General features: G+C 51.6%; 2 long non-coding RNA genes across 6 annotated transcripts; both read right to left on the bottom strand.

Annotated features, from left to right (window-relative positions):
* Positions 1 to 10,149: 10,149 nt before the first annotated feature.
* LOC116590594 lies at positions 10,150 to 34,619 on the bottom strand. Of its 3 annotated transcripts, XR_004285665.1 has the most exons (4): positions 34,519 to 34,619; positions 14,503 to 14,710; positions 13,179 to 13,338; positions 10,150 to 11,649 (listed from the first exon to the last, which is right to left on the bottom strand). It is a non-coding gene; the product is annotated as an uncharacterized LOC116590594 (long non-coding RNA). The 3 variants fall into 3 exon arrangements; XR_004285664.1 differs by having other exon boundaries at positions 13,179 to 14,710; XR_004285666.1 differs by lacking the exon at positions 34,519 to 34,619 and adding an exon at positions 16,001 to 16,701 and having other exon boundaries at positions 13,179 to 14,710.
* Positions 34,620 to 34,860: 241 nt separating this feature from the next.
* On the bottom strand, positions 34,861 to 38,131 carry LOC116590595. 3 transcript variants are annotated; one of them, XR_004285667.1, is made up of 3 exons: positions 37,280 to 38,131; positions 35,914 to 36,102; positions 34,861 to 34,954 (listed from the first exon to the last, which is right to left on the bottom strand). It is a non-coding gene; the product is annotated as an uncharacterized LOC116590595 (long non-coding RNA). The 3 variants fall into 3 exon arrangements; XR_004285668.1 differs by having other exon boundaries at positions 35,914 to 36,184; positions 37,783 to 38,131; XR_004285669.1 differs by having other exon boundaries at positions 37,783 to 38,131.
* Between the last annotated feature and the right edge of the window lie 16,056 nt (positions 38,132 to 54,187).

Raw genomic sequence — 54,187 nt, 5'->3', positions numbered from 1 at the left:
AGATAAACTCTGATTACAGACACGCTGTGAAGAGGGAGAGGCAACCCTTCCAGAGAAGGCTCGGAGGTCAGAGCAACACTGTTAGCCAGGAGAGTCACCGAGTCACCGCCACAGCTGAAGCGCTCCCCTGCGCCCAGCCTGCCTAGGGAGTCCCCACAAAATCCCTCTGAGCCTGGTGCTGGCATCTTCCCTGCCTCAGAGATGGGACAGCAGAAGCTGTGTGTGTGGAGGACCGTGGTAGAGGCCCACATGGTTTGACCCCAGAACCCTGCTCGCCCTCTCGCGCAAGCCTCCCGGGTCAGCGCGCAGAAATGGCTCTGGGGGCTGGACAAAGGACAGCACTGGACGGTGTCCCCATGCCCACGAGCCAGCTCGGTCTGGTACAGTCGAGTGCGACACCCCCTCTCAGACTTTTATCCTCTCATAATGCGTACGGCGGGTAACGTTCACGCGTCCACTACGCGCAAGGGGGTCTGGGCCAAATCACGGCTGTCAAGAGCTGTGAGGCGTCCAAGATTTCCCCTCCTCCCAAGCTAACAAGCTACCTCCCCAGACTCTGAAGATTTCCTGGGTCAGAGACAAAAGACTTCATTCCTCACAGAAACAGCAAGAGCCAGAATAGGAGCATTTTCTGGCCTCGTTCCCCAAACCCCAGACCCCACAAGCAACATGGAAAGGGCCAGATGGCGCTGCACACACGACGGGTTGCATTGCCGGAGAGAAACCCCAAGCTTAGGGAAAGGGAATCTCAGATCCGGAACAGCGAGATGGCCCGCCCCGCACTCCGGAGGGGGACGCTCTCCTGCAGCGCTGTTTGCTAGACAACATTCTTAAAAAGATAGCCCAGAATAAAGGCAGGCAAGGGCCTCTGCTCACAAAACAGGCAGAAATACCAAAGGCCGGCAGAGAATTTTCCCCCAACCACCTCCACCCCTTGTTTTTAGTCTCAGTTTCTGGCAAATTCTCCCTTGAGCGCAGCACTCCACCAGCCACACTGATTAACGAGACCGAGAATAGAACCAGTTCCGTCCTGTTTGTGTCAAGCAGCCTTGAGCTAAGGCAACTACCAACAGGACTCCAGGCAGAAAGAGGAGACTGGCCTGCAGGATTGACCTCAGCCATGCCCTCCCTAGAGTCCTAGACCCAGCCACCTGAACAGAGGTCGTAATAATCAGGTTCTACCTGAGAAAGCCAGGGGGATTCTGCCTTATGGCTCTGTACTGACCCTTCCACTTGGCCCAAGGCGATGATCCAAGTAGACAGAATGTATTAGGAACTGCACACACTCCACTGCACCTGCCAGGAGAAAGCATAGGGCAATTCTATGATTTAAAACAACCCGGTCAGTGAGCTGAGATTGACAGGAGTGCCCCCCAGAGCCCAGAGCCAGGGGAGGTCAACTCAAGCCGGGGACAAATCTCGTGCCTCCTTTCCTAAGTGGAGGCTAACTTGGTAGGGATAACTAGACATAGGTACATGCAAGTAACAAGTCAGTTTCTATCAGGGAAGCCCCTCCAAGTAGCTTCAGTCATCTGGGGGTTCAGGGATGTACCCTTGGTGTCTACTTAGACACTTGAAGGTCTCCTAGAATAATGATCCTAAGGTTTGGTCACTGTGTTTTCGGAATGGACACACATTAGTATCTGGCTTCTCTACATGAGAAATACAGTCCCCGGGGGGTGCATACAGAGCCCCCAGAAAGAGAGTAATCTTTACAACTGTAAAGAAAGTGGGGTCCTCATCAGTCAGGGGACACCAGCTGACAGTATTCCCAATGGCACCTCAATGGGGGTTCAGCCATGGGGTCCCCCATTCAGCTGCAATCAGTCTAGTCTAGTCCTTGATTTAGGAGATACTGCCTGAGGGCAGACGGTCACAGCTTGTTCTGTCGGCCCATTCCCCTAGCTGGGTGATGTTCACAGGCCCCTGGAAGGACTGAGCAACAGCGGGGAGAATGGGGCGGGGCAGAGAGCAGAGGGGCCGACAGTGTGGGAGATGCCGGAGCTGGGGCCATCCCTGCCTTCCCTATAGACTTCGCAGGGAGACGAAGGGGAAGGGGGACCAAATTATGGTCAGAACTCCCTGATGGGGAACGGCAGATCCAACAGACCATTAAATTTAAGGCGCATCAAGAATTTGGGAGAATTGCCCCGGCGCATTTTCTTTTGCGATGTTCCAGGAGTTGGTTCAGAAAGATGAATCCCATGAATGCCTCTTGCTCCCTAGTAGCTCACCTCTGAGGACAGATCTAAGGTACTTCCTCCCCAGCGGCTGGGTTGTTGCCCTTCTGCTGCCATTCCAGGGGGTAGAACGTCACCCTTTTCCCAAAAATCTCCTACTCATACTCCGTCCAGAAGGTTCGTGAGTAAGAGTGGCGAGAGCATTTTCATAATACATATAGAGACCCGTTACATCCCCCACTCTGGACCATGTAGGCCACGGTAGCAGGACTCGGTGAGCCACGTTCTCATCCAGGTGGTTGTTACCCTAAGACTCCGAGAGCATGACAACCCAACAAGGGAATCCAGGTGACCGAGCCAAAGTTAAGTTTGAACCCATAGATCTCCCTTGGGCCTCCCTGGGGTTGCTGTTGGGAAAGAAAACCACATCCTGCCCAGGAATGTTCCAGAAGGAATCCCGAAGCTTCCGAAATAGATCCGAATAACCTCCCAGCCTCATCCTTGCTCAGGAAGCAGCCAAGGAGAGAGGCTTCCTTTCTGGGTCAGCGGTATTCCATGACCAAACTGCCTGACTAAAGTAGGCGGACCGGGGCCGGCCCAGTCAGCAAAGAGAGGAGCAGGGGGGTGGGGTGGGGGGAAGACGAAAGGAGAGACCCAGCTCAGGCATAGCCACACTCAACGGCATCTCCCGTATTCCCATTGAAAACACTGACATTCAGGTTACTTTCCAGTTTCCCCGCAACAGAGGGAGGAACTCACTTTATGGGCTCAAAGGTCCATCCCAATCATTCCAACAGCACAGAGGGAACATTCGTCCTCAAGCAGAAAGCCTCTCCCTTTATCAAGGCAGAAACCACTGGCTGTTGGGAAAGGACGGTTTTCCCATCTTCAACGCATCCCTAGGTCCAGCCCCTCCCCAGTCCTCACAGGCGGCTGGCATCCCACCAGCTCATTAGAAACAGCTCTACCCGGTGCCCCCAAAGGCACAGGACAGCTTCCCGGGTGGCTGCTTAAATGGGATGCAAAGGTACATTCTAGACTTTCCAGAGCTGGGTATACACAACGTATCCTTCAAGGGAGGCTCCATGATATTAATTTTTACAGCTGAGTTGATAAGGATGAAGCAACAGTGGGGGACAATGAGGCTGCCTTCCCCGGGCAATCCCCTCACGGCTGATGTTGCAAAACCAGAGCTGTGTAATAAGGCAGCTCGGTGTGGGCATGAAGGTTTGCTGCCCGGCGGGCCCTTCCGAAGCGAAGGGGCCATAGCCCACCTGCCTCGTGTCCCCCCCAGATGCCTCGCGTGGTGCAGGCTCTCTGGCGATTAGAACAAGGGGCCTCGGTGAGTCATGAAAACCCGCGTGGGCGCCTGGCTTTGAAGACGCCAGTGGGACAGGACTGCGAGCAGGTTGAAGCAGGCGGGGGCAGTATGCCTCATCTCTATTAGCTCCCAGCCAACAATTAGCCTGACCTTTTCCTCGGAAATCATACCAACTGCAACTCTTCCTCTGCTGCTTTGCCTAATTTGTTTCGCTGCTGGGGGGGAGGGGACAAGTCCTGGAGAAGAATTAAAGCAGTTGGTTTCTTACGCCCATCAAAGGCAGGACTGGATGCTGCATGGTGATTTTCAAGGCAATTCAGAATTAACTTCCAATTACCCAGAGCGGACTCCCTCCCTGCCTCTCGCTCGCTCTCAGGCACACTCGCTTGCTCGCTCTCTGCCTTCAGCCTGACTTTGTTCACAAAGCGGAACTGTTCCCAGCCTCCCTGTGCTGGGCTTTCAAGCCAGCCCATGTTTTTCCACTTGGCCTGTTTTGGCCTCCAAAGGAGCCGATGAGGAGGCACAGAAACCAAGCGCTTGTCCAAGGTGCCAATGTGCTCCCCGGCCAAAAGACAGGGTCTGGCGCGTGATGGCTGGAGATTATAAGGCATCGGCCAGGTAGGGTGGCCTCCGGGGCCTGCCAGGACTCAGCATGTCATCCCTGAGTGTGCCCACCCCTCCCCAGGGAAGAAAGTGGTGAGGAAGGGAGGAAGGGCTGGCAGACCGTGCTAGAGTTGGCAGGGACGGGCATCCTTTAGGGGAAGCTTGCATGGACCGTCCCCCGCCACTTCTGCTAGAGCTGCTTCTACAAGATGTTCTCTCTCACCGCCCCTGCCCTGCGGAGCTCAGCTGCTCCCCTTCCCTGAGCATTCAGACCCACTTCCCCCGCCCCTGCCCCTCGATCCCAGGCGCGTGCAGCGAACTGTCTACTTGTTGGGAGCTCTGGGGGTATGAGAACCCCACCTATAGCCAGACAGCGAGCCGTCTCTGAGGGAGACAGGCCCCCTCTTCCCCTGTCCTGTCTCCTCTCCTAAAAGTCAGCTTCATGACCAAAGGGACCATACAGCCCTCGGGTGGCCCCCAGCACGTAGCCCAAGCCCTCGGTATCTTAGTCACAGAACCACATAAGTACTTGTAAATTGGATGACGGTTTCCTTCAAACGTGGTAAGCACTTGTTTTTCCCCTTTAATGACTGAAGGAAATACACATGTTAAGAACATTTCCAGCCTCATCTCTGTTCCTACTTGCCCCAAGGCTGTAGACAGGGTCACCGAATTTCCCCTCCACGTCAGACCAAACGGCTGGACAGTTTCCCATGCAATTAAAAATTCAGCCGTGAAGGGGCTTCTCTTTTCCCCCTGCTAACTGCCTCGCTTGGAGAAGCTGGGCCAAGCTATGAGCTTCTGAGTTCCTCCTGCCTGGTGGTGAGTTTGGCTTTGCCATAACCAGGCCAGCAAGGTCCCAGACAACTTTGGGATCCTGAAGAAGGCCCCATAAGAACTGTCTTCAAAAGGACACACCCCACTACATGGTGAGGTTGTACAAAGGGAGCTTTGATCAGTTGCAAAGAGCCCCCAGGCTGCAAGAGATGGGGGTGGGGGGGTGTTGCTGGTCCTTTCAACCAGGCCAGACTGATGTCTCCACTAAGAATTTAACTAGGCCGGTCAGGGAAGGCCCAAGGAGGTGACCTTGGAGTTGAGGCTTGAGTATAAAACCAAGCCTTGGCAGGTTCGGGGAAGGTCATTCCAGGCAGAGGGAACAGCTACCCTAAAGGCTCTGGGGCAAGATGAAGCTTGGTATGTGCAAGGAATCCAGCGGAAGCCACTGTGGCTAGAAGATGGTGGGCTAGGGAAAAACAGGGGTTGAGAAGGGGGCAGAGAGTCTGTGTGGGTCCCGCATCTCATGATAGGAAGTTCAGGTTTTAAGTTCGACAAGAAGCAGTTAAAGAGCTTTACACAGGAGGGTGATATTTGGAGGTCATTCTGGCTGTGGTAGGAAGAATGGGTATCAGGGAACCTGGTGGGGGGTGGGGAGATGCCTGTGAGGAAGCTCTTTCAGTTGACGGGGGAAGGCTTGATGGCTCGGCTCAGAGAAATAAGGATGAGGAAAGTGGGCAGATTCTGGAGAAATGTTCAAAATATAGCCATTACATTCTAGGACATCCTGGGGTGTGGGGAGGAGGAAAAGGAAAGGACCAAGGGTGACTCCCACGTTGAGCAGTGGGGCTGGACAGCAGGGCTCCTTACCTGGATAGGAACTACCCAGGGAGGTCTCTAGACAAGGCTTCTAGCTCACTGTAGGGAACCAGCAGGCGGTAGCCACTGCCACCTCCTCACTATTGTGGTGGCTACTGGGGTGCTCTACCCAGATCCCCTCTTCAGAGCCAACAGACCAGTCCTCACAGCTCATCCCTCATCAGAACCCGTCTTGGACCACAAGTGATCGGCCCTCTCACGGGGACGGGAGGCCAATCACCAGCTGAGGCGTGGACACAAAGCCCAGCCTTCTTACCTCAGCTGGAGACCACGGTGAAGGGCCATCCCACTCCAGAGCTCCCCGTAGGATGGGCTGGAGCCTTGTTCATAGCTCTCTCATGGGTGTGCTTCCCCCTCTCCCCACTCCCGGCCGGGCTGGCCTCCTCACCTCTTGATTTGTGCACACTTGATGCCCAGCTTCTCACGCAGCCCTCTCAGAGCCAGAAAAATCTCGTCTAAGTCAACTAGTATTATCATCATTATTATTATTATCACAAGATCATGTCACGGGTCCCATCCAATCTGAAACCTTTCTTATGAGGAATTCTGAAATTGCCTCTCAGACTTCCCTGATGCCTACTAGCCGAAGATTCCCAGCCCACACATCTCAGTTCACCACCAACACCCCATCCCTGGGAAAGAACTTCCTGTCCTAGATTTGCAAAGACAATACTCCTATTTCCTCTGCCTTTGTCTGCGGAAGCAGATGCTGGTTCCTAGGCTGAGAAGGGGCAGGTACCCTGGGAGCTCTGTGCATGATACACAGGGGATCAACAGGAGCCCCTTGATAACCCAGGCTCACCCCCAGCCCCCGCAAAGGGTGGAGAATATGAGGACAAGAGCACAAGGGCCCTCTTCCCTGTTCCACAGTCATGCATATACTGTGTTTGCAAAAAACGTGTTTTCATCTGCACACGTGCGTGCATGTGTGATGCTCTCCTGCAACAGAACACACCCTGTGCTGTGGCCAGACAGACACTAGACCCCAGACACAATGGTGTAGGTCATAACCTGTGCAAGTAAGTGCACCCCATCGAGAAGGCGGTAAGGGGCTACAATCCAGCCCGCAATTTTCTGCCCAGCCGGACACCCTGGTGTGGTTCCCTTCTTCCTGGAGACATCGCTTTCTAATTCTGCTCCCCAAACCCTGCGCCCTGACACAGGGCCAGTTCTGCCCAGAGCAGGTGTTTTTCTCTAATTTGCATTGAGACCACGGTAAACGGAAGCAAGGCGCCCCGGTTATTATACACTTGCCTCTCAGCTCCAAGTGCATCCTTCTCCTCCCTACTTGGGGGATGCTGGGCAGGAACTCTGCAAATCGCACCGGCCCTTCGCTGTCCACTTCCTGATGGACCCACTGCACTGTCACCATCACGGGGGCAGGGGACTTGGTCTATCCCATGGACTTCCTCTTCCAGGTAGTACGGCCCCCCAAGCCACAGGTCATTCTGGTTTTCCTCTTTTCTGTCATAACCTGAGAACGAGCCACAGCATGTGGCCCTCAGAGGCAGCAGCCCCCATCAGGCAGCACCCCCTCCTCTGGGTGTGAGCCTCCCAGCTCTGCAGCTTCTTCTCCCAGCTCTGGGTTCTCACCACCCCCATCTCCTCCTTTGTTCCCCCCATCTCAGGGCACCAGCTGCCTTTTTGCAGTTACAATCTTTTATGTGTCCTCGGTGAGCACTCTGCCTTTCCAGTACCTCAAGCCTTGTTGCATGGGTGTTTTACCGGAGCTTCCATGGGCTCTGTTTCCTGGCTGACCACCGTGGAGGGCATAGGGAACAGTAACCCTCCATCCCTTTGAGCCGCACATAATCAGATGCCCCGTTTCATTTTAGGTACTCGTTTATTCATTTGACAAATGTTGGTTTCTACTGCAATCCCTGTGTAGTCTATACATTATGAAGGATTTCGTTTTATAGACACAGACACGTATGTAAATGCTGTTGATGCCTCTGGGATATGTACAGACATAACCAGGAGAACCCATGGTAGGAGGACGGCGGCAACTCATTCACTCTGGGAATCAGAGGGACGCGGTGGGGAGGAGTACTTTCCACGTCACCTTCTGAGTTTTTTGAAAACAAGCCACTTCTTACTGTTCTACTTGAAAAGCTGATTACCACTCATGTGTTCAGTGCCGTCTGAGTGCCAGGCGGAGGGGAGGCCCTGCAGACAACCAGATGTCTTTACCTTCCACGACTCTCTCCCTGCCCAGCCCAGGCTGACACCGCAAACCAGCACCGCTGCGTATCTGGGCTTTCCCTTCTCATCTCAGAGTCAGGGAACATTCTCGGAAGATCAGAAGTTGATGGCGGAACCCCCAACAGCGGTAGCGGTCCCCAGACCGAGTCACTTCACTAAGCGAAGAGGGTGGTGAGGACACAGGCAGGGGGGAGGGAGGCTTTGCAATGTCTTGTGCACAGGGTGGAAAACCAAAAGCAAAGAAAATTCAAGGAGGAAGGGACCTCAGAGCTGGTAGAGGACACTTAAGCCGCAGCCCTGTGTGCAACCGGAAACCCTCATCATTCCTACCCCCTCACATAGGAACCATGCCGTATGAGCAGAACTGACCTCAGCCCCAGCTCTCGGGGCAGGCCTGACTGTTCCAAACCAACTGAGACTATCCTAAACCCCCTTCCACGGGGACTGGTTCTGGTAACTTAGACTTAAGCCCATCAGTTGGAAAACCTCTGCTTAACGACCATGAGAAGTGACACTCTTTCCAGGGGCCATGCTCAAAATATTTAATAACCTCCAGGTCAGGCCCTGAGCCACTGGAACTAGTGTAGGCTCAATCAGAGCAAAACTGGATCGAAACCATCCATTTGGTAGCTGTGCTTAACACCTTTACATAACCCCGCCTCCCTCTCCCTGGTTGTGAGATCTGTGGCTGCAGTTGCTGCTGGCAGCCCTTTTGTGATCACGAGGCTGGCCACCCTGAAGATTAAAAAGGCTACCCAGAGGAGGGTTGAATCAAGAGCCCTGGTCAAACTATGCCAAGGACCACAGTCCTTTATTGTTTCTGTCCTACTTGTGTGAAGTTTCTCCACCTCCAGACTGATGGCTGGGTGAGCTGGTGGTTAGCTTTTGTATCCTCTTATCTATTCCCTTGCTTCATCCATGGCTGAACTGAGATCCAGAGCTGGGAAAGGTCTTCTTCAAACTCTTGCAGCACCAGGACCGCAATCTTTTGTCTGGCAGCCTGGTATGCTTCTCTAATAAACCATAAAACCTCTTCTACCACGCTGTCAGCAGCAACCAGGACTCAGTATGTGTTTGTTGAATGAACTAATTACACTGAACATGAATGGACCAGAGGGAAGTGCTGGCAGGGGCACGGGATAAGCAAGGGTTTGGAGTGAGAGAGGGATGACATGGAGGGGGACGACGAGGAGGAACACCCACGAGTTTATTCTAGTTTAGTCACATGAACACATTTGCCATAAAAAGCCTTCATTAAACTCGAGGTTTTCTGTGGATAAATCTCTGCTTGCCACTATATCCAGAAACAGTAAATATCCAAAACACAGAAAGCCTTTTTGAAGTTTATTACAAAAATAACTAAGAGGGCTCTGCAAAGATCTTGGCATACCTGGTCCAATCAGGAACTTGTGGTTGGGTGGAGGGGTGGTCTCAGCGCTGTGCCCTTGTTCTCAAAACAGAGGATTTAAAACCTGAGTTTTCTTGGGGCGCCTGGGTGGCTCAGTGGGTTAAAGCCTCTGCCTTCGGCTCAGGTCATGATCCCGGGGTCCTGGGATGGAGCCCCGCATCGGGCTCTCTGCTCAGCAGGGAGCCTGCTTCCTCCTCTCTCTCTGCCTGCCTCTCTGCCTGCTTGTGATCTCTGTCTGTCAAATAAATAAATAAAATCTTAAAAAAAAAAAAAACACCTGAGTTTTCTTTGTACATAAAATAGAAATAATATAGGCCCACTATAATAGATCTCAGGGCCAGACAGCTCAACATTCAGCAATGTGGGGTTCCAGGAAAAATATACCGTGCATACAAATTGAGTATGTAACACCGGTGTGTTCCAAGGAACACCCTGTAATCCAACACACTAATATTTCTATAGGAAAACAGATAAATATTTACAGTAAATAATGAAATAATACAGTAGGTAATTAAGACCCTAAATTAACCTCACATCACTGTAGCCTGGCACTTACCAGGTGAGTTATAAAAATCTTTGGCTATCAGGACAGTTTGGAGTTTGGGAACTCGACTGAGATAAAGATCCCACCAGGGGGACCTGGGTGGCTCAGTCAGCTAAGCGTCTGCCTTCGGCTCAGGGTTCTGGGATCGAGCCCCACATCGGGCTCCTTATTCAGTAGTGAGCCTGCTTCTCCCTCTGCCTGCTGCTCTCCCTGCTTGTGTGTGCTCTCTCTCTCTCTCTCTTTCATTCTCTCTCTCTCTGTGTCAAATAAATAAACAAAAATAAAATATATTTTTAAAAACCCACCAACACCCATTCCCAGTCAGTAATAACAGGGAAGATCAGTACATGCTCCGAGGCCACAGGCTGTTTCCAACGGGCATCCTGTCTCCATGGCAGAAGCATTTCCCGGAGTTCCCAGGGTTGCGCAGACACACAGTGTGGGATCTCCTCTGAGCCCGGGCAAAGGGAACAGTACGTCCATGGGAATAGGTTCTAAAGCTGAATCTCTGGGCTACACCATACTGCACCCTCGCCTGCAAGGCAGGACTCAGCACCCAGTCCCTTGAGCCCCACAGCAAGCTTTAGAGGCAGAAAAGGAGCTTGGAAAATGATGCCAGGACCCACTCCATCCCACACCCCTCGCTAGCTCCACAGCCATTATGAACCTAAAGGAGAAGAACCCGCTTTCATTTCCTTCCAAAACACACTGGTTCTGCCCTTGGCAACACCCTCCAGCTCTCCTGTAGCTAACAGCATGGCCGGTGCTGAGAGCAGAGAGATTACCCGCTCTGGTCCCAGGTACTGGGACTGTCCATCTGACAGGTGTGAAAAGCACCTTTTTGCTCTTCTGCTTTAGTCTACATTTCCTTGTTTTCTGTTCAGTTTGAGCACCTTTTGGACACAGGTGTGTTGCTCAGTCCTTGCCACCTGCTCCCCATTCAGTGGCCTGGGCCCCTTGGTTTTTCTGTGGACATGCAACTCTCCTGGTGTATCTGACCAGCTGGAGTAGCACAGAAGTCTCCCCTCCACTGTTTCGCACCCCATGCTTCTGTTCATCCAACCTGACAACTGGGCACTGGGCACAAAAGCTTGCAGAGTAATGCCCCAAGCTGCTATTCCCCCAGGGTGCCTGATGAGGCTACATGGAAGTAGCTAATGAGACCCATTTTAAGTTTGGGACCAGAGGTCCTCCATTACCTAGCAGGCCAGGTCAAGGATGGCACAGCGGAGGGAGTGGAGTTCCCTGGGGAACCACAGCCTCACAAGCACAGTGCACAGTGCAGGGCAGACTGGAGAGCTCTTGAAGGAGGTCCTTCCACACTGTTCTTCAGGCCACCGCATGTGTGCAGGCTGAGAAGTCTCTGAACTCAGCGCTGAGGTCACCCAGGCCCCCAGGTTAGACCTGTGAGTGGGCCCAGGACAAGCATGAGGCATGGGAGGCACCTGGAGGTGGGCGGGCTCTCCCTCAGGGGGCCAGCCTGTGCTTTGCACAACCTGGGAGAGAACACCCCCAACGCAGAGTTTGAAGCCTGGGCCTTTGTTCGCCAGCCTGGGGCGCAGAGCAGAAGGGACGGTCCCCTCGTCTGTGAGAAGCTGAGAAAGAAGTGCTGACTGGAGACATTCTCCCTCCTTTGTGGCTTTCTAAACCCGCATCTTGGCCCAGTCATTCTCAGCAAGCCCTGTGGTGTCTTTATAAAGCTCTGTGTCAGCCAGCAGGAAACAGAAACCAGCATACTCTTTGAAACAGAAAGGAATAGAGTACAAGATTAAAAACAAAGCAATACCCAGAAAAGGCTGAAGGCCCCCCCCCCCCACCGGCCTCCAGAAATGTCTACGGACAGCACTGAGCTGACTACAAAGACGGCCGCTGTGTCTGGACCGGCCAGGAAGGTGGAGAACCAGGGACCCTGTGTGTTCAGTCCGGAGATCAGAAGCCAGGGTCGCAAAGCCATTGTCGCTGATTGTCTCCACTCCAACAAGGCAGCCACTTAGACACAGAGACACGGCAACCAGTGGCCTGTCTCCCAACCTTGCTAACCCACAGACATGGGCTAAACGTGATAGGAAGCTGGCCTCACTTCGACTTTCAAAGCTCAGCTCAATGGTATCTGACTGGCAGCACCAAGCTCAATATTAGAACTCTAGCTGCAAGGGAGTCTGGGAAATTTGGGGTTTTTTTTTCCTTTCATCCTTCCAAACTTTGGGGCTGAGGAAGGTACCCTTAAAAGAAGAGGCCAGTGCCTATTCCCCAGGGAATTCCGGTGCTAGCTGTTAGGGTAGTAAATGTGTTGCTTTGTTACTTGTGTGTATAAATTTATGTATGTAAACAAATACTTTACATAGAGCCAAAAGCCATGTATCTCGGTGTCTTCATCTATAGACAAATCATACCTAACCAGTTCTTTTGGGAACAATGGTTTAAATGGTATGCAAATACTCACAAATCTCCATAAAACTTCAAAATAGCTTAGCTTCTCCTCTCCAGTTCCCCTGCTTCCCTTTCCCTTTACCTCCAGCCCAGGTGGCCGCACCCCCATTAGGTATGAATCACCAGCGAGTTGTAAATCAAAGGAGAAACCAACAGGACAGCTGTGCCTGCCTCCGTGTGCAGCCCCAGGAACACAGAGGCTGTGTCTCATAAGGGCCACAAGGTCCAGCCTCTCCCTGGCCTGGGACTTGTGTTCTTTCTCGATAAGTCAGTTGGGATGGGGCTGGAAGATGTTTCAGTGGTCCACGGAAGGAAGGTGTAGAGCTCCACATCCTTCATCTACGCTGCCCCAGACTCCTGCCTTCACACGTACGTCTCTGCCAGGAGCTCTCATTCGCAGCACTATTGACATTTGGGCGCGAGAACTGGGCTGTCCCGGGTATCATGGGATATTCAGCAATGTCCTGGGCCTCTACCCACTTGATGTGGTAGCACTCATCATCCCCCATCCAGGACAACCAAAAATGTTTCCAGATATTGCCAAAAGTCCCCTGGGAAGCGAAACTGGTCCCCAGCTGAGAACCAGTGCCCCGGCTGACACCTACTGTGTGTACAGAAATGTATATACACATACAAACAATTAAATATTTCTATGTCCTTATTTTAAGTTGGCATCTGGTATAAACTTTTCATTCAATCAGCATATGCACAAAACAGAAATGTAACATATTTTCTTCCTTTTCTCCTAAAAATTAATGTCATCTGTGATAATAGTGACATTTGTGGTGATTAAATAAATAGAAGCATCTTACATCTTTCTGTAAAGTTGGCACTTACCTTACCCAGCAATGACAAGTGGCCCTGGAGACCATTCATTTATTTCCCGTGGTCCTTCCCACCATGAGTCCTGGCTCCTTGAGCTCTGGGAAGCCAGATGGACAAATCCAGCGTCCAACATGTATGTTTGTCTCTTTCCAGCCATTATATCCCAGAGATCCTTGTGCAAACCGTTCAAAAGAAGAAGAAGACGATGACGATGATGACGAAAACGATGACAAGTGGAAGCCCAGGGAATCCCCACTACACAAGGTTACCTTTTCTAAATCGACCCCAATTCAGTATATTAGCCAGGAAAGGCAAGACCATGGGGCAGTAACAAATACCCATTTTATAGAGGTGGAAAGTTAAGACTTACAAAACTGAGGTGATTTTTCTACTCTGTGCAACCATTAAGCAGCAGAACTGGGATTAGAATTTGGGTGCCCTGACTCCAAAACCGGTTCTTCCTGACCCCGAGAGAACTCTGGAAGCTTCAGGGAGCCAAGGATACCCATGACACCACAGCAGGATGATCATGCTTTCCACACCTCTGGACGTTTCTTTAAGGGTGCTTCTGCCTCCAGAAAGATTAGGATTATTACATCAGGAATGCGAGGTGTGAAGAGAAACAGTCAACTCTTTCCACTTCAAAACAGGTTTTTGGTACTCAGAGCAGAGACAAGTTCTTGGAAGCTAAGATTTGTGATTTGCAGGAACTGCTTTTAAGTTCTAAATGCCTAATTTTTAGAACCGGAAACAAAACTCTGAAGGAAATGGGGCATAGGATGCAGAATGGAAAAAGGACAAATGGAAGCCAGACCGCCAGATACCTATTGATACGCAAGGTGGGTGGGGATGGGTGGGAGGCAGAGAAAAGAGTGGGACAGAGCTTCACCAAGGTGCGAGGCTGGGAGACGGAGCCACATTCCCGAATCTTCTTGATGTTCAAATCTCAGTGGGAAAGGAAATAACAGAGCCAGAGCTTCTGACAAGTTCGAGGAATAAAAAAGGAGGAGCCTTTGGGTGAAAGCAAACTTTGGAGAAGTAAAACTATCCAGTGGAGGATCTCAAAGGCGTGGACCCAGATTGGTACAGAAAACAGACGTGGAGACGTGGAGACGTGGAGACGTGTAGACGCCTGCAGAGAACAGCAGGGCTACTGGGGAGGCAGAGACTCCCACGGGATGGACAGCAATAGGAGAAGATGTCCTGTGGGATCAGATGAGGACACAGTTGTGTCCCAGCCCATGTTAACAAGGAGGGAAAAACTGCCCAAAGACCAGACTAGATGGCAAATCTTAGTAGACACCAGGGGAAACAGATAGTGACAAGTGTGCCTTACCAGGGCAAGGATGCAACAATGGATGACAGCTGGAACCTAGAACCGCATGTCCAGCAAATATCCAGAGACTCCTTCTGATTGGCCCAGCTGGTGTCACATGGCCAAGCCCACTGAACCAATCACTGTGGCCAGAGGAGGGCATGTTCCAATTGGTCGAGGCTTGCTTTGTACATCCACTCCCAGAGCTCTGACTGAGCCTCAACCAGACCTATGGACCAAAGTGAGGGAGGGTAGAAGCCTAAATAAAATTGGGGCTGTTATTAGATGGAGAAATAGGGCCTAGAGAGACGAATGAGTTCTATGAAAGAAGGTATTTGGGGAAAAAAAGCCTCAGGGGGATGCAGACACTATGGTTGCTTAGCAAGTCTGCATTCTCGGTGTCCTCCTTGGGCTCACACTATCCCTAAGGGGAGCAGGGGCTTTACTCCAATTTCTACTGGAGCACTGAGACATGCAGTGGAGAAATAGATCTATCTGTCAGACTGGCCCAGATGAGATTGTTGCATTCCTCCACAGGCTGGCTTTCCCTGGAAGACAAGCCAGATGAGGACAGACTTATCCTGGGAGATTTGCAGACTCTGACACCAACCCGCCAGGACCTCACACAGGAAGGCTTTGGTTGGGAGACCAGGACGGGAGGCCTGTTTCAGTCAGGGCTGAAGCTGTCCTGTCTGATCTTGGGGAAGCCAGCTCTGGGACCCCAAGAGGAAAGAAAAAGGGCAGGGGAGCAGAGCCCATCTCTCAAGATGGCCTGGGCTCATGCTCATTGGTCACCCAGCCAATGTCCTAATCACCGAGGCTCACGGAGATGAGCAAGGTTGCCCACGGACACATTACTCTTACTAGAACCATGATTTGAACCCATAGTTATGGTTCTCTTTCCACAGCTGTTATTATCTGGGACATTGTCCAGCCACAGAGTATCAACCCTACTCAATTTTATGGAATGTTGTAGGGATGTCCCCTCACCCCAAACAGATGGGGAAAAGGAAGCTATGGCAGGCTTCCCAGTGTCACACAGCAGAGTAGTAGAGCCTGCTGGTCCCAGGAGAACCCAGGTCTTCTCCTGCTTGGCCCAGTGTTCTGTCCTCTGGCCCTGACTTGTCCACCATCCCGGGACCTGCATCCTACATGGGCCAACCATCTAGGGTACTGTTCTGGAAGTAGACATGAAGCCACAAGTCAGGTGTTGACATCTCCATATCCCCATCACAGTGCCAGATCCCAGGGCTGCCACACACGTATCTGAATGTACTTCTTGGAAGAATGAACCCAGTCTCCATCCTCACAACCCCAAGTGTGGTCTATGGACCAACAGCATTAGCATCACCTGGCCTCTTTTAGAAATGCAATATCTCAGGTCCTTCCCAGAAACCACATATTTATTTGGATAAGATCCCAGAGGATTCTTATGCATATTTCTGTTGGAGAAGTGCTGGTCGGCACACCTTCTTCTGAGCACTGGGACCTTTGCCAGCCTCCAAGGTTTCTGACTCACCAATGGTTCCTGCACTTTGTTGCTGCCATAAATGTGCTCCCGGTGGCCCCCATGGGTTTACACTTGATGGTTGCCAAATACACCAGGCCGTTGGGGACATAAAGATGCTACTGACTTTCCAGTTTCCAAGGAAGTGAGTTCACAAAGTCCTTTGTGGTCCTTTGTGGTCATCAAAGGCCAGGAAAGGAGGGACACAGAGGCGTCCTGGATGTTCCTGCTGCTGATCCTCCCTCATCTTCTGACATGGAATGCCTGCTTGCCTTTCCCTGCAAATACTGAGTTTGTAAACAAACCCACGTGTGGATGTATCAGGGAAGTCCAGGCAGGAACCCTGCATTTGCCAGGACCTGCATCTGGGTTTTTACAAAAGGCTACCCTCCTTGGAAGAGACCTGCTTTCCCACTTTCACGGTGGTTTTTCTTCTCAACTGCAATTTCGTTGTGTTTTGGCTTTTTTTGTTTTTTTTTTTAATAGATATCAGTCCCCAGTTTTTGGTAAGTAGTAAAATCCTCATTTCTCTTCTCTCTCCTCCTTCTCCACTGAGTCTCTAATAACTGATACACACATATTTTGCAGAATAGCAGGTATCAGTCATATAAAATCTTGGAGAAAAAATATGAAAGAAAATAGAAAAGTTTTAATAGTCTCCCCGTTTAGCACAAAACTCTCAATGGTAGGAATACTTTTTTTTTTTTTTTAAGTAGCAGGTCTTTTTTCTTTAAGCTTTATTCATTAATTTATTTGACACACAGAGAGAGAGAGCAAGAGAGCACAAGCAGGGGGAGCAGGAGAAGCCGGCTACCCACTGAGCAAGAGCCCAATGCAGGACTCGATCCCAGAACCCTGAGATCATGACTGGGGCTGAAGGCAGACGCTTAGCTGACTGAGCCACTCGGGCGCCCTGGTAGGAATGAATACTTACGTGTTCATTCCTCAACAAGGGACTGTTCCCTCCGCACCGTGAGTCTGTGGAAGTATACAGATGTCTGTTGACACTACTTGGAGGGTAGGCCGATGAGGTGGGAGGGAGGAGGCAGGCCCATGAGACCATATGTGCTATCATCAAAAAATTAAAATTAAAAAGAAAGCAAAGTACGGAGCCCCTCGTCATGTCTTTATTTTTTGTTGATGGGATTTAACATAAAATACCGCTGACCCAGCTGAAATCTTCAGAATCTGAAGTCGACATCAGATCCCCATGCACCATATTTTTGACTTGCAAATACCTTCCAAGAATAGCAGGAGTGTCCTTATTAAGCCCGGCTTGTGATGCTTCCGTACCTCGCGCCGTCTGCTCCAGCACTGTATAATTCATGGACTTGCCTTATGAAGTTCGGGAGGGATCGAAACCATGACCAGCCCGTGAACTCAAGCTGACACTTCCATTATTTTAAAAGGAATACGGCGCAAGCTGACATCTGACCCACGGCTCAGCCCCACCTGGCAGGGACGCCAAGCGGGCTTTACTTGAGCCAGGTCCCGAGACCAGCTGTCCACAGAGACTCTGGGGCCGTGGGATTCAGCGAAGGGACACATACCCCCCCGCCCCCACTGATGCCAGGTCATGACTTGCCATCCTTGCGATCACGGCCAGCACAGAAAACCAGCCTGTGGGCCCGTGGTACGTGGAGGTGAATTTTGTTAATTTTAGCAAGAAAGGGCAAGCCCCGTCGTGATCATCATCACCATAGTTACCATACGTGAGCTCCTGCAGCCTGCTGGGCCCTGGACCCATCATCTCCTCGAAGCCACACAGCAAACTCAGATTTATTATCCCCTTTTACAGAGGATTAAATGTTTCAGGTCTAGAAGCTGGCCTCAAGCCACATCGACAATGACCAGAAAAGTCAGGATTCACACACTGGTCTGTTGGGCTCCAAAACCGATGTTCTTAGTCTCTGCTCCCCAAAAGAGGGTGCATAACTCCCAGGGCCTGACACAGCAATAGGCCCATGAGAAGAAAAGAACAAGATCATTTTTTACATTTTGAAATCTCACTTAAAACATCTGTCCTTGGGCATTTTCATCCTATGCATAACATAGTATTACGTTTGAACCTGCATAATGAGTAAACAAATACGTGTGCATCTTTGGGTAGCTGATAGTGAGGCCAGAGCTGAAATGCTTAGAACGGCTGCTCTTGGCTCCCCCCTGCCCAGGGGCTCCAAGAACAGACTCTAGGCGATCAGGCTGGCCCTCTTTCCTGAGGACTCTTTCTGAGATCTGGCAAGCTTCGCTTCTCCGGCCTGCCCACTCCACCTAGCAAGCCAAGAGAGACCACTTGGTTTTGGTTTCTAAAGATTTCTTTATTTAAGAGAGAGAGAGCACGCAGAGGGAAGGGAGAAACAGACTCCTCGCTGAGCAGGGAGCCTGACGTGGGGCTCGATCCCAGGACCCTGAGATCATGACCTTAGCCGAAGGCAGAGGCTCAACCCACTGAGCTAATCAGGCACCCCCCACCCCCAAAGGCCACTTCTAATTTACAGTGTGACCTCCAGCCAGCCAGGGCACCAGCCAGGGCACCACCCTGGGCCTCAGCTCCTCATCCGTTGGCCTTTACCATAGAGATGTACGCTTACTATTGATTATTGCCCCCTAGGAGTTATGGTCTTGCGTCGGGAGCCTGAGCTCCATTCCCAGGTGGAAATGTGACCCCTTTGTGCACTACTGATCCAACTTCAGGGCAGGGGGACACGCTCCTGCTGCTGTCCCTCCAGTCAGGGGTATCATCTGGCCTGGGATGCCCCCTGCCTCCAGGGCTCAAGAAGCTTCATTTGTGGACCTGGTCCTGCTGCGGCTTATGCAGGGGATCTAACAAGCTGAGTGTCGTGAACACCCCTGGACAGTCAGAAAAACTTTCTAAAACTTTCCTCTGCTTCTGCCATCATTCATCCAGCCGGGCCAGATGACGGAGCCTCCCATTCCTGTAGAGGAGACTTACTGAACCCCTCCAGGGCTAGGCACTGGGGTTCCAGCCCAAAAGAAAACCCACAGTCTCTGCAGGGAGGTTTCCAAAGTAAGCGGGGGAGACAGAAAGGAGTGAGAAACAGTGGAATGAGGATCATCCCCTTTGGAGATCATAAAAGAGGAACACCCAGCCCTGGAAAACAGACGCCCGCCCCCAGGTAAAAAGGAATGTCCTTATTCAAGATCAGACTCCGAGCCTCAGCCGGGGGTATACAGATACAGATATGGAAGCTACAGTTCCAGAAAGACTCTCTGACCCCCTCTACACCTCTCTCCAGGTAAGATGTGACTGCAAAGAAGAAAAGCCACAGCTACCAACACTCCTGCCTTGGATATGCCCCAACTCCTCTCTGAGAGGTCAGCTTGGTTTGAGCACCCAAAGGAGCCCCTGCCACCTAAGACCAAGGGTGGGGGAACTAGCTGGAAGCCCAGACCATGCAGACGGGCCCTGCCCTTCACACCTCCTGATGGCTGACTTGACTGTCTTCATCTCCTTCCCCCCACCCCCTCTTCCACCCTGCCTGGGGACTTGGCTGCCACCATCCTGGGGATGGAGATATGACCAGCCTCTGTCTGCAGCAAGTCTGCAGGGTGGTGCTCTGGTCCCCTTGGCAATGCCCACTGTGCCCCCTATCCCCTGCTGTGAAGCCAGGAGACCATCTCCAGGGCTCCTCCTCAGCTCCGGGCAGGCCAGGGGAGATCAGCACCTTCACTGAGTTCCCTGCCTCCCTCTGGGCATCTAGAGACCTCAGGGAGCCCAGTCTGGCTCTCAGGGTAAACAGCTGAGAAGCAGGACATGATCACAGCTGCCACTCACAGCTAGCGACACAAACACAAACAGGTTCTTGGGTGCCCAGAGCTAGAACATGGGGAGCAGAGGAAGCAGGATTCCTCCAGGACCAGAAGGCCAGGTCAGAGCAGGGAGTGGGGGGCACGCGGTGCACCCCAGGAGCTGATGAGAGCAGAAGCTGCTCTATATTGGGTACCCTCTCTGTGCCATGCCGCATGCTTGACACTCACAGCTCATCACTCCCCCAGACATCACATGGTAAGCCTGGGACTCAGGGTTATGACCCCCGCCATGTTAGAGATGAAGATGCTAGAGCTCTGAGAAGAAAACTGAGAACCCGAGGTCACGGTGCTAAGAAGTGACAGATGAGCCATTTGAAGCCTGCCTGCCTGCTCCAGGACCTGTGTCCCCTCTACCTTCTCAAGGCCTTGCGTCTCGCTGACTCCCCCTGGGGCCAGACCACGTGTCTGCCACGGGATGCACACAGAAGGACGGAGTCTTGAGTCGGTGGGCTAGAGCTGAGAGGCAGAGACATGCACCGAGAAATCAGTTCTAGAATAACAAACCATAGGGTTGACTAGGTGAGAAAAGCACATCGAACTTGGGAGTTAGCCCACTCAGGGTTTGGGCCTGAGCCTTCTGAACCTGAACCTGGGCACCCTCATCTGTAAAATGAGTGGTCCCGAGGGACCCCATGAGCACCAGCGCAGTACTTGGCCATGAGTGGGCATCTCATGAATGTTTCCTTCCTTCTTTTCTTTTTCTGTCCCTCAAGATAAGTTCATTAAGACTTTGGAGAAGGAAGCACTCCCGGCAGGCCTCCTGGAGGAGCTGACCCCTGCGTCATCCCCGACCCACTGGACCTGTGGCATCTGATCTCAGTAGAGATGAAGGTGTTAAATTATTTGCCCAGTATGTCACTGTTTTGAGCTTCAGCTCCTCATCTGTGGAGCAGGGATAATTACGGTTACTTTATAAATAATCATGCACATGGAGGTACCAGCAAAGTGTCCTGGGAGAGAGCTAGGAGCCCAGAGAACGGCATTCCAGGCCAAGATCTGCCCCACCATGACACAACCCTGGGCAGACTTCATTGTCTCTTCTAAGAAACAAGGAATGTTAAGTCACTGAGTGAGTTGTATGGCATCTCTGGGTCTCCTGCTTCCTCAGGAGTTCAATGGCCTGCTTGTAGCTCTTTGAGGTTTCTTCTTATGTCTAGAATCCCCCGAGGCTCCAGTTCTAAGTCAAGGCCCACCCTGTCCCAATGGCCTCCCCACCCAACATAGGCCATCCAAGACCCTGCAGCCCTGGAGAACAGCATTCTGGGTCCCAGGGTGGGAAAGGAAATGTTTCTGGGCCATCTCCTATTCCCCCAGGGCCTTCGAGAAAAAAAAAAAGTGGGGGGACAAAGAGCAAAGAAGAAGTGTGCCTTGAAAACAAAATCACAGGATGTAAACTCACCCAGCTAGCTGAGGGCAGGGCAGCCCTATCACCTACAGAGGAAATTCAGGGCACTTCCTGCCTGTGCTCGGAGCAGGGCTGGCCAGGATGTTGGTGGAGACAAGCCCCAGGCAAGACAGAGTGCTCTGACCACGTGTCAGGTCTCACATAGGGGAGCAAATGTCTACTTCTGATCAATGGTGAAGAGCCAGTGGCAGGTGACAAACCAGATGAGGACCCACAGATGGGCCCCGGGCTCCCTACTCTTACATTTCCCGCTTCCAGGGTACATTTTCCTCAACAAGCCACCCTCACTCCACCCTCACTCCGTGGCCAGGTCAACCCCACCCTTCCTAGACCAGGATCTAGAACTCACACATCCTTCAGTGGGGCTCTGGGGTGGGTGGTCTGCCAAGGTTCAGGGCTCGGGGTGCTCAGCTCCGAGTCCCTGCTGTAGGCTGGGGCATTCCACCGAGTAGGGGGTGTAGAAAATGGCAGCACAACTTGCCAGTCTCTAGAATGGAGCTCTGTTTTATGGGATGATTCCTCCAGGGTCCCTCCCCATCATCCCTCTCAGGGTGACCTTCCTCGGGAGGAGGGTTGGGCAGGAGCCAGCGATAAGGCTACATACCCTAGCCTGACCCCAGCTCTCTCCCTCTCTCCCTTTCTTCCTTTCCACTGTCCCCTCCATACACAGGAACTGAGCACCTACTGCACGCCAGCCCCGTCTGGGGGACTACATATGTAGTGGTAAATGAGACTCAGCTATCTTGTGCTCTAATCCCACACTCTGACCCATTCTCCTCCTGAAGCTGGGGACCTAAGGAGGGCAAGAGCGGAAAGGGCTCCTCCACCTGTGAGCTGAATCACCACCCCCATTTCACAGATGTGGTCACTGAGGGCCAGGAAGGAACCCGGCTTGAGGTTGCTGGTCTTGAAAGCAAGCTAATGCCTTCTAGGACCGAGAGGGCCCCCTGGGGGTACATCGACTCCATGCAGTGGATGTCCCTGGGGCACCTGCTGGGCACGCAGCCCTGCATCAGCCTGCGGGGACACGTGGGGGAGTCAGGACTGACCCAGGGGTAGGAGGGTGCAAACACACAGAGCTGCCTTCCTCCTCAGGCTGCTGCAGGGGCTGGGGAGGCTGACATAGAAGCCCAGGCTCCAATGCCAGCAGGGCTGTTCCAGCCAGACTTGAGGAATGCCCAGCCACTTCACGTTTTAGAGATCATGAGGGTACTAGCTGCTCACTGTCCCCAACCCACATGTTGGCATGGAGCCAGGAGCTGATAGGACCGGAGGGGGGTGGGAGGAGTGCTCCCTGCCCCTAAATTCTTGCTCCTGAGTTGACAAGAGTGAAAAATGGGGAGGATGGGACCCAAGACACCTGTCTGAGCCACTGGCCTTTCATTCTCTAGCCCTGCCTGGCTGTCCCACGTCCAGCATCCTTCCTCCCCCCAGCACCCTCATGTCTGCCCCATCCTGCACTCCAGTCATTCAGGGACCAAATGAACAGAACCCTAGCTGTGGAATTCCAGGACAGCAGGGCAGAAGAGCGGGGTGGGGACAGAGCAAGACTTGCAGGGTCATTCCTCACATGGTAGGAGTGATGGGGAGTGTCCTAGGGCTGAGGCCCAGAGAGGTGTCACCCCTCGCCCAAAGTTGCACAGCAAGAAGGGGCAGCGCTTGGCCTGGAGCCCGGGTCTGTACCATCATCTCAGACTTCGTCGACTCCTCCGAGTGGGTGGCCCCCTGCTGGTTCCACTCCCTGCCTGGCTGTCCAGGCCTGCTGTTCCTGCAGCTTGGAGAGAGAGCCTGCTGGGGTGGGGGTGGGGGGAATTGGTACAGAGGAGAAAACAGAAAGTGCCAGCTGATTCATATTTCTAAATGTCATGTTATTCCAGGAGCGTTCTCGCTTTGCCACCACCTTCATCCACCAACACCCCCACCCCCCCGCTGTCTTGAAGGAGGAGCGGTCACGGGAGGCGGGGTACTGTGAGACCAGGATCTGGGGGCTGCATCTCCACCCTGTCCCCTGGATGAGTGGAGGGGTGGGCACTGTGCTGGGAGCCTGGGAGCTTGAGTTCAAGCTCCGGCAGTGGAATCGCGTCCCTGGGGCCCTAAGCCTGGCCCCACCTCCTTTGTACATTTCCCTGTACAAATCGGGGAGGGGGGCTGTGCTTCCCAAGGCAGCGGCATATCAGATTTGCCTCAAAAGAAAACAAAACAAAACGGTCTCGGCCTGCACCCCTAGAGATTCTGATGCAGTAAGTCAGAGGCAAGGCTGGGAGTCCATATTCGATCTGTGTTCCCTAACCCCTGCCCAGCCCAGTGGCTCTGTACATCCTGTCCCAGGAATGTGCTTCCATCCAGATTCTCATTCGTCTTCGGTATTTATTTACCTCCTCCGGAAGGCCCTCCCTGATTTACTCACGCCATCTGCCACCTCCAGGGCTCATCACTCCTGGCCCTGCCTTCGCACCCACGCTCATCTTAGTACTCCCAAAAGGCATTTAGTCATTTGTGCTTGTTGTCTGCGTGTGTGCCCTACGTGGGTTTGGGGAGGTAAACCTTCCATGCCGCATCGAAAAAGGAGCTCAGCCCTTGAGCCAGCAAGTCCCAAGCTTGTGGCCTCGGTGAACTCTCCCGAGGTGAAGTGTGCAACACTTAGCACAGGGCTTGGTGGAAGGGGGCAGTCAGAGGCCACGACAGGACAGCTGGGTTCATGCCGGAAGGTTCCTGGGGGGCCCCTGACTTCCAGGGCGGCCGTGGGAGATTCGGACACCTGCCACCTGCTGTGTGCCTATAGGCAGAGGACTCAGGCAAGTGTGGGTCCTCCACAAAGAAGAGGTGCTGCTCGGAGTTCTCCAGAACCTTTCAAATGATGCCAGGTGCTGTCCTGCAGGAAATGGAATTCCCAGGAAAAGAATTCCCCACAAACGGTTCCATGGGAGGGGCAGGAAGGGAGGGGGCTGCTGACAGAGGCACATAGGGTCAGGGGGACCCGAAGGGGGATCCCGAGGCTCTGTGGTGCCAGGAGGCACTGGAGCCCCACACCTAAAGAGGCAGGGGCAGATGGCATTGCCAGACCCCAGTGGGAGTTAGAGTGCTGGGAGAGGGGCTGCCCCCCAAGACTACAGACACAGAGGGTGGTAGCCATTCCCAGGGCCACAGCATCACAGCAGGGAGAAGCAACAGGGAAAAAGACCCATCTTTCTCCTCCCACCTTCCCATCTCATTCCAGTGCCTGCCATTGACCAAGCCCAGGTTGCAGCCAGAGGCACCAAGCAGTCCCTAAAGGTGCCCCCCACCACCACCACCCGGGGCTCAGAGAAGGGCAGAGAGAGTTTTGCTGGTTGTCGAGTGGGTAGAAGGCAAGCAGAGAATAATCAGCTACTCAGGCAGCCTGGCAATCTCCCAGCTCCTCCACACCCCCGCCCACCTTCTCCACTCCGCAGGGCTGTGGGGGGGCGGGGGACGTGCCTGACACAGCCATCGGAAGATGGGCTTTCAGCCGCCGCTGCCAGGAGCACACAGGACGATGGCAGGAAGTCACCGCCCCACTTTGGGACCTGCTCCCCTCATCTGTAAACCCCAGGGGCTAAGCTAGCCAGCCCTTTCCAGTGCTGACCTGAGGTTTTCCTCTCCTGCCTTTTCTAGAACGGAGCCCTGCTCGGTGGCAGGAAAATGGGCTCGGAGAAGCAGGAAGCTTAGCAAATGGAAAATTAATTCTGGACGGTAAAGAGCAGAGGCTGTTGTTTGTGATGTATAACTTACTCTTTGTGTCAAACTGTGTACTGTGAATATCAGTGGGATGGCAAGAAAACCGAGATCTATTGCTTCGAGTTTAATCTGTTCCCCGCGTTGGAGCAGGGAGAGGGAGGGGGAGGAAGACTACCACTTTAATCACAGGCCCAACTCGAGATGTCAAGCTGCTCTCGGGCGTGTTAGTCAAACGGTGTTGTATTATGGGGCCTCCCAGACAGCGCCCCACACTGCAGCTCGATCTGCCGAGCCGTAAATTAGCACACCTACTTTACGCTCTTCAGGTAAAACCAGTAATTTAGCTGAAAAACACACACGCACGCACGCAGAGCTTGGGGAGGGGGGATGCGCGGAGGGTGCAGGGGGGCACTCAGGAGAGGGGGCCGCTCCCCTTGAGCAGGGAATAGCCAAAAACGTGCAAACCGGGATGAAATGACCCGTCGGCGGCACCTCCTGTCATTAGTGCGTGGGCTCCTGGTGCACGCCCCAAAGCCGGCCCACCTTACCTTCTACCTGTCCCGTGCCTCCCCGCCCCCCGCACCCCTCTTCGCCATGAACCGTAAATTACATGCTGACACCTTTAATTTGTGCAAAGTATGCCTGGCTGCGCCTAGCATCAGCAGCCGGCTGCTATAATAAGGTCAATCTATATTCATTGTCGCAGCCCTTGACGTGCCAGATAACACAGGGAGGCAGCACTGTGGTGGCTTCTCCGGGCGGGGGGCGGGGGGGAATGGGGGGGTGCCCACTGCCGCTCAGCGCAGCCTGGCACCAGTTGGTTCATTACTTATGCATGGCATGAGCGATGTTATGATTTAGCTAATCACCATCAGGTATTCATCCTACTGCTGCCTGGAGACGGCCGCGGTGCACGCCGGCCTGCCTGAGCCAGGGAAGGAGCCCCCACCCCCACCCCCGTGGACACCATGGAGAGACCGCTCGGTGGGTCTGACCGTCCTTGCTGGGCCATGGCCCCTGGTAGTTTAAGATTCAGGACTATAGGGGCGCCTGGGTGGCTCAGTGGGTTAAAGCCTCTGTCTTCAGCTCTGGGCATGATTCCAGGGTCCTGGGATCGAGCCCCACATCGGGCTCTCTGCTCAGCAGGGAGCCTGCTTCCTCCTCTCTCTCTGCCTGCCTCTCTGCCTGCTTGTGATCTCTCTCTGTCAAAAAAAAAATAAATAAAATCTTAAAAAAAAAAAAAAAAAGAATAAGGACTATAGAGCCCCTAGCTGTCGGGGGTTACTCCAGGAGGGGGTTATGGGAGTAGATGTGGGGTGTCCCTGGATCCCAGGGTCCAACCAGGGGTGGGTGTCTCAGGGATGGGTCACACAGCATGAGCCTAGGCATTGGAGTCCTAGGGTTCTGGATTCTAATCCCAGCTCTGCCTCTTGCAAGCTGTGAGAGCTTCAACAAGTCGCTTAACCTCTCTGCGCTGAATAGACCAACAATTCCAATCCTGATGTGGAGAGGGTAAGGAGACAAATACACGAATACAGTTGCTGGTGGGTCAGTCCATGGCAGCTCCCATTACTCAGAGCCCTAGTGGGCCCATCACAGGGGCTGTTGGGTGGATGTCTGCTTTCACGTGGGGAATTCAGACCCCAAAGTTGGCTAAAGGATGGGGCTGGGACCAGTGAGTGAGCGACTTGGTCGAGACACTTCCCAGATCCTGAAATGTTTATGCTGAAGAAGATTCAATCACACTGAAGAAGCAGGAATCCATGGCTGGCGGTGGGGGCGGGGGGCGGGGGGCAGGGGCAGAAGTGAACCAAGCTCTGGGCCTCCAGCAGGCTGGAGGCAACAGATGAAGCACAGGCTTCTGGAGGAGAAGGGACATGCAGGGGGGCCAGCCAGACCCTTCCTGTTAGCAGTGACTGACGGAAGACAGAAAGGAAATGGATCCATCCATCCAAGGCAGGCCAGGCAGCTGGGGTCCTAGCAGGCTTCTGCCTTGGTAGTTTTGTCTGTTGCCCCTCAGAACAAACGACCATCAGTCTCCTGGGGGCCACCCTTAGGATGAGAGGGCACCCTCTCTCCCCTCTTCATGGCACAGTTAGGAGAACACAACATGGTTCCCTGCTTTGTCCATAGCCAGGTGAGCCGAGGGAGGCACACAACTGAATTCAAAATCCTCTATCTGATCCTCATTTTCCTTATTTACACAAACGGAGCCAAGAGTGAGCCCAACGGCACACCCGCATGGTCCAGATGAGGACCCCTTTTCTCTCCAATCAACCAGCTTCGGGTCTAAGGAAGGGGGTCACCTAAGTCCTGCTACAACACCAGCAGCCAGGCTAGACGCTTCGGTGATCTGGAAACATGCAAGCTCATCCTACTGCCACGCCTTTGTCCTCACTGCTCTGTTCCCCAGCAATACTCCTCCCTTCTCCCTGTCCCCAGACCCAGCCCATCATCCCAGGTCCTGGTCAGATCCTGCTTCCTCCGAGAAGTCTTTTGTCACTCCTCAGTGTCGGGACTATTCTCCTGCCCACAGCACCAACCACTCTTTCTGACTGGAAGTGGGCTCGTGATGCGTCCTCTAGTGATTTGGCCCCAGATAAAGAAAGAAGGGATGGGAAGGTGAGCCATTCCACACAGGCTAAGCAGCATGAGGCCCCGTGGGTCTCCCCCGCCCCCACATCTGTAAAATGGACAGGCAAAGGCAGTGTGGGTTGTTCTTGGCCGCCCCAGGCATCACAGTGCTAGGCGAAGCTTCCAGTAAAGCTGGCTCGGAAGGGACTACAAGGGCGAGGCCAATAGGCATCTCCATGGAAACCAGTGCCCGTAGGTCGAATTTCCCCCATCTTGACAGGCTAGGGACTCCCAGTCCGAATTAATTTACTTTAAAGAATGCAAATGTTCTCTCCCATGTAGCCTGGTCCCTTGAGGTTTCTTCCCAATGCCCAGTGCAGTCACCTGCCTTGTCCCACCTCTGGCCCGTGCCCTCGGCTCCTGCCTCCAGGCCAGCACAGAGCTGCATCTCTGCATACCTCCCCACACCTCACAGTGACCCACGCACCTGTGCCGCGAGCGCCTGCCAAGTCACAGAGCAGCCGGTGTTCAATCGCCCTCGAAATACACTGCATCTCTTACCAGCAAAACTTGAGCAGAGTGGAGGACGGGGCCTCCCCAGGCCAGCGGGGCCAACAACCTCCCACCGCCACCTGCTGGGTTCGCCTGGCTGGGCACTCCTGCCCATCAGCGGCAGGTAAGGTGCCACCGACGGGAGAGCCACCTGACCGGCCCGGGGCTGGGCCCACACCCTCATCCCAAAACATCCTTATCATTCACTAGCTCGTGACCATGATTATGCCACTTTGCTGCTGAGGAACCAGAAGCGTGGGACTGGTGCATTCCTTCGTAGAGCAGCATCTGAGCCCCACACAAAGACGGAGGTTTCCAGCAACCCGTCCTCCGCACCAGGGACTCGGAGCCTGTCATCCCTAACACCCATTTCCAAACTTCTTGCCCTAACTGGCTGTCCCACCACACACCACTTCCCCACCTGCTCCCCAGGAGAGGCTGTTGTCTCTTCCGTATCCCACATGACCTAGGGCTGGGACAGGAGGTGGATCCCCTCTAAGAAGTCCTCCCCCTTCAAATGCCCCAACTCCTCTGAGTTCCATGCCAACTGACTTTACCTCTCACCACCATCCTTGCGGCAGTGTCACCCACTATCCCCCGGGTCACACCCTGCATTCACAGCAGACTTAATGGGCCCCTTTGCCCGCTGGCTTTCTCTCCGTCCCCACTGGGTGACTTCACATCCATTTTGAGGATCCATCCAACAGAGAGACCTCTCCATCCCTCCACCAGCCTGGCTCCAACCATCCTATCCACCCAGCGGCCATGGGCATCGCACCCAGACCTTCCTTACCATCTACACAATACCCACTTCAAGCCTCCCATCTGGGACCACCTGCTACCAGCTATTCTTCCAGACCACTCTCCCTTGGCCTCACTGAGCCCTCCGGCCACCAACCGCCACTGTTCAGGTTCAATACCCATCGGCTGTGCTCAGGTCCCCCCACACCAGCGTCCTCCCTTCCTTCTACACACTTCGATGCCATGCCCAAGCTCAGTGCCCTCCAGACATGCACCTATGTGATACCTGTACCCTTCTGAAGCGCACCACTGCAGAAAAAGCAAACTGACTTTCCTCTAAATTCACAGCCTCAAATTTCAAAGGAGCACTGCCGCCGAGCAGCTGCCTTGGCCGCCACAACCCCGTTCTCCCACACAGATGCCCTGTCCTTTCTCCTCTCCCCACACCCCTCGCCACCCCCACCCTCAGGGGTCTCAGGCTTTGCTCAGAAGATAGTAGCAATCAGAACTCCCTCAACCTTCCATCGGGGAACCGGCATGCCTCCTGCACTTGCACACGCCCCCCTCTGCTCCCTCCCTCCCAAGGAGTGGACGAAGGCCACTACTCTGCCCAAGGGCCCCTGTTCCACATGGGGTCTGGATCCCACCTCTCTCAAGAGTCCAAGACTGGATGTCTCCTCTTTCTGCACCCCATTTCTCCCTGTCCCCCAGGTCACCCTGGACAGGATGCACATGGTATAATAAACAAGCTACATTCTTCACCACGCCTCTCCCTAGCTCCCATCCTGGTTTTCCTGTTTCCCCTTCACTGCAGAATGTGCTGAAGAATGCTCAGCAGCTCCTGTCTCCATCTCTCACCGGCCATTCTGTGCCCACCACTAGAGCCCGCTCCCACGCCCCTGGCTGGGAACGGACCGGCAGTGGAGCATGGCTAGTGGGCAAGAGCAGGAGGGAAGGGGAGCTCAGGGGCAAAGAAAAGACCCTCACTGGGAAGGGTCTCGGGCTCAATCAAAGACGTTGGATGTTTCCCGTAGCCATCTTCAGATTTGTGTTTTAGAAAGGAAGTTCTGATGGCACTGGGTAGGAGACCGATTAGGAGGACATGGAAGGGGTGCAGAGGAGAACTCAGGGAGGCCTGAGGGGACAGAGGAGGGACGTAGAATCACTATCAGGACTAAGGGGCCAAGCATGTCCATCATCTGGTATGAAACACTCCTTACCCCCATGCTATCCCATCATGAAACATACCAGACTGGGTGACCCCGGATTGGTGACCGTCTCTCTCGCCCTACCCCAGCAGCAGGCACCCTGCTCTCAGCCCCGCCATCACCCTCCCCTCGCAGCTGGCATGTGGTAGGTACACTCCATCAAGGAAAGGGTGGACCACACAGTGGCAAGGCCGGCTGGAGGGGAGCAAAGGGCCGGGCTGTGGAGGTGTAAATGCCAACCTCAGAGCCCAGACTTCGTCCTGTCAATACCAAGGAGCCCCCCAGAGGGCTGCGAGTAAAGCAGGGGCACAGCCAGCTCTGTGTGTGACCTAAGCTCATCCGACAACTGAGGAAGATGAATCGGAACAGGGCAAGACTAAAGGGGAAGACCTGTCTCCAGCCAGCTCAGACCCTCCGGGCAAGGAAAGATGAAATCTGATCTTGGAAAGAGGACTAAAGAAAGGCCAGTCTTAGAAATACCAAGAAGGGGGGCACCTGGGTGGCTCAGTGGGTTAAAGCCTCTGCCTTCGGCTCGGGTCATGATCCCAAGGCCCTGGGATGGAGCCCCGCATCGGGCTCTCTGCTCAGCGGGGAGGCTGCTTCCCCTTTTCTCTCTACCTGCTTCTTTGCCTGTGATCTCTGTCTGTCAAATAAATGAATAAAATATTTTTTAAAAATAATAAAAGAAATACCAAGGAGGTAAGATTGGCGAGGCAGGATGATAAACGAAAATATAGTTAATCAGTTGGTGGCTCAGGCAGCTGGGTAGATGGGGCAGTGGGTGGGGCGGGTGGTAATGAACTTCGTGGGGGACGGGGATCGTGTTGAGTTTAAGCTCACCGTGGAGCACTCTAGGGAGAGATGCACTGGTCTGGCAGCTAGACGGGCAGGTGGGATGCTTAGGGTGGGGAGGCCCAGGGCTAGAGATTGAGACTGGGGATCCCTCTGCCAGGTGAGGCAGTGACCGCAATGGCATGAAGACCAGGGAGTCAGTCATGCCGAGTAAGAAGAGCGGATAGTCCAGGACGGAGCCATGGAGACTGCCTTCCTTTGAAGGTCAGTGGAGAAGGTCAGTGGAGAGAAAGGACCCACAAAGAGACAGCCAGGGAAAGAAATCAGGACAGGGTGGTATCCCAGACACCAAGAAGGAAGGTTCAGGAAGGATTAGGGGTCATGGAGCTGGTAGCAGCAGCAGGTCTGGCTTTCACTGGTTTGGCTGCCTGCAGGTCCCTGATGACCTTGCCAAAGCACTGCCATCGAATCAGGGGTGGAGGAAGTCACACTGCTGTGGGTGGGCTAAGGAATACAGAGGCAGCTCGATTCATTAGTTAATAGCTTTGTGATCATCGTTACACCTCCTTCTTCCAAAAAGAAGCAATTTCTCAGCTGTAAAATAGAGATGAATATAAATCAAAAGAGAAGCATAGGTAAAGGACTAGAATGAGGGCAGCCACACAGTGCTGGCCAAAACAGGTTAGGTGCACTTGCTTCTCATGTTGACAGACATATAGCCAATAAAGCTGTTAGAACAGGAAATTAAAATTGACATGCCGACATATACACCAAAACACCTGGAGCTGGGACCCGAACAGATCATCATATAACTGTGTCCCTAGAAGCCGAGTTTGCAACAGCCAAGAAAAGTGGGAGCCACCCAAGCAGCCATCGACAAATGAATGGATAAACAAAATGTGGGACACACGTCCAGGGGAATAGCACTCAGCCTTACAAAGGAAGGAAATCCTGACCCAGGCTGTGACATAGAAGAACCTTGAAGGCATCATGCTAAGTGAAACAAGTTGGTCACAAAAGAGCTAAGAGCGTCTGGTTTCACTGGTAGCAGGTGCCTAGACTAGGCAAATTCGAGACAGAAAGTAGAATGGCCGTAGTCAGGGGCTGGAAGTGGGCAGGGTAGGGAGTTCGTGTTTAATGGGCACAGAGTTTCAGTTGGGGAAGAAGAAAAGAATTCTAGAGGCAGGTGCTGTTACTGGTTGTGAAATATGAAGGCACTTAACACCACGGAACCGTACGCTGAGAAATGGTTAAAATGGCAAGTTTCATGTTGCATATATTTTACCACAATAAAAAAAAATGTACAAAGAGAAGAAGAATATATATTATAGTGTGGGCTAATAAAATGACCGGGATTGAGCATTTCATTATGTTCTGAGCTTCTTGGTAACCAAGACATACGGGGAAACTTTTGAGGCTTGATGTTTAATAAATGGAAAAAGTTAACGATGGCAAGAGATTTCAAGTCCACCCACCCCCAGCGCCAGCCAGGACTGGGTCAGAGCAGGCATTTTTGTGAAAGAGTTAGGAGAAGCAATCATAGCATCAAAGACAAAGCAGAATATTGACAATGTTACAAAGACACATTCATCACAGAGCCATTTCTGGTGGTGAGTCTTGAAGAAACATGAGAAAAAAAATCAATAAAACCTCACTCAAAAGGTCTTTCCAGTGGGAACAAAGTTAACAAGGTCTAGATGTGAAGATTTCCAAGATGGGACTTAGAATTCCCTAAGAACAAGTGTGTTCAACTTGGTGGTACCTGGAGGACTTCCAGGGGGAGGCATCCACGAGGCAGGTGCCAATCCGCTACCAAGCTCAGTGGAGAGGTCCGCTCAGTGGAGGTGGGGGCATGAACATCAGCAGCACAGAGCTGCTGTCTAAAGCCATGGGTGAGACCGTGATGGCCAGGGGGTACATGGGAGTTCTAGGAAATGCTGCCCCATGATCACCCCCACTTCCCCAGGGCCCACCCAGGTATGGAGCAGCAGGCAGCAGCTGGCAGCACAAGAGGGGAGCAAGAGCTCATGTCCTCTGACTTTATATCAGCGTATGCCATTGTCCTGGGGCCCTTCTTTGCACCAGAGAAGGAACCCAGTGCTGGATGTCAGAAGGCCTGGGTCAGAATCTCACATCAGCACTTCTGTTGTTGTGCCCTTGGATGACTTACACATGCTCATGCAACCTCAGGATCTCCATCTGTAAGTGGTGACAATAATTTTGCAGTCCCTCTCTTCCCTGCAAGGTTATTGGGAGCAGGAGGGTGACCGAAGAGGGCTTTGGCCCATGCTGATCCGTGGCTTCTCTCTCCCTCTTCACCATCTCAAATAGATAGCATAAAGAAACAGTGCCCCACCCCCATGCAAAGGCTGTCAGTCAGGAACCGCCCCTACTGGGGCTATCAGCTGGGATGAGCCACGGGACCGCAGAATGCCGCCTGTAAACCACTGATATGTTTGAGTGACCATGTGTCCATGCCCTACAGCCGATCCTACCTACCAAGGCAACAGGATGCCCTTTCACCAAGCAGGGGAAGCCAGGAGGCTGGCCAGGGGCATGGGAAGATGGTGCTTTGAGCATGGGTTCAACTGTGGCCATTCCACCCAAGGAAGCCAAGAAGCCATGGGATGGCCATCGGCAGGTAGGGTGGACGTGGTGGACACTGTGGGACCCTTGCAAAGGGAGTCCTGAAACTAAAAGTAGTGAAGCCTTTAACAGTGAGATGACTTCTGGGCATTAAAAAGGGCCTGGGGAAGATCGGGGGTTCCGACGCATGCCCAAATTCGCATGGCACCCAGTGGCCACAGCCAGACCTGGGTGGGACCCTCCCCGTGTGCAGCCCAGGGTGTTTGACACAGGACAGTCTACAGCGCTTGGCCTTGCATGACGCTGTGGGGACATGCTGGCAGAACCCCGTCAGACACATCAGCTCTTAAAACCACAGCCTGGATGGCTGTGCTCAGCAATCATGTGTTTAAAAAGCAATAAGACTAAATGCTTTTCCGTTTCCCCTTTGAGAGACCATGTATGATAAATGATAGGCAATTTCATGGTTGGAGTTTCAATTTCCGAAAATATTAGTGCTATTCCCCAAGCTCCACTTCCAAGATAAATTCTTTTTGGCAGCCTCCTCCGTTGTCTCCTAATTCCCTGATTCTGAATATGTTTGGAAGTCTGGTGTAAATTTCATGGGCTCAGCCCCAGCAGCCCACCCGGCCTGGTGTGCCCTGGAAAGGGGTAATCCACCTGCCCCTTTGGCAGGTTCTTTCACATTTGCTTCAAGTCCCTGCGTATTTACGAAGTACCTCCGGGTTTCCCAGCCCTGTGCTAAGTATTATTATGGTGGTTGTAAGGAAGCTACAATCAACCATTCAATCAACAAATACTAATGGTGCATCTGGTCTCTTCAAGCTCGAAGCAAGAAGATTAACTTGCTGTCTAGTGCCCCTCTAACACCTTGTGCTGGTTCCACTGTCTCCATTTCATTGCTGGGAAAACTGAGGCTCAGGGTAATCTCATAAAATAAGTGTGGACTGCTCAGTAGACAGGGTGAGATGAGAGACAATGAACATCTACTGAGATCCTATGACAGTTCAGGCTCTGGGCTGAATGCTTATCCAACCCTCAGCATAGGAGGCTAAGCTGTTTCTCCTCCTAAAACTCAAAGTAGGTGTTATTATTCCCATTTTATAGATGTGGAAACTGAGGCGCAGAGGGACCAAACAACTTACCCAGAGATTCTCATTCTACTGGACCACACTGCCTCGCCTGATATCACAAGGCCAGATGGTGTCCCAACAGCCATCTTCAAACCATGGGAGGATCCCTGTTTAAAAACATCAAAACAACAAGCCAGTCAGTAGGAGACCAATCTTCCATTGCCCCTTTACCTCTCCCTAGTTCCCCTCCTAAATTTCTCAGGCTGGTGTCCTCAGTGTGTCACCAACACCTAGGCCCATTACCTGCTTTCTCTCGTGCTGTCATCCTCTCTTCTCCACCAAATCCTCTCCATCGTGGCTCAGCTTGGATCCACATAACCACCTCTTTTCTCTCTACCATTTACTCACCCTTTAGAGGGCCTCTCTCATGCCCAGGATGGCATCTCCTTCTCCCATAATCTCACAGATTCTTATCAAAAGACTGAGCACAAAGCAAGTATTCCAAAACCTTAAGGAAAACATAGAGGCAAGATTAAAATGAAATGGGGCAAAACGAGACTAGATCTCTCAGAATAGAGCAAGGGGAAGGAACTGCAACAGAACGCAATAGAATAGAGCCAAGAAGAAGAGTGCGGTTCAGATGGAAAGAAAGGGGGAGAAAACAGAATAGACTAGAACAGCATGGAACAGAATAAAAGAGGATGGAGACAAGACAGTTAGAACTAGACCAGGTCAGGCTGGAACAGAATCAACCAGGATGGAACAGATGAGGTCAGAACAGACTGGAACAAGGTAGAACAGTCTAGAACGGGGTAGAATAGGGTTCACCAGAAGAAAACGGAGTAGGAAAGACTCAAATGGGTCTGAACAGAAGACAGTGCAGTAGAATAACAGCTACAGCCCTCTGTTAGACAACTAAGTGAAACAAAATTCAGTCCATCCATTCAATACATATTTATCAGGTGCTAATCTGGGCTAGGTAATTAAAAAAAAAAAAAACAGACATGGTCCCTTCCCTCCCAGAACATACTGTCCGGTGAAAAGGGGAAAAAAATAAAACACATAGAAACATTAATAAATACATAATCACAAATTATGAATTTCCATGAAATACCATGAAAGAATGGGCAGGAGTCCATGATGAAGAACAACAGGATGGAAGTAATAATATTAATAATAAGGAGGTCAGGAAAACTGAGACCTAAAATTGAGGAGGTACCTGAGACACTCGGAGAACTAGGGAAAAGGACTCTAGGCAGAGGGAAGAGTAAGTACAGAAGCCCAGAGGCAGGAAGGCATTTGGCCTGTTCTGGGAGCTGAACACTCAGTGTGAACAGAGTTCAGGGTGCAAAGCCCAGGATGACAGGACAGCTGGGGAAGAGACAGGCATAGGCCGATGTCATGGTGGGGGGAGGGGTTGGATTTCATCCTAAGTACAATAAGAAGCCTCTGAAGGGAGTTTCATACCTCCTCCTTGGGTGGTGTCAAGGAATGACTTAGGGCAGGGGGACCAGCAGGCATCTTCTGAGGTCATCCGGGTCATGAGGCTGGCGGCTTGGTGCAGAGGGACAGCCGCACCAGAGTGGGAGAGACTCAGCCGACTGGAGAAACATTCTGAAGGTAAGCCCAGACGCCAGACTTGCAGAGGTTTTGGACCTGGGGTGGGCAGAAAGGGGGATCTGAAGAAGCCGCTGGGGTTTGGCTTCTCTTTTCCGAGGTGAAGCTGGGAAGAGATGTTCTGGGAAGGAAAAATCAAGTTTCCTTTCAGGAATCCCGGGGTTCAGATGCCTGGGTCATGTCCAGATAGAGATATCAAGTAGATCTGGACATACAGGCCTGGAGATCTGAGGAGAGTCTGAGCTGGAAATATCAACTGAGGAGTTGTCAGCATATAAACACTGTGAAAATCATATTGCAGGGGTGCAATGCAGAACTCTATCAAAGCACGTTCCGTGGGCTCCTGGCCCTGGAATCCCTCCGGGCGCTTGTTGAACGTACAAGTTGCTGGGCCCCCTGGGGCCACCGAGACAGAGCCCTGGGGTGGGGCTCCAGAGCCCACATGGGTAGCAGCCACCCTGGAGTGTTTGCATGCTGTCTAACACGTGCAAAACCCCGGTCTACAGACAGAACAGAGGGCACTACCTCTCTCACTGAGAAACATGGTCATTTGCCCCTGAAGAGGGAAAACCCAGCAAAGGTGACAGAGAGGGAGTAGCCAGAGAGACAGGAAGAATCGGGGGAGGCTGGCGTCTCACCTAGACGAAACTAGATAAACTAGTTTCGGGGAGAGATGAGAGGATATCAGGACATGTGGTCAAGTGGGCCCCACTCTGCTACGCCGGGGAAGCACGGGACAGCCCCCACACCCCGTGTGGCAGGGCTCACACCTCAGGGCAATGCTGGGCCCCAGTGGAGTGGGGCGAGAACTGAACAGGCCAGAGGAGGACACTTAGATGACAAAGTGGGGGAGTGGAATGGGCCATAGCAAGATCTGTTGCCAAATCAGTGAACGTTTGGGGACAGATCAAATTTCACACGTGATTTTTATCCTCTCTGGTAGCCGCCCCAGGAGGCCTCTGGCTGGGGGAAGCGGACATGCTGGTGGTCAGGTGGTTCTCTCCAGGTCCCAAGATGGCTTCCTTTTCCCACCTTCCTCTCACAGGAGTCAGTAGTCCTCTCCCAACCCTGAGAAATCACCCTGATACCCCAGCCCCTTACCCCAGGCTTGTCCCAGCTGCTGTCTCTCCCCTCTCCAACCAGAGCCCTTAACAGGCCGCAACCAACTGTTGTAGGAGCTGGAGGCCCCCTCCCCGCTGCACCCCCGGGGCCTCACCTCCAGGAGTGAGTTGCTGAGGCCGCCATTTCTTACACACACAAAACAGGGTGACAAGATGTCACTTCCTGGCATCCCAGGGGTCATCCTGACCACTGGCCAAGCTGCTGCCTGGTGGAGCCAGAGCCCTGAACCTCAACAGGGAGAGGATATGAAATGTGCACCTTTTGAAAGACACATTCAACTTTCACATTCATAAAACAGAAACTGGAAACCTATGGCTTTCATAACGCAAACCTCAGAAAGCAAGCCAGCAACATTTCCTTGTTGGTGAGGTTCCTGAAAACAAACAGAGATTTTCAACTGGGGACAAACTGCTGGGGGATCTTTCAGAATCCAAGTTGGTGAGATGTTTACGTTTTTCGAAAGGTTAAATATTATGGGAAGGCGGTGACAGGAGTGAGTCCCCCCAACCCACCAACCTCCACTGGCTTCCCCTAGGTCTGAATCCGATTCTGTTACAAGTGTACTCCCCCAGCCCACGTCCAGGAAGGGCCACACACCTCGGAAGACCTGAGGAGCCCCTGTCATCCATCTGGAGGCAAATTCCTGGCAAGGAGCAGCTGGGAGAGACTTCACAGAAGTCCCTGAACCTCTCAAGAAGAATCTGCAGCAGCAGAGGGATTTTCCCCAGGAGAGCAAACGACAACAGAGCGCCTGTTTGTTTTCGATGCAGGAAGGAGCCGGAACATCTGCTCCAAGAAGCCACTTGAAAGATAATCAGGCAGCAATGTTGGCAAAACAGCTGTGTGGCAGGCAGGGAAGGGGGCGGCCAGGAGCTGGGAGGGTGGGGGGAGTGGGAGGAGGGAAGCTAATGCCTGAGCTAGGCGGGCAGCCACGGGCCCAGGACCCCTGCTCTCGGCTGGAAAAGCCCCGCCCCGGCCCCGCCCCCGGCCCTGGCCCCGCCCCCCAGCCCTCAGGGCTCGGTCTTTCGCGGAGAGCAGCTCATCTGGGTGGGGGACAGGAAGGGGGCGACGGGGGCGACGGGGGCGACGGGGGCGGGGGGAGGGGTGGCGAATGTGTCGCTCTGCAGAGGTCCCGGATTGGATGGTCCTCCTGAAGAAATGCTGGGTTTGTTCCAGATTTCCTGCAGGAGTCAACTCAATTTATAGGATGAGCCTGACACTGTTGAATGTTTCCTACACCTGTGGCCCTGGGAAGCCTCTAGGGTTAAAGAAATCACATGCTCGCGCCTTTTTGTTCCAGAAAAGGCCATTGCAGTTCAGTACCATCCTTTCCCGCATGACTTAGACGGGACTCAACTCTGCCCCCTTGTTAACCTGTGACAGAGCAGACACAGTTCCTCCGAATTCCCATTCTTTGTCTTGTAAAGGAGGAGCTACTGAATGAGTAGCTACTAAATTTCACGTGTGATTTTTATCCTCTCTGGTAGCAGCCCCAGAGGCCTGTGGCTAAGGAAAGCGGACATGCTGGTGGTCAGGCGGTTCTCTCCAGGTCCCAGGATGGCTTCCTCTTCCCACCTTCCTCCCACTGGAGTCAGTATCCCTCTCCCACCCCTGAAAATCACCCTGATGCCCCAACTCCCTCCCTCAGGCTTGTCCTGTTTTGTCCCCCCTGGTCAAATAGAACATTTTATCAACTAAACAGTTAAATTTCTTTCATCTGCCTCAGCCCCCACCAAGATGAGAAGCTCCCTCAACCAGAATACAGCCCTTCCTTAACTGCCCCTTGGGCTGGGCTCAGGGAAAGGCATTCTCCTATGCACTGTGCCTTTGAGTCAAGTCCATCCTGAATGAAGTCGTGTTGGCTCTTTGCCTACAGGAGGTGAAGGTCCTCCGATCACCTCCTGCAGTCCAGCTTGCTCAGTGCCTAATGTGACACCACACGAACCACTCTTTGGGACTAAGAAGACACGAAACCACCGAAGACCCAGGATTCTATCTGCCACTCACCTAGAGGACAAAGAAGCAAGTCACTACTCAGTGAGCTCATACTGGGAATTGAGCTCTGCAGGGTTTGGCTTGACAACCCCTAAGCCCAGGGCCAGGCAGGGTGGGGGTCCCTCAGGCCAGTGCCTGCTCACTTTTCTTTCCAAAAAACTGTTCAGGTAACCCAAAGAAAGGCAATAAAAAGAGAATGGAGAAACGCAAAACAGAGACAAGAAACAGAAAAAAAAAGATAATTCAAGATATATATATAAATTCTATTCTATTTCTATATACTAGCAATGAACACATAGACAGCAATATGGTAAATACAATACCACCTGTAATTGCTCCCCCCAAGAAGGGATACTTAGAGTGTAAATAAAATAAGAGTTATAGGCTGAAACTATATAGTGTGGATGAAAGCAATCAAAGATAATAAATGGAGAAACATGCTGTATTCGTGGATAGGAAGACTCACCCTAGTAAAATTGTCAGTTCTTCCAAACTGATTACAGATTTAACACAATTCCTATTGAAATCCCAGCAAGGTTTTTTTGTAAGCAAGATTATTCTAAAATGTATAGGAAAAGACAAAAAAAATGAAAACAGCTAAGACAATGTTTAAAAAGAAGACTAAAATGGGCAGAATCAAATTTCAGGCTTAGGTGCTCACTGTAATCAAGACTGGATAGCTATGGCAGAGGGAGAGCCAGCCAGATCAATAGTACAGGTCAGAGAACCCAGAAACAGACCCGAGCAAGTATGCTCAATTGATTTTGATGAAGGGGCAAAAGCAGTTCAATGCAGTAAAGGTAGCCTGTCCAAGGGCTGGTGTTGGAACCCACAGGCTTGCTGGGTTGGCTTTCAGACTCCCCTGTGTTTTTGGAGAACCCAAATAATGCATGAAGCGAAAAGAATATAAGGAACCCAAGGCGATTCAGTTGCTGTACAAAATTAAGGGGCAGCGGGAAGGGGAGGAGGAAGGAGAGCGTGAGGCAGAAAACACCTGATCTTGAGCAGAGAGCTGGTGGGAAAGCGTCAGGTGTGTTTAGATGGGGGGAGGCTGTGCAGCTGCTACAGGGCCAAGAGGATGGAAGGAAAGACAGGAAAGACAGTGGAATTTTAAGGAGGGTCAAAACGTGGATTTCCGGGGCGCCTGGGTGGTTCGGTGTGTTAAGCCGCTGCCTTCAGCTCAGGTCATGATCTCAGGGTCCTGGGATCGAGTCCCGCATCAGCCTCTCTGCTCAGCAGGGAGCCTGCTTCTCTCTCTCTCTCTCTCTGCCTGCCTCTCCGTCTACTTGTGATCTCTGTCTGTCAAATAAATAAAATCTTAAAAAAAAAAAATGAATTTCCTTTAATGCCCTGTCAGAGATCCAGTAAAGACTGAAATCGGCTTTATTGTATTTTCTAATTTTTTAAAGATTTTATTTATTCATTTGAGCGAGAGAGTAAGTGTGAAGCGGGGGTGGGGAGTGGGAGCCGAGAGACAAGCAGGGGCAGGGAGCCCATGGCGGGACTGGATCCCGGAACCCTGGGATCATGACCTGTGCTGAAGGCAGACCTTGACCAACCGAGCCACCCAGGTGCCCTGTGTTTTCTAGATTATGGTTTAACGTGATGGCACAGTGAGACTGGGCACTATGGGGCCTGACCTTATACTAGAGTTATGCATTCTTCTCACCACCTTCTCCATCAGCTCTGCAGAGAAGCCACGCTGTGGAGTGGTGGACAATGCGGGCCACGCCCCTCCAGGCTGGGCGTAGACCCTCAGAGGCACCTACCTGCAGATCATGCTCCCCTTCAGCTCTTTACAGTCCTCAAGGGTGGCACAAAGACATCCAGTTGGTGGTGGGGAGCCCTTTCTTGGCAATGTTAGTGATTAAAAAGTGACACAACAGGTGGGTTCTTTAGGAAGGCCAATTAGGTAGTGATGTGCAGAATAGGTTGATGAGGGGAGAGATTGAGCACGTGCACAGGTGAGCATTGTGCCCCCCGACACAGTGTCTGGGACAGAGTATGTTCTTAGTAAATATTTGACTGAGAGCTGGCCCAAGATTTGCTGATGTGCGCTAGGATAAAGGCAACAGAAATGGAAAAGAATTGACGGGTGTGAATGCAGGGCTCTTGAAAAGGACATGACCACCAGATCTCGGGCACTGGAGCCTGGAGAGACCTTTGGCTGCAGTAAGAAGGGAGGGAGACCAGGCATGGACAGATGACCACAGTGTGGGGTCCTCTGAGTGGGTGGTGCTGTTGGGCTAGCTGAGTAAAGCTATCCAGTGGGTGGGTAGACATGGGGTGCTGGGGATCCTCCCCACCTCTGTTCTCGCCTTTAGCCTTTCGGCTTCTCTCTGCTTCTGCCCCCTTCTTTTCTGCTCTCTCTGTGCGCACACAAATTCCACAAGCACGAGTGAATTTTAAGAGACCAAGAACTAACTCAGGGAGACTCATGCAAAGGGCTCTAGCTGACTGGCGTCCACAGGCCTCCTTGGCCACCTTCAGTGGGTGATATATTACAGAAATACATTAAGGGGCCGTCCCGCTGACAGCAAGCTAAGGTACTATGTCAAGGTACCAGCCCTGGGATGATGTACGTCCCCCATAGATCAGGACACCATCGCTCTGATTACACTTCAGCACTGCGTGTCGGAGCACCACGGGGCTGTGATGGACGGTGGGGATCCATCACCAGCCGATGGCCCATTCCCAGCCCAACATTCATAGTCAGAGGTGATTTAGGGGCCGTGCTGGGATACCTCCCAAGATGCACACACAGCAAAACTGGACTCTTTCCTTTCCACTAAGAGAAGTTTAGGGAGAGAAACACTTGTAGCATATAACGTCAAGGCCAAGGGTTCCGGAATCAGACAGCCCTGACTTCAAATCCCCGACTTTTCCACTTAAAAGCTATGTGACCTTGGGGCACATTTTCCTCCCTCCTGGAGGTCATTGCCTTGCATATAAAATGAGGGCGATGATACTGTCCTCCCCGGATTCGAGTGAAGCTCCAATAACATAATATAGGTAAAGCATGCAGCACAGTTTCAAGGTCCTGGGACCACCCCTCTACCCCCTGACCTGTTCAGGGTGCACACAGCAGCTGCAACCCCCAGTCTCCTACACACACTCTTCACCGGCACCCCCTTTCCCTTCATCTCCCTCCTTCCATCCCTGATGGCTCTGTGGCCAGGGGGGCAGGTCCCCAAGGACACCCATCTCAGGTCAGCCATCCAGCCTGACTTTCAGGATTGCCCATCAATCCTCTCCCCACTCATTCTTCATTCAGTTGGTAGGTGTCAAGCACCCACTAGGTGCCAGACCCTGTTCTAGGCACTGAGGACACAGAAGTGAATGAAACAAATGAAAACGCCTACAGTCACGAGTCAACTCCCTTGCGTCCATCAAGTAATCTGTCCGTCTTGGGGTAGGAGCCCTGCCTGAGGGCCCTGTGAGCACAGCCTTGACCCAGACAGACTAGGAGATGACCGTGACTTTTAACCGTGCAAGGAGAATGGCATCATGACAGCTTTCTCGGGGACCGTGGCTATTCCTTCCCTCCTCTGATCCCGAGCTGCTGAAGCCCAGAGAGGGATGGTGAGTGACCTAAGGTCACACAGGGGGCGTCAGGTTGAGTCAGGGCTGGAACTCAAACTCCTCAGAACTTTAAAGTTGACCTTTAGATCTTAATTGCGCAGCATCCCATCTTCCTTGTCTCTCAGGTAAAGGAGCCCCTGGATTCCTGTCCTTAGGCAAATTCCACCTCCCTGGAGAGAGAAGCTACAGGTGCATGAAGAATTAGAACTTACATCATGCTAACATGGGATACCTCATTCATCCTCGCATGGCCCCGGGGCGTGGTGGGGGGCAAGCACCCCATGATTCCATTTTATAGTTGGGAGGACTGAGGGCAGGAAATCGGGTCACAGACTCTGTCAGTTCGGCCTCTTCTCCACACTGCGTACAGAGGAGTAGAAAACTGAGTCACTGCACACAACACACACACACACACACACACACATACACACAGCTTCATTTTTAATATTTAACCATATTTTTAGTATGGTAACCATATTCCTGTATTTTTAAATTTTTTTTTTTTTTTAGATTTTATTTATTATTTGACAGAGAGACACATGAGAGAGAGGGAACACAAGCAGGGGGAGTGGGAGAGGGAGAAGCAGGCTTCCTGCTCGCAGGGAGCCTGATGCAGGGCTCAATTCCCGGACCTGGGGATCATGACCTGAGCTGAAGGCAGATGCTTAACGACTGAGCCACCCAAGCGCCCTTAAATATTTTTTAAAGATTTGATTTACTTATTTGAGAGAGACGGAGGGAGATCATGAGCCCTGGGAGGGACAGAGGAAGAGGGACAAGCAGACTCCAGCTGGGATATGACATGAGCTAAAGTCAGATGCTCACCTGACTGAGCCACCCAGGTGTCCCTTAAATATTGTTTGATATACGCTTTTAAAAAATGTATTCTACAACAGGGGCGCCTGGGTGGTTCAGTGGGTTAAAGCCTCTGCCTTCGGCTCAGGTCATGATCTCAGGGTCCTGGGATCGAGCCCCTCATTGGGCTCTCTGCTCAGCGGGGAGCCTGCTTCTCCCTCTCTGCCTGCCTCTCTGCCTACTTGTGATCTCTGTCTGTCAAATAAATAAATAAAATCTTTAATAAAAAATGTATTCTACAACATAAATACATGCTATTTATCAACCCTTTGTTGTCATAGGTGTTAATGATTTCTAATATTCAGGTCTGATAAATAAAATTGAGATGAATATTCTGATACTGTCTCCAGGGTTTTCTTCCAACGGATTCCTAAAAGTAGAGCAGTTGGATCAAAGCTATGAAAACTGAAATTCTTCTGGAAAGATTGTGCCAATTTATGTTCCAATTTCGTCACCTGGTCGCTAACATTTACGCAGCCAGCAACAGCAACATCCATCCCAACAATCAGACAGGTGAAAACAGAATCTTGTCTTATTTTGCATTTCTTTGGCAAATAGTAAAATGAAATATTTTTTTCATACGTTAGCCATTTGTACATCCTAGTTCATGAATGTTCCTTGTCAAATTTTCTAATGAGATGTTAGCACTTTTTTTTTTAAAGGCTTTGTAAAAGCTCTTTATACATCAAGGCCATTAACCTTTTTCCATATCTGTTGCAAATATTTTTCTCAGTTTGTCGCTTCCTTTTTCACTTTTGCAGTTTCTTCTTAAATACATATCAGGAGGTTTAGGGTAGGCAATTGCTTTTGTCATTTCTTCAATTGTTTTTGAGCTTAAATGGATGTTCTCTAATTTAAATGTTCCCTTGTGTTTTCTTCTATTGTTATGGGTTTCTTTTGTCTCATGCTCTAATTATTTGAAATTTCCTTTAGAAAAAGGTATAAATGACTGTCTCCAAGTAGTCAGTTTTCTCAACACCCATTGTTAATCCGAGTCTTTCCTACTGATTTGTAATGCTTCCCTTGAACTCGTGTTGCTTTTATGCCTGTAGTAAAGTTGGTTTTACAGTTATCCATTATGTCCTCTTGATGCCCCGTGTTCCTGGAGCTCGTACATTGACAGGGACAGTTGCTCTACCTTTAAAATAAAACTTAATATTGCTAAGCAAGCCATGCCTCCTGTTCTTAAAAGTACGTGAGCTATTTTTAGTTTGTTACTTTTTCAGACTCATTTTAGAGTTGTCTTGTCAGATTACCAAATGTTTCCATTGAGATTCTTACCATATTTTTGCCAGATCAACATATTAATTCAGGAAAAATAAATGTCTTTTCATTGTTCCTTTTTCCCCCAAAGCCAGTTGTGTTCTCCACTTACTTGAAAGTTTTCTTACACAAAACTAATAAAGTTTTGTGGCTTTGTTCATGAAAGTTCCACCCCATCCTCATGGAGAATCATTCAGAGGTAGATTATGTTTTTGTTTGCTTTTATCTTCCAACTGGTTATTGTGGGTATGCAAGGAATTGGTTTTTGTATATTCATCCAGGGAGGAGGATATATCTGTATATTATCGGGGAAGAAAATATCCTCACCAGCAATGTTCCCAATGATGAGTCACAGGAAACCCAGGGAGAGCAAAAGAAGAGCTGTTCCCCCCAAGAGACTCAGCCCATCCATCACTCTGGACAGGGGAATAAGCAGCAGGCGCGGTGATGTCCAGGCCTCTGGCAAACTCTTAGAAGTGCTATACACACATTTTATTGTGTCTTTTAATCTCAGAATGAGGCCGAAGGAAGCTGTTGGTGGATCAGGCTGTGTCTGAGTGTGAGTGGGGGACTGGGGGCCACACATCTGGCCAGGAGAGCCCGCGTGCACACAGGGGTGCCTGAGTCCTGCCCCACCTGCCCTTGAACCATGCATGCTGAGAACAAGGAGAGACACTCAGGGATCATGGAGCTCATGGGCTGGCCAGACACCGGCTCCTAGGAAGGGCTGCGGGAGGGAAAGGGTTTTTACCCCTGCATACCGCCCACAGTGGAAACGTTGTGTGCCCACCTGCGCCAGCCCTCTACTCCCGCCCACACCCCCTTTGGACTATGGAACTTTTGCTTCTGCGTTTTGCTGAAGTACATATTTATATGCTCTCATGAAAGAGTGTATTGGGCAGAGGAAATGGAAAACTTGGGGCCTGATTCATACTTAGCAGTACTTAGAAAGCCCCAGAACAGCCCCCATGGTGGGGATCCACCCACCCACCCAGCTGCCTCATGATGGACGTCCCAGTTTGCTAATGGTGGCCATGTGGATGACATAGCCATGGGGAAGCCCTGTGGCATGGCCCTCCTTATTGTAGCCATAAAGGCTCAGATTTCAACAGAGCCTTGGACCCCAGATGTCAGTTACACAGAGGTTTCCAAGTGCTTTTTAAGCAATGGAAATCTTTTTTTGATTAGAAGCCCTTATGAAACCCTAGTCATTAGAACAGATATAAATGGAACTGCCTTCAGTTGCATGGGGGGAAAAAGTCCTAAATCTCCCTACACAAGCATGCATGCGTGTGTGTGTGTGCGTGCATGCTCTCTCTCTCTCTCTCTCTCTCTCTCACGCACACATACACACACACATATACACTTGGAATCAAGTGTGTCATCCTGCGAAGGCACCGGGGACATTCCTACACACTGCTAGAATGGTGCCAGACACAGACCTCTTTTTAAGGGTGGGGAACTGAGGCCCAAATGGAAAACAACTCTGTATGAACATCAAGCAGCATCTTAATGGTAGATGTAGGGCTGGAATCCTGGCGTTGCTTGTCATCCCAAGACCAGTGCAGAGACAGAAGGGCTGTGCTCATGGAGTTTAACTTGGGAGTCGGGGAGTGATGAAGAAGCACGACTAAGGGCTGTCAGGCTGTTCACTTGGATAGCGTGGTCTCGCCTGGAGACCTGCTCCTAATCACAACACTTGTAAGAATGCACTGGAGTCCTGAGTTACTCATGGAATCAATTAATCCAGGCGAGCTTGAGAGCCAAGGGTCAAGGCTCCAGCTTCTGCCCTGGGTGTCACTGTGCCAGGGACCTTGGGCCAACGACTGTCTGACTTGAGTTTGACTCATGATCTCCGGGATCCCTTCCAGCTCCCGTGCTCCACATCCAGCCAGTGCATGAAGCTTTCTGACCTACAGCTGATGCAAGAACTCCTTTAAGGAGCCAAAGGTCTCTATTTGGGGAGTGACCTCAAAGAGCAGATGGAGGAGTCTGAAGATGGGGGCGGGGGGAGCAAGGCCGCTAAGGCCATTGTGGGGGTGGGGCAAGGCCACCCTACTCTGTAGGAAATGAAGAAAGAAACGGGATTACTCAGAATGAGGAAAGAGAGAGAAACAGAGAAAAGGGGGAAATTGGAAAGCAGAAGATGGTAAAGAGCTGTGAATGTCTGGAGTGGTGCGTTGGTCAAAGGGACACTTTAAGAATGGAAACACCTGCTGTTGAACTTGAAGTTGTTTACAATGATGTGATGTAAATCCTTCCTTTATTCCCACCCCCATCCCACCCTATGTCTTCAAATCAGTCTGTCTCACTCATGAATGCTTTGTGCCAGTGAGCTGTTCCACGGAAAATGAGAAGAGACTGAGATGCCCATCTGGGTGTGAGAAACCTGAGGCAGCAGGATCCAGGAGGCTATGTGTCCCCTAAAAAGTCTCAGAAACCTCAGGGTCCCTAAGCCTCCACAGAGAAGGAATTTTCAATGGTCTAAGTACATCTCACCTGGATTCAAGAGGCAAAGAAGCTCTCACATAACACATAAGCTGATTTCAGTCTTATAAAATACTTGTGTTATACCTATCACATGTCCAACCATGGGCTGTAGGAACCCCAAGACACAAAAGGCAGGAGTCATGACATTTCACTGTGTCTGATCAGGACCTCGGGAGCAGATGAAAGACGGAGGTTCCCCAGTCTAATGCCATACCCTTTGACTCAGCAGGACTTTGACAGGCCCTGGGATGTGCTGATGACATGATCCCAGCCTTCAAGGAGTTTACAATGTCATTGGCGACTTAAGTAACAGGATTCACTCTGGCCTTCTTCTGGTCACTATTGGTCAAGAGTGGTTCCTATTAGTTCCTGTTGGTCAAGAGTTCCCAGGCCAAGCAGAGAACAACCAGTCACAATGGAGATCCATAAGTCTTTACCTCAGATCTCAGATGGCCAACATCACTGGCAGAGCAGCTCTTCTCTGCCACTGTGAGCCCAGGGGAATGCTGTCCCTTCTAGATGGAAAAGCATTGGCTTGAGTTCTAGAACGTATAGTACATGCCTTGTTCTTGTGTCCCAGCCTGTTTCCAAGACCTGACTCCTTTCCTACCAGGACCAATGATTCCTCCTGCCCTTCTCTGCCTCAGCTGGACCCTCTGAAGCACCCCTGGCTAGCCTGCCCTACAGCCCTTCTTCTAGGACTCCCCTCTGAACACAGTTTTGTTGCGGGCAATGTGACGGAATATTGGAAGACGGTGAGAAGGATTTCTTTAATATAGCCAAGCATAGCTAGAGATGTGGAAGCCAGTCAGGGATCAAAGAAAGCATCAAGAGGTACACCCAGGCAGTTAGCTCAATGAAAGGGAGAGGGTTCTACAGGCTGGGTTGGGGCCAGTCTTCTGAGGAGGTAAAATGGAATCACAATAGAAAAAAAAAAAAAAGAAGAAGAAGAAGAAAAGAAAGGAACCAGTTTCATTTGTGAAACTATTCACTCACTCATTTGTGCAACAACATGTGTTGAGGCCCTTCTGTACAAGGATACAAGTATAAGTGAGCTCAACCTTTTTCTTAAGAAGCATACCATCTACTAGGGGATGGCATGGTCCTTAGAGGTTGGCAAGACTCTGAGCATCAGAAATCGGTAGAAAGACATTCTAGGCTCGGGGAACAGCTGGAGCCCAAGCAGGAAAGCAAGACTCAAGGACCAGTGGGCTGGGCAACTTGGATAGAAGAGAAGGACATGGAAATATGTTCTAATTCGAGATCCTTCCTATGCACTGAGGCGGGCCCAGGCCACGTGCTGGGGACTTAGGGTGAATAAGGCAATCTCTGCCTTCCTTTGCCAGGACTTATACCATCATTCTAGAAAGTGCAAGGAGGCCACACAGTAGCCAGCTCCCCTTCTCAAAGCGTTGTACACAATCAGCATGGGTTACGCAGCAGACCCAGGCAGCTTCATATCCCAGCAGAGGACAGGACAGCAACCACTACAGGGACAGCCGGCAGGGAGGGCCCTAGCCACCTAACAGGAGACAAACTTTGGCGGGGAGGAGATAACCTCCCTGCATCGCTGGTAAGTCCCTGGTTCTGCCTGAGAGAGGCAGATCCTTAAGGAAAAGAGCCCCAGAAAAACCAATAGCAGGGCTGGTGCTTTTGAAGACATGCTAACCAAAGTATACAGACATAAAACCCCTACAAAGGCAGGGGAGGGTAGAATCCCAAAGCGTACAGCTTGCCCTAGCAAAATGGCCCTGGTCAGAGCAGGTCAGGGACTAGGTCCCCTCTCTGAGATTTATGTAGTGAAGCCTTCTCATGTCAGGGCTGGGGAATCATGGGCAGTTTTCTTTCTTTCTGGTTTGTTGCCCTTTTCTTGTTTTGTTTTGTTCTCAGTGAGGTGATGCTTTCTAGATGGTGATGCTTTCCTCTGAGGCAGGCAAGAAGGAAGTAAGGAAGCCAGCTTATTGGTGGGGCATGGGGCTTGGGAGGAAAATGCCTTCCCCTGGGAGTCAGGAAGTCTGGCCCCAGCTCTGCTCCCACAAGCTGTGTGACCTCGGGCAAGGCCCTTCCCTTCTCTGGGCCCACTCATCAGTGAGCTACTCTCCTCTCCATACTGGGCCAGGGTCCATAACTTATAAGAATAATAAATTATTACTTTTAAAGAAGTAACAGCAGAGGGAGAGGGGCGAGAGCTGGGGCTGCAGACAGAAGAGTTTCTGGGAGCAGACCCTGCTCTTTTGTCAGTGTAACCAGAAGCTGTTAGGCGATGGCCCTACAGCAGGAGTAAGTGCCAAGGGTGGTTCTAGAAACAAACTGTGTGGGGCAGTGTGGGCATTTCCTTTGGTTTAGGGATAGGGCTGGCTTTCTAGCACCCACCAACACAGCCAGAGGCTGACATACAGCCTTGGGGGGGAGGGGGGGCGGGAGCCTCCTAAGTGCTCTGGGAGAGGCTGAGGAGGGAAAATCAGAGCAGGCCCAATATGCCCAGCTTGCCTTCAGTGCCGGGAGAGGGAAGAGACAGGCTCCTGGGACTTTCTCTCCATCTCTTTGCCCGTGGATGGCTTAAATAAAACTCCTTTGGGGGTCCCCAAGGTCATTTACAGCTAGTGGAGCAGAACCTTCCCCAGGGGCTCGCCTTGGTCCTGCCCAGCCTTCAGGGCTCACTGACGTTGACGAAGCCAGTTTCTTAGCCCCAAACCCATTGTGTGAATTAGATTCTTCTCAAAACAAAACATTCTTGGAGTCTGGACAAAGGTCAGGAATTGCTGCCTTTGAAAAGTCTCTCCATTGTTTCTGCCTCGTTTTATGTCCTTGCCAGAGCCTGAAGCCTTGATCTCGTGTTCAGAGGGGGTCTGGGTGATGGCCAAGCCTGGTGGTGACCAACTGTCAGACCAGTGGGGCCGAGCCTCCACAAGTGACTTATTACACCGCCTCCTCCCCGTGGTCCATGTAGAACTTCAGACTGGGGGCCCAGAGGTAGGTGGCAGGGAGCTCAGCTGGTGGAAGGTCTCCAGAGAGGGAGGGGGCGAGAGAGGAGAGGGAGAGATAGGGGAGGGGGAGGGAGGGTAGAGGAGGGGGAGGAGTAGGAGAGAAGGGCTGGAGGAGGGAGAAAAAGAGGGAATGGGGGGGGATGGGGCCGGGGGAAGGAAGGGGGGAGCCATTTACTTCCCAAAGACTCAGTTTCTTCCCTGTAAAAGGGGGACACTGTTCACCCTACATCAGGCTTGTGAGTTAGAAAGCATCACTTGGGTAAAAGTCCCAATACAAAGCTGGGACTGCAGAATATCAGAGAGGGGAGAGGGAGCTGCCTGGGCCCGGGATCCACCGCTCGTAACAGCCAGAGCCAAGAATGGAGCCCAGGGAGGTCTGAGTCTAAAGTCAGGACAGGCCACACCAAAACGCCACTCTCCAGGCTTCCTGGAGGCAATGTCACGGAGTCTGAGACTCATGGTCTTTCCAAATAGCTCGGTGACTTCCACCTCGAGGTGCTCAAAATTCCCCACAGACCCCAAATAATAACCCAGGGAAAACACCAGCTTAGGCTGGGATTCACCAGAGGAAATGACTTAGGGAAAGACCAGAGGAGGAGGCAGAGAGACCCGTGAACCCCAGGACTCTTTTCAGGGTGACACTACCTCATAACTTCAGGCCCTAGAGGCTGCCCAGTCTTCCTCACTTGCCTCCCCACAGGTACACACAAGGTCTCACATGGTTCTTGGAACCTTCTCCGTGTGGGTGCTGGAGCCCCCAGGCCTCGCTCCTATTGGCAGCCAGCAAGGGGACCCTACAGTCACCTGCGAGGCAGGGAGGCAGGGAGGCCAGGGCCCCACTCTGAGGAAGCTGGGAGGCAGGATCCAGCTTTAGAGTCTGTCCTTTTTGCAGCTCTGGTTTCTCTGAATATATGTATGAGGAAACGGGAGATTTCCCCCATCAAGGTAGAAATTTACATAATTTGTAGATCTCCCAAGACACAACAACTATAGATTCTTTTAAAATGTGTGGTCTGGGGTGCCTGGGTGGCTCAGTGGGTTAAGCCGCTGCCTTCGGCTCAGGTCATGATCTCAGGGTGCTGGGATCGAGTCCTTCATCAGGCTCTCTGCTCAGCAGGGAGCCTGCTTCCTCCTCTCTCTCTCTCTGTCTGCTTCTCTGCCTACTTGTAATCTCTCTCTGTCAAATAAATAAATAAAATCTTTTAAAAAATAAATAAATAAAAAATAAAGTGTGTGGTCCAGAAGATAAGGGCCCCTTTCCCTCCACTAAACAAAGAGATCAGAGGGACCCAGAAGCTGTCTAGGGTGGAGGCCAAGAGTAGGTTTGCTGAGGGCATCTGTATCCCAGGCATTGGTCCCCAGATCCGTTCAGTCTCAAACCACCCACAGCAGAAGCAGGACTTGCTCTCTTGCCAGAGAGCGAACTGGAATTCCCAGAGTATAAATGACTTGCCCCACATACACCAGATTCCAGCTTAAGGCTGCTTACTTCGTGGAAAGCCCGGCATAGTCCCATTACTCTTTCTGGGTCCCCCCCATAAAAAGAACCAATCTCTTCCTGCCCAAGATCACGGTGCTCCTAAAATCTCCCAGATCCAAAGTCCTTGGCCAGCTAGGCACTTAATTAAACAGACACTGAACGTTCCTGGATTCACGTTCAAGACCCGATTGAGGAGCAAATGTTAGAGGTGATGATCAGGGGTGGAGAAATTTTCAATGCGCCGATTAAAGTTGATCAAAACTGATGTGCCAGTTAGCAATCACCCATCAGCCCAAGTGCAGGGGGGGCACCCAAGGTATACAGAAATGTGGCTCTGCTGCTGCCTGACATCGGGGATGCGTTTTCATCTCTGGGGCTTCCTTTCCCCATCTGCAAAATGGGAACAGTAATGCTGTCTTTTTACAGGTACTGTAGGAATTCGATGAGGCAATTGTAAGGGCCTATTTAGCCAGAGCAATTTCATCCTGTTAAATAGTGATTTTGTTGTTTATGCAGTAAAACTTAAACTGGCCCTGCACCACCCCCCGCCCCACCAGAGGAACTTATTTAAAAAGGAGTCCCAGAAACCAGTCCCAGGTAACAAAGCCCAAATACAAGGGTGGGTCAGACCAGGTGGAGGTATTCAATCAGTGGGGGTGCATACTGTCTCCTAGCTACCAAGGAGTATGGGCTTGGCCCTTTGGGCGCCTTTTGGGTGGCAATTCTGACCAAGGTGATAGGCTAGTTCAAATATCTACTAGGGTAAATTGTAATTCAATTGGCCACCCGTGTGTGACCTAGCATGACTGTGCAGCTTTCTCTGTGTGTTACAATCTCATTGGCCACCTGTGTGTGGCCACACCCAACCACGTGTCCCTTGCCCCTTAACAGTTAGTCAGTAAGGCAGGGAGGGGTCGCCTCTTTGTAAGAGACGGCCCTGACTGGTCGGTTTGATTCTCAATGCTTGGCGTGAAATAAAGCTTTGCTTGACCTTCGCTTTGTATCAGTCTCATTCCTTTGACCATGGACCCAACAGCAACCACTGTAAACTGTTCACGGCAGGGCAAGCTGGTGGTAAACGCTACTTAGCATCACTGTTGTTGCAAGGGAGGCTGGGAACTGATATTTATTAAGTCACTCCTGGGTATCCCTGACCCCTGAAGACAACTTTCAATCCTTAACGGAATTAGTCCTCTCTCACTGTCTTCATTTTCCGGATGAGAACACTGAGGTTTGGGGACTCATCACACGATTATTCCCTGACAAAGTGGAGAGGCAGAGCTAGGTCTGTCTGATATTGGGACAGAGAAGATCCAATCAAGTCAAACAAATGGGTAAAAAAGTTTTAAAGGTTTTATTTATTTGTTTTGAGAGAGCAAGACAGGAAGGAGCAGTGGAAGGGGCAGAGGGAGAGAGAGAAGCAGACTCCCCACTGAGCAAGGAACCCCATGTGGCGCTTGATTCCCGGACTCTTAGATCACTACCTGAGTTGAAAGTGGACACTTAACCGACTGAGACACCCAGGCATCCCCAAACAGGTACTTTTGTTAGGACTGTTGGGACCTTAAACTCTCTAGTATATTCTGGACCAGCCTGTTCCATTGAACATTCTGTGATGATGGAAATGTTCTAACTTAATGCTGGTTAACACGGTAGGTCACCAGAAAGGTGGCTGGTATGACCAAGAAACAGAATTTTTAATGTAGTTCAATATTAGTTAATTTAAATAGCCACCCATGGCTAGTGGCTGCTCTTTCAGACAGCACTAGCCTACACGATAGCTCTGGAACCCTCTTTAACCTTGCATCTAAGCCCCTCCCCTGCCCGTCCCTATGTCTCCCTGAGGGTGACTGGCTTGCTCAGGTCCCCATGGTCTTGCACTCCCCACTCACATCCCATGTCAATCCCTTGGTTCTGGTGACCCTCCCTGCCCCCCGACTCTAGCTCCTCCCCCTGAGTGTGATGTCAGGTTCTCTTAACTCCTGTGCTCATGTCTCCTGTTACATCTGCTGAAAACTCCCCAAGCCAGCCCCAGAACCTTCAGACTCTTCACCCTTACCTTAATATTCACACCTTCCCCCCAAAACTTACCAAGACCCCAAGTCCAGATCCAGATGCCCTGGCGGGGGGCAGAGTGGGTGGAAGGAGAGCAAAGGGTCAGACTGTTCAAAACAGATGCAGCCAAGAAACCCCAGAATATTTGGTTGCTTCTGTATGGGAAATACAAAAAGGTAGGGCACCTGTTGGAACTTACACACTAAGTGGGGGGACATGATACACTGAAAAGACCAGAGAGAGAGAGCCACGTCCTTGCAGCACAACTAAGAGGCATTACAGCTCCTCAAGGTCA

Source organism: Mustela erminea, chromosome 5 (genome assembly GCF_009829155.1).
Source record: "Mustela erminea isolate mMusErm1 chromosome 5, mMusErm1.Pri, whole genome shotgun sequence".
Classification (NCBI taxonomy): Eukaryota; Metazoa; Chordata; class Mammalia; order Carnivora; family Mustelidae; genus Mustela; species Mustela erminea.
Note: the sequence above shows the minus strand (reverse complement) of the source record. Positions and strands in the feature narration are given on the sequence as shown.